The following is a 72,089-nucleotide window of genomic DNA, read 5'->3' on the forward strand; positions in this document are numbered from 1 at the left end:
AATCACGTGACGTCAAATAAAAATCATGCAGAAGAAAAAAGTGTTTCCTATTGTTGTTAGGCCCATATTGACGACAGTTGTTTGCATGATTACAGTCCCTAACCATATGCTGGCGCCAGTGTTGTATGTTGACGTCGTCCATTTGACGGCGTCATTTGACGGCGTCAACTTTTTGTTGACGCTGAGGCTAGCGCCGTCAATTTGATTTTCAGTTGACGGAAGCGATAGCGCCGTCTACTATTTTGCCGATTTTAAGCGTCAAGTACTAAGCGTCATTTTTTGTTTTCATGGAAAATCTCGTTTCACAATAAGAGTTCACAATGTATTCTGGCCAGCGCGACTCATCCGAATTACCGGCTTTTGCGTTGGTTGGAAAGGCTCCCTGGAATAACCTACAAGTGGAAGAAGTTCGCCAAATGGTGATCCCCCATGTATTGAGAACGAGGGATCAGAGACAGAAAGCGAAAAATCCATAAATGGCATCGCGGACGTTGAATATACTTTATTTCAAGAGCTCTATGCCCCTGAAAAGAGCGATGTTGGTGCAGTGGACCTCGTTAAAAGATTTATAGGCTACATGCTAAACTATCACAGCACGCTTGGAACAGTGATACCTTTCTGACTAAACGTTTTCAACTTGTTTTTGAAATACAACCCACCAATACCAACCAGCGCTGCTGTGGAACGCATGTTTTCACTTGGAAAGAACAATATGCACAGTGGCGCCGGAAGCGGGGAGGGGGGAGCAGGGGGAGTGGATGCCCCCCTGCCCTCAAATTTCTGTGGATGGGGAGAAAAGAGGGGGCAATGGTGCCCTTTTAAGGTCATGTAAGCTACTGCACACTTTGCAATATAACAATTTATGCTATTCGCTTTTAGCCTAATTATAATGTTCTATTTTTGCCTTAAAATAATATTGACGACACAAAATTTTCCATCACAGTAAGTTATATTACATTATTATAAAATAGCATGATGCCCTTCCGTGCCATTGTTCTTTGTATAGCGGACACTTGTAGGCTATCATTACTCGATAATGAGCTGATAGATGAGCATTATCGCTATATCTTATCTTAAAACTTAAAAAAATTGGCCTTTCAGCAACAAAAGTGCCCTTTTTTCATACTCCAGCCCCTCCAGTCAAAAATCGCTCCGGCGCCCCTGAATATGCGTCCCAAACGCAGCAGATTGTCAGACAAACGTTTTGAAATGCTTGTTTTTCTGCAAGGAAATAGGGGAAGGTGGGGCAGGACGGGACACTTAACTTTAATCGATGTTTTGCAGAATTCTATTTTATCCATATCGGTAACTTTGGTATCATATTATTTCTATTGCACACCACTACCAACCAGCAAGATACAAAGACTCAGTTAGTATCGCATGACCTTATAATTAACAAAAACAAAAAAAATTAATTTGTCCCATCTTGCCCCACACCTGGGGCAGGACGGGGCGCGTATTGTTCATATGAGGAATCACCTGTAAAACCACAAATCTACTGATAATATCTTGTAATTTCAAAAATGACTTGCATTTACAGCACACGTAATTACATCAGGGCAAAATGACAGACTACTTTTTTCCATAAAAATCACATACAAAATTGCCACGCCCATTATAAGCAGAACAGATGTCCCATCCTGCCCCAAGCAGCTCTGTCCCGTTTTGCCCCAATGACTGACATTTTGAAATTTTCTGTTTGTTTATTATATATGCAACTCACATCTAAAAAGTCAGATACCGGTACCCCAAAAAGCACTTTTATTACTGTATCTCCAGACCACGTATCATCTTCCAGATTTTTCTGAAATTATGCTAAAATGTGAAAAGTTTTGATAAGATTTCTTATAGCAACTAGCCTCTAATCAGTTACCTTGTTGCCACGACCACGTTTTTTCTCTGTACATCTCTTTTTTTTGCAAGTCATCGAGAATCATGGTGTCCTTTAACATCTAAATGGGTAGAGGACGTTAAAGCTAATACTTTTAAAAATATCCACGGTGTCCCGTCCTGCCCCACGTCCCATCTTGCCCCACCTTCCCCCTAACTAATAGGCTGAGCAGCTAATTACAATACAGTCTCAAAACATAATACCTGCTCTTTATTTATAGCTATTGTTGGCCTGAACTTGGTTGAAATATTTTTGTTTTATGAGACGCTGGCAAAAAATAGCGTTGAGAAATTAGCGCTGACGCTGACGCCGTCAAATTATTTCAATGACGCGTACAACACTGGCTGGCGCAAACAATTCAAGCATTTGCCAGCTTTCACAATAACATCTTTCCGATCTTTAGGTGTCAAGCGCAAAAAATCTTTACAATTAGACAAAAAATGATATTCAACTTGACCACGTGACGAACAATAAATGCATGCCGGTAGGTTTTTACGTCTGGCCTCACCACCGCGCGGTGCGCCAATAGCAATCGAGTACTGCGAACTACCTGAAATCACATTATCATGGGGTTTTACCGACGTCTGCCTAACCGGACATGAAGGCAATTTTCCTTTGCCAAACTTCTTAAAATGCTGCGACTCACCAGAATCGCCCATTAGCATAATGCTAAAATCAGTCGACTTACGCATTTCCTCCCGTAGCCTACTACAAAATCGAACAAACTCTGAAAAGTAGGCTCATCAGTGCTACCATACTGATCACCTAAAAAGTCAAGATAACGCTGCTTAGCGTCAAACGGGAGTCGCTTAGCCAAATCCAAAACAAAATGTCCTTCCAATTTATCACGCTGACCATAAGCTTGCGCGTAAAGCAGACACTGCTACAATTCATCTTTAAACTCTTTCAAATCACTAGAAGAGATCGACGTTAATTTGCTACCATAGCGGTACTTTCTAATTTCTGGTTCGGCAAAAAGACCTCCACGAATCCCAAAACGCTGGGACAAGCGAGTTAACGACATTTCTATCCTGTCTTCCTCTGACAAGCCAGGGGTGTCAGAAACCAAATTAACAATCGTTTGCGCAGCTGTTCTAATACAAGCTGCTTGTAACAAAGTCAAACGAGTCCCCTTTAAAAGGCGAAGCTGCCATCAAGGCCGTAACACGATTTTTAAAGAAGATAAATGGTATATTATTGCCATCGTAACCAATCAAGGCCGCCTTATCGAAAAACGTCCTACTATTTTGGTATTCAAAAAAGCAATCGTGCTGTTGAGAACTCGATTTAGCGGGAGAAGACAAGCTATATCCCTTAAGGGGCTGAGGGGGTCAGTCACATGCACAGCCCGATCACGATCCTCAAACACGGTAAAACCAGGAGACGCGATACACCTCTCACTACCACCCAAATTACGTGTAGCTGGGCGATCAAAAACTAGCGGCGCAGAAAACTGTGAAGGGGGCAAAGCATTACTGCTAATGGCGGTCTCGTGACCTGTAAGCTCTGGGGCAGGAGTTAGGTTATAATTCACAGGCCTTGGCTCTACAGCCTTCGGAAGACCCTTAGCCGCGGCCTCGAGACCTCCGGAAACAGTTGGAAAACGTGTGGATTGCCCTGGTCCACTCACGGACTGAACAGGCGCCTGGGAAAGGTTATGTAAATTTAAATGCGATTGATGTTCATTTCTGGAATGGCTAGAAGAGCCCTTCTTAACATCAGGCTTATACAGCCTCTGCTCGTGCGGCCTCAGCTCTCGCGGCAGCTTCTGCTCGTGCGGCCTCAGCTCTGACGGCAGCCTCAGCTCGTATGGCCTCAGCTCTCGCGGCAGCCTTTGCTCGTATGGCCTCAGCTCTCGCGGCGGCCTCAGCAGCTCTCGCTTCGGCCTCGGCTTGTATCTGGAGCTCCTCTCGTCTTAACTGCAGGTTAATATGTGCCACAATCCGAGACGAACTCTTAGACATCCTAGTGCTTACATTTGAGGCGCTATCCTCAGGATGTAGCCTATGTCAGCATTCAACATTTCGGAGTAGGCCTACTCACTTTCTTTTTGTTCGAAGTTATTTTTTAACGAGTTAAATTCCGGATCTACCCTATCACTAAGTTCTGTTAAAATTGCAAAGTTAAAAATTTTACTCAAAAGAGCATGGAAATGCCGTAATTCCTCTTCTAAAGTACATAAGTTAGATCAAAAAATTAACAGTTCCTGTTTATCACTCAAAGAACCTAGGGCTACAGAAAGTTCCCCAATTTGAGTCAAAATATCCCTTCTAAGATGCTGGGCCTCTCGAACTGACTTAGCTTCATCGTTACTGGGTCCCTTCCCAGAATGACCTGCCCGACCGCAAAAAACATCATCAGGCTTAAACTCAGTCGAGTCTACGGCGGTCGAGTCCCTGTCGCCACCGAGTGTAGACATATTAAATGTTGGGGCTAAATTTAACAATTAAAAAATTAAGTTACACAAACACACAAAATATTAAGTTATAAAAAGCTTAACTGCAAAGACCGTAAAAATACAAAAAGAATTTAAATGCACAATACCGTAGTTGTAGGGGTATATGAAGTCCTAAAGGTCCACAAAACTTGCTTGGATTCGTTCACTTGAATCTTCAAGCACAGATCGATCGTCTTTAATCTTTTTTCTTGCCAATGAATGTCAATGTTGTTTTTTCTTCAGAACCAACAAAGAAACGCCTTTAATTTTTAGCTTGAAGTTCTTCAGTACCAACTGAGAAGAAAAGTCTTTAATTTTCTTGTGCTTTAAGTTCTTTTGCACCAACTGAGAAGAAAACGGCTTTCATCTTTTGCTTCTGTAGACTACTAACCAACAAGATCGTCTTATTTTGCTCCTGTAGTAGTGTACATAGCCTACCAACCAACAAGATCGTCTTTTATTCTTTCTGTGCTTCTAAGTTCCAACTGACAACGTCTTTTATTATTTATGGTCACAACGGTAAACCATAATCTCTTCGTGGGAAAATTGTAACATAAGATTCCGGATCCGTTCGTCTTTATGCAATGACCGAAAGAAACACTCTTCTGGAAACGTCTATTCAAGAATTGTATTTCTGTAAAAATAGCCTCAAAGCTGTCGAAATTGGGACGCAACACCATACGCCAATAAACTTGTCACTACGATACAAACTACTTAGATAAAAGACGGAAATTTCATCCAGCTGGCAGCACTAAGCAAAACAGTTAAATATGCGACTAACTTTCAAGCAACAATTTTACGAATGACAAGAATAATTTGCTATATCTCAAACGCACGTAAGCAGCTATGTGAGGTAATAATGATAAGCAATTCAAGCACCTGTTCAAGGCTGGCCAACACCTCTTCAAGTTCGGCCTACACTTGTTCAAGCCTGGCCTACAGCTGTTTCATAATTAAAGATTCAACGATGATGCAATGCTATGCTGCAGCTGCAATGCTTTACAGGTCTTGCAATCGATAATGCAATCTGTTCATTTTTTAGAAATTTCCATGACGTAACACGCTAAGATTCAGTAGACCTGAATGGTTTTATATGACGTTTGATATGAAACTTGCCCGTAACAACCTGACACAAAACAATGCTTTTTGATCGCTTATCCGTAACAACAAGTGGTGGGTAAAAATAACTGTTAAAATTGGAAGTTTTTCATTGTTTTGCAGATCCACCCACCAATGTTGTTATCAACATCATTGAGTCTAATCATTTGGCTCTTTTGAATGGAAAATATTATCTTCAACCTGGTCAAAATCTTGTCATGAATTGTTCAAGTGAAGCTAATCCAATTGTCCATCGATGTGTGTGGAGGTTCTACGATGGCAGCAGTCAAGTTTATTCATTGACTATGGATGCTAAAAACGGTCATTGTTCGTTCGATCAAACGGTTGATGTCACGTTTATGTCAGTGAGTTGCTTGGCGACAAATAGTCTTGGATCGATGGAGAGAAGCTCAGAAGAGTTTATTGTAGTCCCACAGACCAGTAAGCAACATGATTGTAGCCTATATTTTGTTTTTGATGACGTTGTTGTGTGCTTACTTAGAAAAAGTTTTCTAATCAATGTTTTCTAAATTGTTTATTTACTTTTGAAATCCTTTTGTATTATATTTCAATCAAGCCATAAAATCAAAACAACAGTTGTCAACATATTCATGAAAACAAATTACTTTAATTTTTACTGAATTCATTTAAACATAACATGGAAAGAGAACGCTATCTATTATTGTATTGTTACCTTTAGGGTTGGTCAAGTTAAACATTCCCAAGAATGCAAAACTTCGAAACGAGGTATTAACCGTTGAACGAGATGAAGATCTAGATCTGTCTTGTTCTGTTGACTATGGGAGTGATTTGGGTGCAACATATCAGTGGAAAGGTCCGAATGGTTTTTCTTGTACAAGTTCTACACTCAGCCTGACACAATTAAGTAAATCGGATACTGGAGAATACACTTGTATAACAACTGACCAATTTGGGCGTTTCACTGCAAGGATACATATAGACGTTGTTTGTAAGTTCATGGTTTGTATAAAAGCATTAACACAAAAGTTTATACGACAGTTTTAATTTGCTATCGCTATAATTGAAACAAAATGTTTCTGAAGCGATAAAAGTTTGTAAATTTACCAAAACCTAGAGCTGTTGTTTTTTGTCAAATTTGGTAGGCTACAAACAACATTAAGTTGTTGCTAAATGCATTTCATGATGAACATTATTTTGAAATTACAATTGAAGGCTTGAATTTCAGATCTACATAAAATACACAAAAATCTTTGCAAAAAAAATCTTACAGTTTATCAAATCGTCATCAAACGATTTGTTAAGTAGGTTATGAGCCTAGACGAGGGCCGCAGATGTTTTTTTTTCTGGGCCGCACATTGGGTAGCTTTCTCCTAGTCTACACTTTAGCAACCCTAAAGTTTACTCAGCACAATTTCATTAGTCGGCTGTGTAGGCGAGTGGTGAGAGCCCTGGTACCAGAGGTGTACAGGAGCAGCAGTTTTGAAATATTTAGGAGCCGGAGTCTCAGTTTTTGCTCGGAGTGGAGCCGGAGTCTGAAATGTTTTGCAAAAATAGGATCAGGATTAAAGCCGAAGTCCGATTTCTTTCCAGTTAATTATTTGATTGTACCAATAGTTACGATATAGGCTACTTTGTGCAGTTGTTAGTTTTGTATAGCCTACTTCCATGGTTTTGTTTTTTTAAACACTAATTTTTTCATTTAAAATATGCTTTTCTTTCCATGACAGGCAATTGAGAAGGTAGGTTATACTGTAAGTATTATATGTAGTGGTCTATGAAAACGATCTGGGTTGTGGTTTATGTTTTACGTTTGGAGTCGATTGGAGTTGGGTGTCAACATTTTCAAAATATTTGGAGCAGAAATGGACTCGGAGTCGTAGCCTTCGGAGTCGAAGTGGAGCAGGAGTCTAAAAAACCTGACTCCGAACACCTCTGCCTGGTACACCACTAAAAAGGGCACCAGTTCGACACCGTTCAAGAGCAAATGGCCATGCACTTCTAGACTACCTGTACTGGTCACAGGTGACGTATTCATCACGTGACCATACCACAGTGGACCCAAAGGCAATGTGGTTTTTCAAATCAGTTTTTCAAAAACTAGGCAGAAGACAGAGAATTCATTTTATTTAAGTTTTCTTATGAAAAAAATTTTTGGTTCAGTTTTCAACTTTGAAGGAAATTGTGTGCTTTGTAGAAATTAGGCTACCTTTTTTTAATGTTTTGTGTGCGTGACTGTGATGTTAGCACAGCAGTAGCCATGGGAAAGGCTTGTGAGAATGGAACCTATGGTACTGCTCGGTACAAAAGTAGCCTATGTACAACTTTACAAAGCATAAAACATTATCAAAAAACGCCACGTTTTTGATTGTTGACAGTGAATACAAGAAGGATTGCATTGAGTGACATTGATAACAACACAGCAGTAAGGCATGCAAGTTTGCAAGAAGTCAAGTTTTGGAAATAGCCTACATAATAGTAGTAAGCAGTTAGCTATGGTATTTTGTAATTTCCGCAAAACTATAGCATATTACAGAGTTGAAATCAGTTAGAAAGCGATGTTTCCAATTCAGTTCTCTTATCACAGCAGTTACATGTTGGATTAATTTAGTCATTCAAATTTGATTTACAAATAAAGACACCTGATGAATTGTTGCAGGATGTATAGCTTGGTACAAATTTCGAATTGTGGGACGTTGCTCTGCTTATGGCTGTAAAAGTGGCTATGATAGGCATAAAACACCAAAAGGTGTGTCAATGCACAGTTTTCCTTTTCAAAATCATGAACTGTTAGAAAAATGGATCTGTAAACTTTCTCGAAAAGATTTTGTTCCAAGCAAAAGTTCTAAGGTGTGTTCTTTGCATTTTACTGATGATTGCTTTGTGAGTTTATCAGAAGATTCTAATGCAAGTTGAATTAAGAAGAAAGGAACTTCAAATCTCAAAAGAAGGTGAGCCTCAGATCGTACAGAAAAAAGCCAATGGTCTTTTGTACTTTAAGATGTCCGCATTGAACGTGGCGGCTTAAAGTACACAAGACCCAAAGCTTAGTTCAGTTTAGTTAGGTAGGTTTTGTTGACGAGAGAGAGGAAAAAACAAAACAAAATTATTCAAAACCAGGCCCGTAGCCAGACATTTTCAAGGGGGGGTTCCCAAATCCAAAAATATAGACCTTTTGAAAACACTTTCTTCTTTGCGTGCCCATAAGCAAGCAATCAAAACATAAGAAGCCGAAGTACTTAATATATATATAGGCTACCAACAAACTAAACCAACTTCAAATTGTCAACATTACAAAAACGAAATAAATACCGGTACAAACAATTTTCACATTAGCACATCCACAGTAGAACCGACAGGGGCGCCGGAAGTGGGAGGGGGGCAGATGCCCTTTTAAGGTCATGTAAACTACTGCACAATTTGCAATATAACAGTTTGAGCCACTGGTGGTCCACCTGGAATGTTTAGTGGTCCAAAGAAATTTTTGGTGGTTCACATAATGGACATCAGTTGCAATGGTTTACTCTATGGAACTTCTTTCTTAAAAAAATGGGACAATAGGACAAATACATGTAAGCTTCAGCGAATTCCACTGTAATTCAGCATAAAGCATATAGCCTACCACACCATCCACTAAACCAGGGCCGGATTAAGGTTTTGATGGACCTGGGGCTATATGGTAATCTGGGGCTTATATTTCTTATTGACATGTTTTCTGGATTTGGACAAAGCAAAGCTGTTAATAACATCATCAGTGTCTATTTTTTTTCCAAAATTTCGTTTTCAGTGCAGAGTAGAGCTAAGGAATGCAACCTTTTCTGGCCCATGGATGTACAAAAATCACAGTGCTACAGTTATAAAAAAATGACAGGCAACACTCTGCAATGCAAATCAGATATAGTATAAGCATGTCATCATCAGAGCCACAGCCACCATCTAAGTGCTACCTTTGTTTACAACAGTGGTTCTTAACTTTTTCTCTATCGTGCCTCCCTTAGCAAATGGTCCTTTGTTTCAAAATTTCCGACTTTAAATAAAGACTAAATTTAAAATCTTAACCTGCACGATGCTAAAGCTGATAAAAACGCTACCCTACATGATGCGATATTATTTACACCTAATTAATTTGTAAGTGAGATGTCTGCATGATTTAAAACCAGAGATAAAGTTGTAGAACACGCTAGGTCTCGCGCCCCCTTGGAAATTAGCTGACACCCCCTGGGAAGGCATGCCCCCTGGTTAAGAACCACTGGTTTACACAGTTAGCATTCGTTCTATGACTTTCGTCCTTCATTCTTTCGATCCTGATAATAAGCATGTCAGTTGCTCTTAGTAAGTTGTTATCGGTGGGCCTATTTTTGGTGGGCTTGCGGCTGCAGCCCCGTCAGCCTCCGCCTTAATCCGGCCCTGCACTAAAGCAACACACGTCCACAATTCTGTTGCCTGTTCTCACGTCAACTACCTTTTCTCACGAGAACTGCCTTCATATTTATAAGATTTTATCAATAGAATTATCCAGAAGGTAGAATGCAAGAAAGATTAACTATAATGTAAACTCTGTAACCGAGAAAATATGAGTTAAACAACTTTCGTCACATTCGCTAGCGCAACACAAGGCATTATGACGCAGCAATCATCAAATTTTAACTAAGACTTTACTATTGTAGCTATACATTATTTTCAATCATTTTGTTTTTCATCATTAACGCGTCCGGGACGAAAATGTTTTCAATCTTCCATTTATCTTCCAGAAACCTATTAAAAAGAACTATCTAACTACTGACCTAAAATGTCAATTACCGTCTTGTCACAGAACTAGTTTTGATTATGTTCTTGATAATTTTACAACTTCTTTTGAAGCATTTTTTCCTGATTGTAAAAGAATAAATTTCATAACTGAGCAACTGAAGCTTGTTGGAGGTTCTACAAACCGACGAAAATACTCTAGATTAACCACTGTTTTTGTATATCTGGTATGGTCAACAAGTGCGCGTCCTTACAGATTTATTTAAAAAAATGAAATTTTAACTTTGCCTTCAGAAAGAACACTTCGTCGTATCACTTCGTTGGCTCTCTGTGCGGTTGCTAGATACCTTCTGTCTGATCTTGGTCTTAGTTATGTCTTGCTTGGAAAATTGCAGTCAGATGCTTTAGAGTCCAGATTTGGTTGGTATCGTCAAATGTGTTGGGGTAGGGTGATTCATAAATTGAAATTTTTTTTAATGCAATGGGGCACCCTCTCGTATCGTGTCAATATCTGAAAAAGTAATCCCGTCAAATTTTTAGTGTAATCGAAAGCATTTTTAAATGGGTCATTCCATGTCAACTCAACAGGGTGTGTAAGCTCGACCCTCTTAGATTTTCTTGAAATTCACACTAAAGTTTCATATTAATGTATAATCAACACAAAACAATTTCAGCTCATTATCTCAAGGCGTTTGGAAATTACAGCCCTTCAAAGTCACCAAGGTCCTTCAAAATGCGTTCGCATGTAAATTTTCCTCCATGTTTGGGTCTTGATAAATTTTAATCTAAAGCATTTACAAATCTAAAATTTGGTATTCTGAATAAGAAGCAGCCCTAGTTTTCATATCTAACATCAAAATTGCTAATTTCAATTTCGTTTTAGATATAGAACCTTTCAAAAATTGAAATGTTTTACATTTGAACATTTTTTTATCAATTTTTGATGTCCGCTATCTCCCAAACCAATAGTCACACTTACAGAACTACCATTTTGCATATCATTAATCTATACTAGTTGGTAATTAACCCCCATGAGACTGATACCAAACAAATGTGAAATTATTGAAGTTTGGAGGGTGTAAAGATAAAGCCCGAAAAAAACTCAAAATAAGCCGTCGTTTGGTTAATATTTGACCCTGTGGACAGTCATTTAGGAAGTTGAAACTTTCAGGAAATGACTTTTGCCTAAGCTATAAACAGTTCAAGTTTCAAATATGCAACCCAACTCCTTCAATAGTAAATGCAGTTGTAAAGTCACGAGCTTGACCATCACATGCAAAAGTCTCCGGGGTAGGAGGTAGGGTGGCTTATTTGACAAAAAATAAAGTCAGAATACCATATTTCAGCATTGTAAATGCTTTACAGTAAAGTTATGAAGACCCAAACATGGGGGGAAATTTACATGCGAAGGCATTTTATAATTTCGTAAACTGCCGAAGCTGATGCTTCTCCACTCCCTGATGACAGCTTTGGAACAGCAAGGAGCTGATCAACTCCGTCTCCCGAAACTAATATGGGAAGGCAATCTACAGCCCTAAATTATTCCACTGTTAATGTATTATGTAAAGTGCTGGTATTTATAATACTATATGTGTTAATGTTCTCAATTTTGGGTCTTTTGTTTAAATGTTTGGGTGGCAGCTGACTTTGGTGACCTTTTGGTCTTTCGCTGCCATCCTTGTTGTGCGAATTATTTGTGTTTGTTGTGTTTTTGTTTATTGTTGTTTTTTCTTTTTCTTTCTCTTCCGCCAACAAAATAAACTGAACTGAATTGTGAGTTGCGACCTTTTCTTGTATTGTTGTGAATTTATTAACTACTGTTTGTCTATCGCATGTATCATAACATTGTAGTTGTGCCTGGGTGGAATTCCTTTCACCATTGTGATATGTGTAAATATAAAAATGCTGCCTGGCAATACAAGTTAGTTTATGAACTTTGTGTATTGAATAGCTTGAACCCCAATACTTGTTCAGTGCTGTTTTGTGCTTCTTGGTCACAGCGGTAAACCATAATCTCTTCGTGGGAAAATTTTAACATAAAGTTCCCGAATCCGTTCGTCTGTATATAATGACCGAAGAAACACACACTTGAACTTCTTTTCAAACAGTGTATTTCTGTAAAATTAGCCCGCGGCTATCGAAATGGGGATGCAATGCCTACACCTCTAAAACTGTCACTACGATACAGATTACTTGGATAAAAGACGGAGAATTTGTCCAGTTAGCAAGCACCAAATAAACCAGTTAAATGTGCGACCGACTTCCAACAAACAACTTCAAGAATGAATCAGAAAAATTTGTGATAACTCAAAGGCACAATGTTTAAACCGGTTTCAACAGGTTTGACACGAGTCTTACGGACGATGGTGCAATTTTGGCTCATGTTTTAGGAATTTCCATGACGTAATATTCAGTAGACCCGAACGGTTTCTACATGAAGTTTGACCAGGCGAACAACCGTCTGGAACATAGCAGCCCCTAGTTATGACAGTCTAACATGGCATAACTAAAAAAGAATTGACGACAATTGTGAGCCAATGAATAAAAACACATGATACACAAATTGTTTGAATCACTCACGTTTAAGTTAATACGCAAATACAAAGGGCATGCAAAGAATGAACAGCAATAAGAACACGACGATACATGAAATTGGTACCATAGGTAGTAGGTACACGCAAAAATGATGCTATATACAATGGTTGCGATAATAACCGACTGTTCTGGGCTCAGACAAGTGTCGGCCACCGCAGACAAAACCAGGCTCAAACCCTAACACTTAGGTGTTCTTTACGGGGGCGAGGCACGAAATATCCCTCAACACATAGTCTACTTTCACTTTCCCCGTACTCTCATCATAGTTGCAGACGGCAACTTTAGCTCTACGAACCACAGGCTTCCCTTTCCTAATTTGTGGAACTACCTCATGCACCCTCCCAAGTTGATACTTCCCACGTTTACCAATGTCCTGGAGAGAACCTACCACTACAAGTTGACCAGGCTCCAAATTCTCGGCCATTTTTAGCCATTTTTTCTGGCCCTGAAGACCTGGCAAGTAAAAATCGATCCATTTACTCCAAAACTGATGAGAAAGTGACAAATTGAACCAATAATCCCTTCTTAATTGGTCACGATCATGTGGTTGCCCAACAGCACAGTATGGGTCTAAGTATGGGGTCAAAAGTGAGGCAGGGGTGATGACAGTAAAATCCCTAGGGTCGTCACTCAAAGGTACCAAAGGGCGTTCGTTCACGATCCGAACGGCACTGCCTGTGTACGTAAGCAGTTCAATAAAATTGGGCTTACGAATTGAAGAGTCCAAAATGTGAAAAAATGCGATTTTAAATTGTTTAACCATTGCCTCCCAGGCGCCACCTTGCGCCGGAGCATACGGAGGTATAAATTCCCAGTTTATCTCTCTCTGTCTCAGGGCGTTGTGAAATTCAGCTGATCCTATCAACTCGGGTAACTTCTTAGATGCTGCCTGAAAGGTACTTCCATTGTCGGAATAAATAGCATTAACCTGCCCACGTAAATCTGTAAACCTTGTAAAGGCAAGTAAAAAATCACTCAGCGACAATGACGTAACCAGCTCAACATGAATAGCGCGAGATGCCATACATGTGAACAAGAGTCCCCAAGCTTTTTTGTGACTTCTACCTTCAACGAAAGTTAAAGGTCCAAGGTAGTCTAAGCCGCAATCAAAAAAGGGTTTCCTATGCGCAGTTGTGCGAGACAAAGGTAAATCAGACATGAGCTGCCTTATAGGTCGAGCTTTCTCAATCGCGCATACACCACAGTCATTAAGATACCTCTTCACGGAGGCATTACCATTAGCGATCCAAAACTTCTGTCGCGTAGACAACAAAGTGTGCTGTACTCCACAGTGCGCATTTCCATTATGATGCGACAGTACAACAAGCCTAGTGAAGGGGTGCTTCGAAGGCAAAACAATCGGATGCTTTGCTTCAAGAGAGATCTCGGGAGAATTACTTAAGCACCCTTCAATGCGGATTACACCAGCGTCATCTACACAAGGTCTGTACTTTTTAAGTGAACGTAATTCTTTCAACCGTTCCTTCTCACGTTGCGAAGCGCCAACACTACCTTGCTTTATCACTTCCTCAAGGGCATCCGGCGATCGTTTGGTCATTAAATGCACCACATCGCCATACACGCTCTTCTGAACAAACTTCACAGCCAACTCTGAAGCACTGTTAAGATAAGATGCATCCAGTTTTGGCTTCACAAAGCTACGCTTTCTCGTTTTACAGCACAAAAATTCAACAAAAGCAACCAAATAAGCGATTCTCTTTTTCATAACATACAAAGAAGGTGCGGCCTCGATCAATCTGTGAAGACCACCCTGTCCAACGTCAAGCGACTCCTCTTCGTCACGAAGATATAGGCTATGGACAGGTACTGAAGTGGCATTTTCTACAGATGGAATTTCCTCACACTGGTAGAGAAGACTAGAACCATTTAACCACAACTCTCGAGATTCTTTCTTTGTAATAAGATTTGGCCTTGTGCCAACATCAGCTGGGTTCATATCGGTAGGGCAAAAACGCCAATCCTGGGCTCCAGACAACAATAAAATATGCTCAACTCGACGCGTAATAAACTTATTCAAACGTAAATCAGGGTTTTTAACCCACTGCAACACAGTACGAGAATCACACCAAAAATACTTAAGGCAGTAGGGCATCTTCAATGCCTCGTAGGCCTGCTTCACGAGTCTTGCTGTATTCAAAGCGGCAACAAGCTCTTTCCCAGCTATCGGCCAAGAAAACTGATTTTTTACAACAATGGTATATTTACCCAGAACGAAAGACACACTCGGAACTCCGTTAACCAGTCTACGTAAGTAAACAACAGAAGAGAAAGCTTGATTCGAAGCATCACTAAACCCATGCAATTGATATGAAACAATATCATCCGGACTGCACACACCAGAGTTTGCAAAATACCATCTCGGTAACGAAAAATCCTTAAGCAGGTCCAAAGAGCGAAGCCACGACTCCCATTCTTTAACAAAGCTATCAGAGACCTCGGTGTCCCAATCAAACTTGTCTATCGCTAATTGCTGAAGTATAAGGCGTGCTTTTAGAAAAAATGGCGCTCCAAAGCCTAGCGGATCAAAATTTTGTCCAAGCTGACTGAGCATACTTCGGCGCGTGTGTTTAGCTAAGGGCTTTAAGGAACATGCGATACGCATCTCGTCAGACTCGGTTTGCCACACACAACCCAATGTCTTCGCTGATGGCAAAGTCATATTTTCAGTCTGAAAGTCAATGTCACGAATCAAAGGTGAAAGCATCTCATTATCCAAATTTGACAAGACAATCATAGCCTCCTTGTTAGCACTCCACTTACCAAGTTTAAACCCACGGCTATCAAACAAAGCAATTGATTCATGAGTGATTTGCTGAGCTTCCCCTAAGCTATCAGCCGAAAATATAAAATCATCCATGTACATATTATTTGCAATATTGCAGAGAGTCAATTCACCAGCACTGCTGGGATTCTGCTCGATCATTTTCTTTATAGCCAAGCAAGCGATATACGGGCTACTCTTTATTCCCCAAGGGTGTACACAAAAACGAAATGGTACCATCCTACCATTTTCAAGGTCATCATCTTCAAACCACAATATACGAAACAAATCCCTTTGCGACTCAGGTAACTTTATTTGAAAGAAGCATTTAGTCACATCAGCCATGAGACCAAACCTACCAAGCCGAAATCTAGCCAAGACATCTACCAGAGGGTTTAACAAGTCAGGACCCGAAAACATTACATCATTAACACAAGTTCCTCGAAATTCAGACTTGCCATCGTAAACAATGCGCTTTTTTAATTGTGACGTAACAAAGTATGGTAAATACCATTCAAATTCCTTGACATTTCCTGCTTCACCAGTACGCTCAATATAGCCATTTGATTTAAGATCTTTCATGGTGTCAGTAAGGAAATCACGAAGTTCAGGTTGTTTTAAAGCTTTCTTCCTTAAAGCAGCAACTCTATCTGACACCAACACAAAATTGTTAGGTAGATCAATATCTTCCTTCAACGGAACAGGTATCTCAAATCGACCATCTTTCAACTCAATATTCGGTTCAACAAGTTCTCTAGCCAACTTATCATTGCGAGACAATTCACAGGTTTCATTTTGCAAGGTCAAATCCTGAATGACTTTATTCAGGTCTGCTATTTCCATATCACGAGACTCAATTTTAAGCTGAAAGCCAGAGATGACATCCGACTCTGAAGACGTCTGCACTCTGCACACTTTAGCAACGCTTTCCTCTAAGGGTGACTTACCACCACAAGCCAACCAACCGAGAGGAGTGAGTAAAGCATGCGGTTCACTACGATTTTCACCAACACGTTCTTCTTTTGCCCACATCAAATAAGCGTTGTCGTTGCCAATCAGTACATCTACAGTACTACAATCATTCAAATGAAACATATTCACGTCATGAAAATGACGGAAACCATTTAAATCTTGTTTATGCGGTAAAGTTTTAACATCATCAGCCCAAGCTGGGTTAACCACCGAAGTTATATCACAAAACAGTTCATCTGTCTCTAACGACTGGATGTTGAGTTTGACAAGGTCAGCACAAGTAGCTTTCTGACCAGCCAGGGTATCCATTTTAAACGACGCTTTATCGTACGGTTTAAGATCAAGTTCACACACCAAATCACTCGAAACAAACGTCAACTGCGAACCAGGATCATGCTGACAATACACCAACTTCGATTTGCCAGTCATTGGATTCAAAACACGAGCAGCAGTAACGCGGTTAAAGGCTGCTTTAACATTTCCAATCTTAACATTACGCACAGGAACTCTGGCACGAGCATCATCTTTCCCAACAGAATCCAGAGAATCATGTGACGTCACATAAAAATCATGCAGAAGAAAATAGTGTTTCCTATCGTTGTTAGGCCCACACTTACGACAGTTATTTGCATGAACGCAATCCCTAACCATATGCTGGCGCAAACAATTCAAGCATTTGCCAGCTTTCACAATGACATCTCTCCGATCTTTAGGTGTCAAGCGCAAAAATTCTTTACAATTAGACAAAAAATGATATTCAACTTGACCACGTGACGAACAACAAATGCATGCCGGTAGGTTTTTACGTCTGGCTTCACCACCGCGCGGTGCGCCAACAACAGTCGAGTACTGCGAACTCCCTGACATCACATCATCATGGGATTTTACGGACGTCTGCCTAACCGGACATGAAGGCAATTTTCCTTTGCCAAACTTTTTAAATTGCTGCGACTCACCAGAATCGCCCATTAGCATAATGCTAAAATCAGTCGACTTACGCGTTTCCTCCCGTACTAGAAATTCAAACAAACTCTGAAAAGTAGGCTCATTAGTGCCACCATACTGATCACCTAAAAAGTCAAGATAACGCTGCTTAGCGTCAAACGGGAGTCGCTTAGCCAAATCCAAAACAAAATGTCATTCCAATTTGTCACGCTGACCATAAGCTTGCGCGTAAAGCAAACACTGCGATAATTCATCTTTAAACTCTTTCAGATCACTGGAAGAGGTCGAAGTCAATTTGCTACCATAGCGATACTTTCTAATTTCCGGTTCTGCAAAAAGACCTCCACGAACCCCAAAACGCTGGGACAAGCGAGCTAACGACATTTCTATCCTGTCTTCCTCTGACAAGCCAGGGGTGTCAGAAACCAAATTAGCAATCGTTTGCGCAGCTGTTCTAACACAAGCTGCTTGTAACAAAGTCAAACAAGTCTCCTTAAAGGGCGAAGCTGCCATTAAGGCCGTAACACGATTTTTAAAGAAGATAAATGGCATATTATTACCATCGTAACCAATCAAGGCCGCCTTATCGAAAAACGTCTTACTATTTTGGTATTCAAAAAAGCAATCCTGCTGTTGAGAACTCGATTTAGCGGGAGAAGACAAGCTATATCCCTTAAGGCTTAAGGGGCTGAGTGGGCTCAGTCACGTGCACAGCCCGATCACGATCCTCACACACGTTAAAATCAGGATACGCGATACGCCTCTCACAACCACCCAAATTACGTGTAGCTGGGCGACCAAAACCTAGCGGCGCAGAAAACTGTGAAGGGGGCAAAGCATTACTGCTAATGGCGGCCCCGTGACCTGTACGCTCTGGGGGAGGAGTTCGGTTGTAATTTGCAGACCTTGGCTCTACAGCATTCGGAAGACCCTTAGCCGCGGCCCCGAGACCTCCTGAAACAGCTGGAAAACGTGTGGATTGCCCTGGTCTACTCACAGGTTGAACGGGCGTTTGGAAAAGGTTGTGTAAATTAAACTGCGATTGATGTTCATTTCTGGAATGCCTAGAAGAGCCCTTCTTAGAGCTACGCCGAGAGCCCACCTCTGATCGATATTCAGCTAAAACTACCTCTTTACGTTGTTCAGCCCTCAACTGAGCGTCTTTGAGTGCGAACTCAGCAGCTCTCGCTTCGGCTCTCGCGGCGGCCTCAGCTGCTCTCGCTTCGGCCTCAGCTCTCGCGGCAGCCTCAGCTCTCGCGGCAGCCTCAGCAGCTCTCGCTTCGGCCTCAGCTCTCGCGGCAGCCTCAGCTCGAATGGCCTCAGCTCTCGCGGCAGCCTCAGCAGCTCTCGCTTCGGCCTCAGCTTGTATCTGGAGCTCCTCTCGTCTTAGCTGCAGGTTAATTTGTGCCACTATCCGAGACGAAGTCATAGACATCCTAGTGCTTACATTTGAGGCGCTATCCTCAGGATGTATGTCAGCATCCAACATATCTGAGAACTCACTTTCTTTTTGTTCAAAGTTATTTTTTAACGAGTTAAATTCGGGGTCTACCCTATCACGAAGTTCTGCCAAGATCGCAGAGTTAAAGATTTTACTCAAAAGAGCATGGAAATTCCGTAATTCCTCTTCTAAAGTAGATAACTTAGATCTAAAAATTAACAGTTCCTGCTTATCACTCAAAGAACCTAGGGCTACAGAAATTTTCCCAATTTGAGTCAAAATATCCCGTCTAAGATGCCGGGCCTCTCGAACTGACTTAGCCTCATCGTTAATGGGTCCCTCCCCAGAATGGCCTGCCCGACCGCAAAGAACATCATCAGGCTTAAACTCAGTCGAGTCTACGGCGGTCGAGTCCTTGTCGCCACCGAGTGTAGACATATTAAATGTTGGGGCTAAATTTAACAATTAAAAAAATTAAGTTACACAAACACACAAAATTATTAGGCTACAGTAGTTATAAAAACTTAACTGCAAAGACAGTAAAAATACAAAAAAGAATTTAAATGCACGATACCGTAGCTGTACGAGTATGAAGTCCTAAAGTCCACAAAACTTGCTTGGATTCTTCCACTTGAATCTACAAGCACAGATGGATTGTCTTTTAATCTTCTTTCTTGCCAATGATTGTCAAAGTTATTTTTCTTCAGTACCAAACTGAGAAGAAATGTCTTTACTTTTCTTTGCTTCTGTAAGAGTGTAGACTACCAACCAACAAATCTTCTTTTATTATTTCTTGTATTTCTAATTAGTTCTTCTGCACTAGCTGACAACAAACACGTCGTTTATTTTTATGCCTTCAAGTGCTTCTTGGCCTACCAGCTAACAATAATCGTCGTTTATTTTTCTTGCTTTAATTTCTTCTTGACCTACCAACTGACAAAAATCGTCTTTTATTTTTTATGGTCACAGCGGTAAACCATAATCTCTTCGTGGGAAAATTGTAACATAAAGTTCCCGAATCCGTTCGTCTGTATATAATGACCGAAGAAACACACACTTGAACTTCTTTTCAAACAGTGTATTTCTGTAAAATTAGCCCACGGCTATCGAAATGGGGATGCAATGCCTACACCTCTAAAACTGTCACTACGATACAGATTACTTGGATAAAAGACGGAGAATTTGTCCAGTTAGCAAGCACCAAATAAACCAGTTAAATGTGCGACCGACTTCCAACAAACAACTTCAAGAATGAATCAGAAAAATTTGTGATAACTCAAAGGCACAATGTTTAAACCGGTTTCAACAGGTTTGACACGAGTCTTACGGACGATGGTGCAATTTTGGCTCATGTTTTAGGAATTTCCATGACGTAATATTCAGTAGACCCGAACGGTTTCTACATGACGTTTGACCAGGCGAACAACCGTCTGGAACACTTCTAGAATATCCAAACCAGGGTTTTTCTAAATAACTGGTTTTCTACTCAAGATAGGCACAATCACTGTTCATAAACCAGATAGGAAATCATGTTTTCTGCATTATTTGACACAAAAACTGTATCTCTAGCTCCAGCAGTTTTTGAGATATACATATTTGGTATTTTGGGGGAGGGCGCAGAACTTTAGGGGGGAGGGCCACCCCTAAATCAATTTCAAATTCAAAAATGTTTTGCATATGTTATTTTTCTTACAACCTCACCATTTAAAAGAGTGTCCTCAGCAAAATTTAATAAATCTTTATTTTTTGTCAAATAAGCCACCCTACCTCCTACTCCGGAGACTTTTGCATGTGATTGTCAAGCTCATGATTTTACAGCTGTATTTACTATTGAAGGAGTTGGGTTATATATTTGAAACTTGAACTGCTTATAGCTTAGGTAAAAAAGATTTTTTCCTGAAAGTTTCAACTTCCTGAATGACTGTCCACAGGGTCAAATATTAACCATAAGATGGTTCATATTGAGTTTTTTTTCGGGCTTCCTCTTTACACCCACCAAACTTCAATAATTTCAGATTTGTTTGGTGTCAGTTTCATGGGGGTTAATTACCAACTAGTATAGATTAATGATATGCAAAATGGTAGTCCTGTGATTCAGGCCTGTAGCCAGGGGGGGTCGCCCCCCTGGCAAAATCCCAACATTCTCGAGCAACAGCTACAATTATAATGATTTTGTCCATCTTTCTCGTTGCCGAGCTCCAACCTAGGCCCAATTAACTACAATTGTTTTGTTTAGTTATCAGCTAAGATAATTAAACAATTTCGCCCCCCCCCCACCCCTCTTTTGGCAACCTCAACATGTTTAATTCAACAAAGGCCAGCACGTGTTGGGTTGGTAGAAAAATTGTCAGAAACTGTGCAAAATGAAAATGTTTTGGGAAAGAATGATAACCTAACAAAGAGGGAATGGTTTTCCAGCAGGCCTACAAACCGGTGCACATTAAACTATTTAATATTAGCTGTCGCTATTCTCGGTACCATACCTAATTCTAAGGGTCAGTGATAACCAATTTGTGCACTGATAAACCAAATTTGTGCAGTGATAAATCGCAAAATGTGTAGTGGTGAAGCAAATGTTTTTTGAAGACAACGCATACAAAATATAAACCCGTAATCTTTTAAGCAATAGCCTACGTTTATTTTTTCTCTTCAATCCAATCAGTGTAAATAAATTTTGTTTCTAGTTTTCTGATCTGTGAAGTGTTCAACCTTGCAGCAGATATTGCTACATTTGGATCTGGCACTGCCGTTTGTCAGTGTGGATTCTCAGTGTTAACAAGGGTTGACGCTCCCACTAGACCAGTGGTTCTTAACCTTTAACTTACTAACCTGCCGAACCCTTAGGCTAATCTGCAAGCTTTCGTTGAACCCTAAATTTTCGCTAAATCTCAAAAACAAAAATTTACATTATTTAATAGTAATACATTACTGTATCAATGAGACTTCTGTCGTCGTTTTTCTGAGACCAATAGCGAGATTCGAGGCTTTGCCTCGGAAACAGCAATTCGCATGTCATTTTCGCGTGCAAGCAGGTTTCGTTTTTTTGCTTTAACATCCACCAGAATAGAAAACGCATCCTTGCATAAATAAATGGTTACGAATGGCATGAGAACTTCAAGGGAAATTTTTGTAATAAGAGGATAACTTTTCATTTGTTGGCACCAAAATGTTTGAAGATTTGTTGTGTTGAAGTTTCTTTTTTTTGCACCTCGCTTTCTTGAAGCTCGATAATGTCATCCAAGTATGAACTGTTTATATCTGCTGTTGTGGTATCGTAAGCAAATGGTTGACATATCCATGCTGGATATTGCGTTTGTTCAGGAAAGTACCGTAGTTTTGAAATGAATTTTGCAACTTCGGCTAAAGCCTCTAAACTTCTGCAACTTCGCCAATAATTGCTGTATCGGAACTACTTAGGCCTACTACCTCGTCCAGAGGTGGAAAGTTAGCGAAGTTGTTGTTTTCCAATCGCTGCCACCACAACTGCAATTTCCACTGAAAAGCACTCATTTGCTCTTCAGCTTCTATTGCCTTTTTACCAGCTCCTTGCATTTGGTAAGTCAGCTGATTGAGAGCACCAAAGATGTAAGCCAAAGTAAGGATAAAACTTGTCCTCAAAGTGTTTTAAATGCCGATAGTTGAGACTTTTCAAAAACTTCAATAATTCTGTGCACAAAGCAAAAACGCGATTCATCACTTTCTCCCTCAATAGCCATCGTACTTCAGTGTGGTTCAAAAGTGTTTCCAAAAATTCGGGCGTTAGCGCTGAACCCCTGAAACAGCTTCGTCGAACCTCAAGGGTTCGATCGAACCCTGGTTAAGAACCACTGCACTAGAGTTTAGTGACTAGACAGAGCATGTTACAACCAAGACAGGCAAAGTTGGTGCTTATGGCCTTTGAACATTCTGTATCGAAATCTATGGATTTAGACTTGTTTGTGAGACGGTTTGCATTCAAAATCTGCGACTGCAGTTGCAATAGACTAGCTCACGGGTGCAGTGGCGTACGCAGGATTTTCTCAAGGGGGGGGCCATTGAGAGTAGCGTAGCCAGGAATTTTGAAAGGGGCGTTTTCGCTTAAGACGACACCCAGCAGCGGGGGGTCTGGGGGCCCTCCCCCAGAAAATTTTGAAAAATTACTTTGAATTTAGTGCATTCTGAGAGCATTTTCAAGAAAAATGTGGGTATGAATATTCCTGTAAAATGGTGCTGTCAGGTGGCATAGCAAAAGGATAAGATCATGTTTTCTTTGGCATTTTTTGGAAATAAAGCTAACTCTCTATGTTTTCTTGTTGTTAATTCCTGGCTGAGATGTTTGAATGTTTGGTATTGGCAAAACTCCCTCTTTTAATGCAGTTTTGTTTAAAATTAGGCAAGTTTTTTGATTTTTTTAGACTGAAAGCATCATTCCCAAGCATAAAGAGACTGAAACCATCATTCTTAATATCGTGACGTCACACGCGTGCCAAGTGGGGTTGTAACCCCCCCCCTGGCTACGCCACGGGCCATTGATATCCCAGACGTCTTCATGATATCCATTCCCAGTATGGTTTTAGTTTAAACTATATCCATTTCTCTCTCACTGATCACTATAATAGGCTTACAGAGCACTATGCTACATTGGCCGGAATGGCCCGATTCGGTGAGTCCGATTCGGTGAGTTCCCTATTCAGTGAGAGCCTTTTTCGGTGAGAGCCCTATTCGGTGAGTTTTTTTTTTAAATTATTGCGCGCCGTAGCCTAATTATCATTGCCGTTATAGGGTTAGGGGATAGGGGTTTGGGGGTTTGGGGGTTTAAGGGGTTTGGGGGGTTTTGGGGGGTTGAGGGGTTTTTGTGGTTTGGGGTTTTTTGGGGGTTTTGGGTTTTTTTTGGGAGTTTTTGGGGGGTTTGGGTTTTTGGGGTTTGGGTTTTTAACTAGGCTACGGTACCCGATAATTTTCAAAAAAAAATTCAAAAAAATCACCGAATAGGGCTCTCACCGAAAAAGGCTCTCACCGAATCGGACTCACCGAATAGTAGCAGACCCTACATTGGCATACCTCGGGTGGGGTAGGTGGATTGGGCCATGTATTTCGTATTGGCTTAGTCTATAAAACAGACATGGGCAAACTACGGCCCGCGGGCCAAATCCGGCCCGCCGGCTCTTGTATTCTGGCCCGCCGGATGTTATCGACATGTTGCAAGTTTTATTATTGTGAAGTTTCAATAGGAGGATTAGATACCTCTTGTCTCTAAATAGCGATACAATGTAGAATGTAGAGCATTATGATGTCACAGGTACATTTGTGCGTCGCTTGACGCAACAGTGCTTTCTGCTTTTAACCAGTAATGTCTCGTTCTGTTGACTACGTTTTAAAGGAGAAATTCGAAGCCCTGAAGCTAAATGAGTTTTACGCATCGCTAAGCAACACCAGATTTCCAGAAATTCGAAAGGTGGCACAAAAAATGCTGGTATTGTTTGGTTCCACATATATTTGTGAACAGACGTTCAGCTTGATGAATTTTAACAAATCTAGCCACAGGTCTCAGCTGAGTGATGCGCACCTCAAATCTATCCTGACTATCGCCACAACCAAAATGATGCCAAATTTCGATGCTTTGGCAAAAAATAAAGCTTGACAATCCTGTCAGACGTCGTATTTAAATTCGATTTTGTTTTTTGGTTGTATTTTTCAGTTATTTGTTAATTTAATCTTCCGTTTTTTTTGTCCCTTTGTTATTCGTGTGACAAACTATATGTAAGTGGCGGCTCGATCACTTGGCCCGCCAGTCTAAGAACAAAATAATTTTGGCCCCTAATTCAAAAAGTGTGCCCACCCCTGCTATAAAACAACATTGTTACAGTAATTGCTTTGACAGAGCAATGCAAAACATATTAAATGCCTTAATCTACGTCGTTAACTACTAAAACATTTTTAAGGGGGGGCATGTCCCAATGCCCCCCCTTGCGTACGCCACTGGACGGGTGTATAGGCGGAATGCAATCATATAGGCTTATATCAAAATCCTCGGCACTAGCTTCTTTGAGCCAGTTAAAGTTTTTGCTCATAACAAGTAGGCTACCGCTATTTATACAACAAGTCAACAATTGCTGTGTTTTGTTGGTCATTGTAATATGGTTGCTGTGATTTAACTAGCGGATAAAATAAGATACCAGTGTCCAGTGTTGGTCTTAACACCAATCTGATATATTGCAATTTTTGTGGATACTGGTATTTAAGAGGTTAAAATGCCAAAATCATTTAAATTTTTTCGGCAAATATAAATTTCAATTTTTGAAAGGTTCTATATCTAAAACTAATTTGAAATTAGCAATTTTGATGTTAGATATGAAAACTAGGGTTGCTGCTTACTCAGAATACCAAATTTCAGCTTTGTAAATGCTTTAGATTAAAAGTTATAAAGACCTAAACATGGAGGAAAATTTACATGCGAACGCATTTTGAGGGACCTTGATGACTTTGAAGGGCTGTAATTTTTAAACGTCTTAAGATAATAAGCTGAAAATTTTTTTGTGTTCATTGTACATCAGTATGAAACTTTAAGCCTTGTTTACACTGACAGGCTTGTGCTGTGCCTTGTATTGAGCGGAGCTTTGAGCATTGTGAAAGTAGGTTTACATTGTATGTACCACACAAGGCTCCAGGTCCCGACAAGCGGGTGTTGCTAGTGGCACTGTAAACACTGCACTTGCAAGGAAGGTTAAATAAAATGACATATTTTGCCTCCTATCTCAAGTCAAAACCTTTTATGGAATTAATTTTCATTTAAAGCAGTTTTTGTGATGTCGCAGCACCCACGAAGGTCATGCTTGCCTTTCAACTTCTGTTCACAAATCTTGCCTTCTCGCTTGTGACTTGAGCTGAAATCACTTCGTTGCAATTTTCGCTCAAGCGTACAAAGAACGTCTCAAGCGACCACGTCAAAAGCAGCACTGAAAACCATTGGAGCGAAAACGTTTCAGAGAACATCACGAGACATGGCACAACAGCGTGAACAGCGCTTTAGTGTGAATTTCAAGAAAATCTAAGAGGGTCGAGCTTGCACAGTGCACACTGCACACCCTGTTGAGTTGACATGGAATGACCCATTTGTGTGTGCAGCTTTCAAAGTCGGTAGCAACCTTAAAAATGCTTTCGATTACACTAAAAATTTGACAGGATTATTTTTTCAGGTATTGACACGATACGAGAAGGTGCCCCATTGAATTAAAAAAATTTCAATTTATGAATCACCCTAGGGGGGGCAATTATTTCTGTACTGCAAGTTTTACAGAACGAACGAAAGATCAAAGCCATTTCTTATAAAGTTTTCTGGTTTTTCTTTGTGTGACGATTTTGATGACAGTGCTACAACATCATGCTGTTGAAGAAGACATCGACCTATTCCTTGAAGAAATGGATCATTCACTCAAGCCATCGGTTTGTGAGTTAAACAGCATTTATTATGTTACAGGAGCAATGGCCTACTCTCAGCTACGCAGCAAATACTGTTCTGCTTGTTCTAACATTCTTTTTTCAAATTCAACTGCCGTTATGGTAATTGAATCAAAAGTCTTTGATAGGGAATGTGATGAAGCCTGCAAATTTACGAACGAAATTAATCGAGGTGGATTTATTCCACCTAATGATACATCGTTTTCTTTGTGTCAACATTGCTACTGTATCTTCAATTCAATTCGCTCTGAACCTTTCCTGGAGCAAAAATTCTTAACGATTGAAAAAAAAAACATTTTTTGTGCGACTTGTCACAGTTTCATTGATTGATCTTTGGCAAAATTATAAAAATATTTCAAAGTGCACCATGGGCCATGACATCATCAACAATATGATTTGCAAGTTGCACGCTGCACAGCTGCACGACTAGAAATGTGGACCTCTGAGCCCGATAGGACACAACATCCTGCCATCCCAAGTCCTTCCGAACGTCTACAACAAACTCCAACCCTTGAGAGAAGAGAGTGGTGCTGCCTAAACAGAGCCCGCTGCGGAGTCGGGAGAAATAAAAGCAATCTTTTCCGATGGAAGATGACTCCTGACCCAACGTGTGATTGCGGCCTAGACAATCAGACGATGAAGCACATCCTCACCCGCTGCCCCCTTAGCCCTTCATGTGATGACAACGACCTAAAAAACATCACAAACAATGCTCTTACCTGGCTCCGACACTGGCGTGACAAGCTATGAATGAATTTGCAAGTTTTTTAATTGTTTTATGTCCTATTATGTTCGTGATCTATCACAAAGCCGTAGATCAACATCGTGCCATAAAATTACAAAGTTGCGTGGTGGATACTAACAACAACCAGAGATGTGACTTTATATATATTTTTGATTAACTGCCTACAAATGTGCTATTGAATTGGTAGTCTATGTCTATTAACGGACAACCGATATTCTGGGCGTCGTCGTCAGTGGAATCGTACCTCAAACATTGAGAAATTAATTAAAGCTATACCAGCACAAACTTTCAGCCAAGAATGCGATGGGAATAATTCAGTGATAACTTTCTTTGACATTGTTCCGCGTAGCCTACCTTGTTGTTTGTGTTGCATCAATGTGACAGTTGTCACACCTCTCCTTAAATTCACGTTGTATTGCAATTTTCTGTGCTGCTTAACGTACTAAAATTAATAAACAAACATTTGCAGCTAACTCTTTGCTATTTTCTACATAACTCACACCTAAAACAGTACTGCGGTGTTGTTTGTTCGGTAATTACGGTTTTCGTCGCATGGGGCCACTAGCGTATTCAATAAAAACCTGTGACCAGTACAGGTAGTCTAGAAGTACATTAAATGGCTCTGTCTTTTGAAGAATAGTTATAAAAGGCATGCGTGAAGATCGAAGGTGGATCCAAAGATTGGCTTTTTTGCCTTCCTGCCACTTAATCTAAATTTTCAACCACCAGCGAATAAGCCTGGGTACGACAACCAATATATATTCAAGTCACAATATCTGGACGTTTCCCTTTTGTTGCCTTCTTTGTATCTAAATAAACACACTTTAAGTGAAATAACAATAATGTGATCAACAACTTTCTAAACTTGATTGTGTTACAGACGCTCCTGTTAATGTTGTTATCAACATCATTGAATCTGATCATTTAGTTCGTTTGAATGGTAAATATTATCTTCGATCTGGTGAGAATCTTGTCATGAGGTGTTCAAGTGAAGCAAGTCCAATTGTCAATCGATGTAGATGGGTGATATATGATGGCATCAGTGATCGCCATTCCAGGACTGTCGATGCTACAAACGGTCATTGTTCGTTCAATCAAACGGTTGACGTCACGTTTACAGCAGTGAGTTGCATTGCCACAAATAGTCTTGATTCGGTGGAAAGTAGCAAAACAGCTTTCACTGTGGCCTCAAAAACCAGTGAGTACTTCACTTTTATAAGTAAATAAGCGGTTTAGTGAACATGTCAAGCTTGTTAACTTTGTTTATTTTTGTCACAATCAATGCGCAAAGCCTCGCGACGGGCTGCTTTGTACCTTGACCGAACGTGCTGTTTTTTTGTGGAATTCTTGAGCGATGTGTTATTATCTGTTCCTGTCTTGTAGTAACCTTTGATTGCGAAATCTTTATTATGTAACGTAATAGTTTTACGGGACACTAGATGTACGGGTATAATTATTAAAAGAAGCTTAGTCATTGGAGATCAGTTGACTGGTAAAACGGGTCGTACCAGGGCAATGGATCCCACTTTAATTCAAGGACCTTTAGGGAGAGTGCATATCGATACTCCTTACCTTACCGGAATTGTGGAAGCCTTGTGTTTGGAAAGGCCTTTGTTTGATCTAGTGATTGGTAATGTGGATGCTGCAAGGGCACCTGGTGAACCTGATCTGGAGTGGGGTATATCTGCCGCCGCTATTACGAGGGCACAGGCAAGGAAGAGGGAAGATAATGTAAAGCCTCTAAAGGTAGCTGAGGTACAATCCAAATTAACCGTTACGAGGAATAAATTGGCTGAGATTCCAGAAAACGACCTAACTCTGAAGAAACTTGTTAATATGAAAGACCCAATTAAAAGAGGAAATTTTGAAGTTCACTATGAAAAGTGTAGATAAATCCTTTGTCGAAAACGTAAAAGATTAGATACTGGAGAAGTATGGAGCCAAATTGTAGTACCAAAGGAATTGAGAAAACAAGTGATGGAGATTGCTCATGATTCCATCTTTGGTGGACATATGGGTGTAAAGAAAACGCAAGATCAAATCAATACCAATTTCTTTTGGCCAGGGGTGCATAGTGACGTTGTTAGCTTCTGTAGATCTTGTGATATATGCCAGAAAACAGTTTCGAAGGGGAGAGTTAGAAGAAGTCCTTTAGGGAAGATGTCGATAATTGACCTACTTTTTAACCCTATCTGTAGCGACACGGAGCTTTATGAGGACGCCCCATTCTAGTAGTGAAATATTTCAAAGAAGGAAATATGCTAGAAATGTGAAATTTCCTGACTTTTAGTTTTTATTTATTGCGAATTTTCTAAACCTACACTGGTCATTTTTCTACCTTCCTGCCCTTCACAATAACCATTTCGTCTCAGGTGGCTAGACGTTTTCGTGCAATGCTAGTTATATATATCAGTAGAACTCGGTTAATCCGGATTCGATTTGACCGGCGATTCCATCCGGATTAGGCGAAGATCCGGATTAACCGATGACGGTTTTTATCAAGCCTGACGTTACCTAGATAGAAGGGTATCGGTAAAAATCACCGAAATTGAACGCATTAGTGTGGTCATCTGTCAATTCCGAGACGCGCGATCACCATATTAGCGATAGAATTCTTTTGAAATGCAGTAGCCTATGCATGTAAAACGATTGTATTTGTAGACTCTGCGTCTAACGCAAGAACACACTGGCAAAAGTTATATCTTCAGACATGCGTGTCGGAATAATCTGTAGCCTAGTCACTCAAAACTTTTGAAAACAGTTACGGAAGACGAGTTTCTTTGGAAAACTTACAAAAAATCAAACAAAGTCTTCTATTGGAAAAACATCACCGACATACCGCCGAAAATTCCACCGACATCTTTTCAAGTTACAGTACGAGTTTGGGCATTTGCGCACGAATTTTGCGTTAGGAGGGATTACTGTTCATGAAAAGAAGAAATCCGCAATAATTTATTGCGTCACATTAACGGAACAATAGATAAGAAATTTCTCGCAATAAGCCACGTTACGTTTTAGCATAAAATGGCAAAACTGTCTGGAAAATCCGGATAAAGCGATAGAGAAAGCGCAACTTTTGTCCGGAATAGGCGAAGATCCGGATTAAATAATCCGGATAATCCGAAGCTGTTTCTCAAGAAAAAGATTACAAATCATTTGTACTTCCAATTTCATCCGGATTAGGCGAAGATCCGGATTAACCGAATCCGGATTAACCGAGTTCTACTGTATGTCAATGTTAGTGCAATATAAATGTTAGTGCCATTACTTTGAAATGTAAAAACGCCTAAAAATGGCTTATATTTATGAGAAAACGATTTTTTTTATTTAGTTTAGCATTACTCCATGTTATAATTCAAAAATATCAATTCTGAAGCTGTTTTCGAGAAATTAGAATGAAAACCGACTTTTTGACGTTTTCTCATCTCAAACAATTTATTTCAATAAATTTGTTGTGCAAAAATTTAATTTCTATACGCACAATACACATGGCTATTATCTTGTAAAATATTTTGGCTCTGTGATTTTCATAACTCCCGTTATTAGCGATTAATTAGCACGGGGCTAAGATAGCCCGTGACGTGCTTTCCGCGTACGAAAACAGTTCGTATTAAGATAGGGTTAAACGAGTTGCAATCGATTTGATAGGACCGATTGCTCCTGTTAGTGATGACGGTCATCGTTACATTCTGACCCTAGTCGACTACGCCGCAAGGCATCCAGAAGCTGTACCATTGAAAAGGATAGATACTGAAACTGTAGCTGAGGCTTTGATCGATATTTACAGTAGGCTGGGTATACCTGAGGAGGTCTTGAGCTACCTAGGGACACAATTTGTTTCTGATTGCATGAAAGAGGTGTCCCGTTTACAGAGAGGTACCCCAAGAATCAACTGAATTCTCCTCTTTTGAACTATTGCATGGGAGGACCGTTAGAGGGCCAATGAAGATTCTAAGGGAATTCTGGACCAATGAATCCGATTCTTCGGAATTAAAAACTAGCTATCAATATGTTTTGGAACTTATGGAACGCCTAGAAGAAACTATGAAGATTGCCAAGGAGGAGCTAGAGAAAAGCCAAATAAAAAATAAAAAATATTATAACCAGAAAACGACAAAGAAAAACTTGAAGGATAAGGTGCTGATTTTGCTGCCAACTGACAACAAATTGTTGATGCAATAAAAAGGCCCTTACCAGATTAAAAAGAAGGTTGAAGAAAATGACTTTCTCGTTTCTGTTCGTAACAAGCTAAAGACGTATCATGCTAATCTTTTGAAGTTGTACTTTGAACGAGATGAAGATGTTAGAAGCAAGAAGCAAATGTTCCAAGATTCTTTACAAGTGTCAGAGCCCATTGTGACATTAACAGGATTAATGGATCATCAAGATAACGGAGATTATAGTGTCGATGATGATGAGTTACTAGAGTTAGGAAATTGCAATAGAAGAGAGAATGTCAACGATGTGGTTATCGACTCCAAACTGCCAGACATACAAAGGAAAGAAATTGATGAGTTACTGAGGAAATATAAGGGGCTATTTTCAGATCTACCTGGAAAAACAAAAGTCACTAGCCATCAAATCAACGTGACCAATGATATCCCAATTCGTTCTAAACCTTATCCTTTGCCATACGCTGTTCGAGAAAACTTGAAGAAAGAAATGGAAGAAATGGAACAGCAAGGAATCATTCCTAAGTCGACATCTCCATATGCTTCACCGATTGTTATCGTGAAAAAGAAAGGTGAATTCAATCGAATCTGCGTCGACTATTGAAAGCTCAATAAGATTACACTCGGAGATCCAGAACCGATGACCATGGCCGAAGGTTTATTTCAACGCTTGGGTAAGAGTAAATATTTTACGAAAATTGATTTAAGTAAGGGTTATCGGCAGATCCCAGTGGAAGAAAAGGATATTCCCAAGACTGCTTTTCTTACACCAGATGCAACATATGAGTTCATTCGAATGCCGTTTGGTATGAAAAACTCTGGGGCGACTTTAGTGCGCGCAATCAGAAGGATTCTATCCGGAATGGATAATGTGGAAAGTTACATGGACGATTTGATTATACACACTAAAGATTGGGACACACATGTATGGACACTCGACGAACTGTTTAGGCGCCTTCGTGCCGAAAGTTACATGGACGATTTGATTATACACACTAAAGATTGGGACACACATGTACGGACACTGGACGAACTGTTTAGGCGCCTTCGTGCCGCTAATTTAACAACCGCCCGTCAAAATGCGTTGTTGCGACCAAAGATGTGGAATTTTTTGGTCATAGAGTAGGATATGATTGGATTACGCCAAATGAAGATATCTTAAAGAAAATTCGTGATGCAAAACGTCCCAAGTCTAAAAAGGAGGTGCGTTCTTTCTTTGGCTTGCTCAATTATTACAGGGATCACATTCCATCTTTTGCTACGATTGCTGCACCTCTAAGTGATCTAACCAAGAAGGGGATGCCAAACAACGTAAAGTTGGAACAAGAACAAGAGAGAGCTTTTCGAACATTACAGGAAAGTCTTCTACAAAGACCAATTCTGAAATTGCCCGACCATGATAAGGAATTCATCGTGCGAACCGATGCATCAAACGTTGGTATTGGAGCAGTGATGATGCAGAGACACAATGACAAATTGTATCCAGTTACATATGCCAGTAAGAAGCTAACCAATGCCTAACAGAAATACTCAACGATAGAAAAGGAATGCCTTGCAATAATTTGGGGCATTAACAAATTCCGTCTGTTTCTGATAGGAAAACCATTTGTTTTGCAAACGGATCATAATACATTAACTTTCCTTTCCCACGCCAAATTTCAAAACGATCGGATAATGCGTTGGGCTTTGGCACTGCAAGTGTACGACTATCGCATTGAAGACATTCCGGGCAAGGACAACATTGTAGCTGATTATATGAGTCGAATAAACATTGATTAACTTGGCAGTTGCTCAGCTGTACACCGCTGTGTTGAATAACATGTTTTTTGTTATTGTTGTTTTTTTGTGTGATTGATTGTGTTGTTATATTGTTTGCTACAATATTCTAAGAGGGGGGGGGGGGGCGTATGACACAATCAATATGCAAAGCCTAGCGACGGGCTGTTTTGTATCTTGACCGAACGTGCTGTTTTTATTGTGGAATTCTTGAGCGATGTGTTATTATCTGTTACTGTCTTGTAGTAACCTTTGATTGCGACATCTTTATGATGTGACGTATTTCTAGAACATACTACCCTACGTGCAAATCTGGAAGCTTCTTTTGCTTGCTTCTCATGTTTTGCCAGGTGCAGGGTTTATGACGTCACAAAGATGTTTACATGTAATGCAATTCGACAGAAAAATGAGTTCTGTAGCATTACGTAACCTTCTCGAAGTTACTATAGACCAAACAACCTGCTATAAATAGTGGTGTAATTTGCGTAATTATTATGAGAGATCATTGTTGTAGTAGTGGTAGTTGGCAATAGACGCAATTTATTGTTGACCGAGAGTTGAAGTTATTGAATACGAGTAAAGCAAAGTTGATGCTAATATAATTTCTGATTGAAATTAGAATCGTATGAGAAGCTGTGAGTGGATTACGTTAAACTCGATTAATAGTTGTAAGTGTTGAAATCTATTGCTGTTCACTGTTACTATTACTTTGATTAGTTGCTGGAAGTGCTGAACCCTTCGTTTAAGTCCTTCAGGAATTTTCATTATCATTTCACTAGTAGAAATATCCGACGATTTAATTGACTGCTTTTCGGTTATAACCCATTAAACTACGTCATTGAACCTTTCCAAGTCTCTTTCCTGGTAAGAGGTAGAAAGAAATCGTTACAATTTTCTTACAATTCCAATCAAAGAAATCAAGAATATATAGGGAAGCACAACTAACGCCATGTTGGTTCTCAGAGTAGGGTGTGTCGTACAAAAGTGTTGCCATATTTTGTGCACATTTTCAGACAAAAGGCTATTTTTAATCAAATACTCCAAAAGACAGCCAATGATTTCAAGTCAAACCTCGACTAAAATTTACAACAATTATACGGATTATATCAATTTCTAAAGTGATCTATTTTCAACTTATTAATCAGGCGTAATAAAACATTCATACAACATTTCATAGCAATGCTTGGTTTAACTATTCATCCGAGGTTGTTGATGCTTGATTCAGGCAAGGCAATTAAAGAAGAAGAAGAAAAAGGCTGAATACTAAAAAAATAACTAAAAATTGATAAATTTGATAAATTTAAACCAATTATCCCAGCAGAAATAACGAATCAAAAATAAATTACAAATGTAATAAACGTTACATTCATTACTTGACTCATCCAGTAATGCTGTCTTTAGATAAGCTGATCTTCTTATTCTTCGTTTGAACCTTGTTCTTCGCCACTTCAAGGGTCGAGGAGCTCTGCCTTTTACCACCCTTGGGCAGTGGCGGCGACGCGGTCTAGATGTTTGGGCAGGTGTCGAGCAGCCATTGAATTGATTCGTCATCCAATTCACGCAGACCACGCACACCATTTGGCGCATGGTAGATGGCGCAGTTACAGATGGTGTGGTCTACGGTTTGTTCCTCCATGCCACACTCACAGATCGCGGATGGAGCCATCCCCCATTTGTGCATGTTGAAGCGAAATAGTCTGACGCCAGTACGCAGGCAGTTGAGCCGCACCCAGGCCTTCCTTGGCAAATGCATTCCGGTTGGCTGGTGTCAGAGTTGAAACTTTGGAGTCTTGAGGAGTTCTTCTTCCACTCCGAGCTCCATTGGTGGTTCGCCCAGGTTGTCGCACTGATGGATTGGTCTTCAGCACTGTCACAATCAATGTGCAAGGCCTCGCGTCGGGCTGCTTTGTGTCTTGACAGAATGTGCTGTTTTCATTATGAAATTCTTGAGCGGTATGTTATTATCGGTCAATGACCAGTAGTAACCTCTAATTGTGAAGTCGTTGTTCTGCAACGTAATTCTAAATCATTCTGTATCTGGAACGTTCTGTTGTTTTCACAATTGCCAATATCGTTTGTCATGATGGCACAAGGTTGTTTACGAATGGACCTCTGAGTACGAAATCTGTATTATGTAACAGTCCTCTACTCCTACGTGACATTCTTTAGACTTCTTTAAACTTGCTTGTTTATGCCGCTCAATGCTACGTGACCGACGATGAGTTTGTGTGATGCAATACTACGTAACCTTCTCGAAGTTACTAGACCGAACAAACCTTTTATAAATAGTGGTGTAATTTGCGTAATTATTATGATGATTATTATTGAGTTGGTTATGAGAGTTGTGTTATGAGTTGTGGATTGGTAGTTGATGCAGAAATTATTGGTGATTGAGACTTGAAGTAATTGAATACAAGTAGATGAGAATTGGTGCTGATATAAATTGTGTTCGAATTTAGAGTTATTTGAGAAGCCGTTCGTTAAAGTTCTTCAAGAAGTCAGATTATCATTTCACTAGTAGAATTATTCGACATTTAATTGACTGCTTTTCGGTTTGACCCATTAAACTACGTCATTGAATCTTTCCAAGTCTTTTTCCTGGTAAGAGATAGAAAGAAATCGTGACAAGCACTTTTCATCAGGAGTTGTGCGGCACGTACAAATGGGTGTCTCGATTTCAGTCGCCGAGGTTTCTCGTTCACAGACTCGTAGAAGCTTGAGTAGAGCAAGTGGTTGGGGTTCGTAGCGCGACGAAAGAGAGACAGGATGGCTTCTTCGCGACGAAGCTCAGCTGGTTGGATGCCTGCAAGGACAGGGAGATTTTCCGATGGTGTAGGTCGCAGGCATCCTGCCACGATACGCAAGGCATCGTTTATGGCAGTGTCGATTTGATGGCAGTGGGCACTGCGGCTCCAGACAGGTGCACAGTATTCTGCTGGAGCGTGAACTAGCGCGATGGTGGCAATGCGCAGGGTTTCAACTCCGGCTCCCCAGCCAGAGCCGGCCAGACGCCTTAGCAAAGCTGTGCGTGTTGAGATCTTTTTGCGTAGTGACTCCAAATGTTGACGGTAACTGAGCGACCTGTCCAGGACTACCCCTAGATATTTAGGGTTTGGGCAGAAGGGCAGGGTTTTTCCATTGGTGCTGATCTTGAGCTCACGCTTTGCTTCCCGGTTGTTTAAGTGGAAGGCTGTCGTCACTGTTTTGGTTTCGCTGAGCTTCAGTCTCCATCTCTGGAGGTATGCCGAAAGTGTCGACATGTCCTGGTTTAGAGTCCCTTCTAATGTTTCCCATTGATTTGACAAGTGTAGAATGGCCAAGTCATCGGCATAGGCGTACTTTGCGGATACCGTGATTGGCAAGTCGTGGGTGTAGATGTTAAACAGAATGGGGGCCAGGACAGATCCCTGAGGGACGCCATTCTTAAGGCGTCGTAACCTGCTTGGTTTACCACTTCCGGTGGTGAGAGTAAAGCTTATGTTGTAAACGAGCTCCATGATCATGCGGACCATGTGCCTCTCCGGGAGCAGGCGGAGCAGTTTGCAGGTGAAGCCTTGGTGCCATACAGTGTCGTATGCAGCTGTGAGGTCAAGAAACACAGCACCAGCCTTCTTTTTTGCCTCAAAGCAGTCTTCCATGTCTTGAGTCAAGAGAGTGACTTGGTCCACAGTAGATCTTCCATGTCGAAAACCAGCTTGCTCCCGGGGCAAGAGTGGGTCTATAATTGGTTTGACTCGAGTGTAGATAAGACGTTCGAAAATTTTAAAAGGGATGCAGAGAAGAGATATAGGTCGATAGCTCTTCGGATCCTCTTGTGGCTTATGAGGCTTAGGGATCGCGACTACTTTGGCTCGTCTCCAAATTTTGGGGATCTTGAGTTGGCATAAGCAGGAAGACAGGAATTTTCGCAGCCAAGACTTCATGTCGGTGCCAGCATGGAGTACAAGTTCGGGGCAGATGTTATCGGGACCAGGGGCCTTACGGGTCTTAGTAGATTGTAGGGCAGCGGTGAACTCATCCGACGTAAACTCATCAGAGATGCTTTCCTCGTCTGGTGTTGGGATTTTCCAGAGATCAGACGTTTCCCTCTTTACAAGTTTGGAGAACTTGCGATCGCCTATTTTGTAGGTCCCATTTTTCACCAGTTCTGATGCGATGTTATTGGCAGTAACGGAGCATTGGCGGGAAGGGCGTGCTGAACGACCCGTAAGGTTGTTGACAGTACTCCATGCTATCCGGCTAGAGTGTGTAAAGTCGATAGTGTTGACGGTGTTTTTCCATCACTCAAGCCTCCTTGAGTCTAGCCGATCGAGCAGTTTTGTTGCGGCTGAGGTAGAGGCAACACCTGGTGAGGCACGAACATAAGAGCGGTATAAATTTTCGCACTCTGAATCCCAGCACGGCGTGTAGTTCTTTCGGCGGCCGCGAGAGATAGCTTGTTTAGCTGCGGATTTGATAGCACGGCAAAAGTCTTGGTAGGCCTCATCCACGTTGGCGGTAGAAGGTGATGGTAGTTTCGCCACATTTTGATTGGTTATGAGGCTGTAGCGATTCCAATTGGCCTTTCTAAAGTTCCATCGCTTCACTGGGGCACTTGGGATGGGAGAGACAAGCTTAGGGGCAGTGATGAGCGAAGGTCGGTGTTGGGAACGTGGGAACTTCTCCAGCACACGTCTGTCAGGAAGAGAGCTGTCTGTGTCCATGCTTGCAAAGGCCAGGTCAAGGTTGGTGCCCGTTCCCCAGCGTCCGGACCAGAAGCTGGCTGGATCTTTTGGGTTGTAAAGGAGGGCGAGGTTGTTGTTCGCAGCCCAAGTAGCCAGACATTCTCCGTCGCTGTTGATGTATTTGTAATTCCAGTCGGTGTGCTGGCAGTTAAAGTCACCAGCATAGATACTGGGTGAGGGGAATGCGGGTATAGATGATGGGTTCAGGCGTGAGGATGGTGGCTTGTATACATTGATGATGTTGTAATTTTCAATGCTCACACAAACCCATTCTATTTCTTCATTGACGGAGGAGTTTGCAAGCGTCCAGTTCAAGCTCTCATGGACGAACGTGGCGAGGTCATGTTTCCTGCTTTGGGTTGACCCAGCTAGTGAATAGTGTGGACTTACTAGCTTGTCTGCAGAAGTGCAGTGGGTCTCCTGGAGGAGGATGACAAGAGCTCGGTTCTTATGAGCGAGCTGCTCGATCACATCAATCCTGCTGGATGTGATGCCCTCAGCGTTCAGCTGTAAAATGGTGGGACGACGGTACTTGTCGACAGTGGGACTGCCGCGCTCTGAAAAGAACGGTTCTTGTGGGGTCTTGTGCTGAGCGCTCCGGGTCGAGGTTCGGTTTTGACAGTCTTCGTTTTACATTTTTATAATGCTACTTACAGGGGGGACCGCGTGAAGGTGACTGTTCTTCCCCCCCATCATCAGATAAGCTGATGAACATCATCAGACAAACATCATTAGATAAGCTGATGATTTTGCACAACAGTAGTTTTATCATTTTCAGGATGTAACCTGTTTTGAACATCCTTAAATATTCAACACGACTGCAATGATGGGTTAATAAATTAAAGTTTTTATTATTTTTGAAATCGTTTGTTTTGCAAATTTTGGAATTGATTTATCTAATAAGCATTAATTTACTTTTGAACAAATCAAAAACAGCATTAAGGCTAAAACAAAAACTGGTAACATTATTATTTAACACACCCTACTCTGAGAGGGTAGTTCGCATCCCTGATTCCAATGCATACATACAGTATTTTCAAGTTTGTGATTTTCATTTTCAATTTATTACATTTTCACATTCATGATAAACTATTTCAAAATTTAAGTTTGGTTTCGGAGATTTAAGTATATGAAAAAGTTAATTTTTTTGGCTGATCGTTTTCATTTGCTGAAGAACAGTTCCATTTGGAAGCTTTACCAAACAGATGTATATATAGACGACATAGACATTGTAACTTTTTCTTGTCCTGAAATTTCTTACTTGATGTTTTATGGACGTTTTTGATTTGTTCTTTGAAACAAAATATTAAAGACTGGTTCAATTGAGCTGTGTAGCCTATGGACTGCAATCGTGTTCAGTTCATCAATTTCTGTTGTTGCCTTTTCAAATTTATTCATCAAAATAATTATTCTGTGTAGTGGAAAAGCGTCACATGGGAGAGAGGGGGATTTGATAAAAACGTTACGTTGGCCTTACATGGCGGAAGGGGTGTAAAAAATTCGGAAAAACAGCGTTACATAATATTTGAACGTTCCATTAGGCCTACAGCAGAACAGTATTCTCAAATTTCTCTGCAAAATAGTAGCTACAGTAGCCTTTATTGTAGAGCATATAAAAAAAACGTTGTCTAATTGCTATTCATTCTATAGATGAACCTTTTCAAGATATGAGTACCGAAACTGATTCTTCGTGTCAATGGAAGCCACCTGGTCCTGGAATTTGCGCTTTGACGATTTTCTCCAATCCATTAGCTACTTTTGTATCTTTGACAAAAAATGGTAATTTTCATTTTACAAGGACGTTTTGATTCAACTTAAACAGCCCTAATACGAGTAATATCTCATTGTTCATTGCTAGCTTCACCTAATATATTGCTCAACAAAAACAATGGAAACCTTCTGACCGGGAATGCTTCATAAGATCGAATTAACTTCAGTGTGTAGCTTTCCTTAATAGCACTTTTTGCTCGTGGCATCTATTTGAAGTTAATACTGACTTCGGTACATTATGAAATACTATTGTTTCCTTGTTTTATTTATTAGTCTACTATAGGTTTTTATGTTGTAACTTTCGTATAGATGTATTGTGATGAAATGTGGAGTTTTTTATTACCCTTTTAGTTGCAAGGCGGGTTTAAGCCGACATTTCATTTTATATTTGAATCTCTGATAGTGTAGATTTAGTTGCGCTTTTAAATACATAAAAAACAATAAACTCGCTTTTTGAGCCAGAAAACGACACTAAGATATTTCAACATAAATTATGTTGTTAGGTTTAATGGTGAAGAATGACGCAATAACTTCTTTGAAGACAACCACCGTGGTAAAGCACCAGCAGAGATTCTTATTTAAGCGAACAACTGTAAGTTGACCCAACTTAAAACCAGGGCTGTATGGTTGGGATTGAAATCCTTGTTCCAAGATACTTTTTCAGCAAACAATTATCCTTCTTGTACTCATGAAGCAACATAAAACTTTTTATTGGCTGATTTTGAGGCATAAATTTGCTCTCATGATATCGCAGTGTGCTCTCATTGTTTTCCGCTGTATCTCAATCCATCACTTTTATATTTACTAAACATTCTTTAACAAATTATTGTTCTTTCAGATAAGTTTATAACCATTGTTCTTCAGGTTACTCCTGAGGACAACGGATTATATCTTCTTACTCTTTTATCACCGATTTTTCCGGAAAAGCGGTTTGAGTTCGCCTTTACAGTGTCTGTCAGAGGTCCTGAGACTGTGCCTGCTGGAGGTTCATTGACAACTTGTTCGAACTCCGGCATGATAATGGCAGCCAGTGTTGCTGGTTGCCTGTTCTCACTTTTACTCATTATTTTGTTATGGTTTTGTATCAGCGGAATATTAACTAAAAACAGAAGTGAGTATGAAAGGTTATTTCAGCTGAATATCGTGTAGTAGAATTATAGTACAGTCAGCTGCATAACCGAGTGGTGAGAGCACTGGTACGGCACTCAAAAGGCCGCTGGTTTGACACTGCGCAAGAGCATGCGTGTGTATCTTCGGCAGGACAGTTGAAGGCATGCCTGAAGACACGAAAGTTAGCTTCCTTGACAAAATAGTAGACTTATTTGTTACTACCATAAAACAGTGATCATAAACGATTATAGACATATAGTATCAATAACGCTAAATATGTAAACACTAAACAGTTCAGGTTTCGAAATTTACTGAACATAAATCGATTATCTGCATTCTGAGCTATATGTTTTGATTTGATTGATAGACGTTCCAACAATTTTGCTCCTGAATTCCGTCAAATTAAGAATTGCTAGTTCACTTAATTTCATTATTAGTTGAATAATGTTAGACATGCAATCCACAGAAATGTAACATTTGACAACTAGCGTTAAGAAACACATTTTGGCATTAACCCATTAAGTGCGTAATTATTTTTTTACAACTAGAGCTACTGTGCGTAGTTAATTTGGAGACTCCCAGTTTTTTTCGTCGCATTATTATTTCGTGGGGTATTGGGAAGTTTTCAACCCTCTGCGCAATAAGCTTTTTTAAACTTTCCTTTATAGTTTTGTTTCATTTTGCCGTTTTGACTATTCTGGGAAAGTCAATATTTGAGTATTTTGTTGTGATATAATTGCATCATTACTGCATTATTTCTGTCAGAGTGCATTTATCATTGAAAACAGTGTTCCTCGGTTTCTTCTTAGCGAAAAGAAAGCTTCTTCTTAACGAAAAGCTATCGATATTCTTTTAAACCAGTAATAATGAATCCAACAAAATATAATGCGATTTGTGACAAGGAAGCAGCTTTGTGATTGTACTTTAATTTCAGCAAACGAATACGATCTTAGACATCGTGGATTGGCCCCAGCGGCACCAGGTAAGATACGAAAGTAAACCAATGCGACCTGTATACTCTAAATCGTCATGGGTAAACTATAAGAATTGATCTATTTTGCTAATTTGTTTCTATTATACGAACACTTTCAAGTATTCATGTGTAACTGGGTAGTAGTTCAAAGTATATGTGTTCTGGAATTATAAGTTAGTTGGTTAGCAATGATCCAAAAATATCAAGTGAGGAAAGACATTTTTTGCAGAATTTATTTATTTATCGATAGTTTTAGGCAATACAGAAAGTGCATTTGGGTGGTAGGGACGAAATAGTAACAACCTCTAGTGTAGCCGGTGAGCAGTATAGCCCGAAATAATAACAACATTCTGTTTAAAGACTTATATTCATTTAATAAGCTTGTATAGTCACTGTAAAGCGGTTCTTGTGACTAATAAACTGTCAAAGATAAAAAAACTAACATATTTTTTAACAATAATGTTGATTTATGTTTTATGCCAACTTGAAGTAACAAAACTAAGCCTCTGTAAAGAAAATGTATTTGATTGTTTGCTGGCCTTGGTGCAACCACATACCCTACACTCATAAAGCACCTGTATTCGGTTTTATAACGTTGAATTAAATTCGTACATTGTTACGACACACAAACTGATGTACTATGAACGACAAGTTTTTCCCTTTTCCCTACTACGCAAGTTTGATTGCGCAACAGTATACTAAAGTACGGTAGCGGGCCTGCAAAAGAAGATTGAGAGGGCACCAGAGTTTCCACAAAGCAAAATGTTAAAGAGACAATGAGCAATATAAAAGCTGGTCCAAAGAAGCAAATTTTTCAATTAGACACCATATTTATGACCTCAGCAATTGTTGTGACGTTAATTTCAAGTTGGATTAATTTGAAACCATTCGAAATTGTCAATCAGAATTTGAAACCAAGCTTTACTTTTCAAATCGTCACAAAATACTTTCTCATAAATGTTACTGTTGTGGTGAATGCAACAGGTAATAGCTCGAACATGTCGATAAATTTAAGAAAGGAATCATGAGCGGAAGGGAAAAAGTGTGATTCAGGAAAACGATTCTTTTTTCTGTAATGTTTGTTTTTCCCTTTCTAAAATGTCAGTCTCTTATTTTCGTAAACCATACTCTTTTTTCCTGATCGCTTATGCTTTCCTAAATCCATGAACATGTACGTGTTCTCGCCAATGGAACAGCAGCAAAGAATTCCTACTTTCTTGTGTGACGTCATCCCGGGTATAAAATTTAAATGACGTGTTGTTGTTTTCCAGATGAAGAGCTTTTTGGAAATGGACAAATGTAATTTAAGAACTTTCTGCAGATCTGATTGCTGGAACATTGTTGAACATATAACATAGTAATCGAGTTTATCTCATCGTCACTTGTATCAAGTTTTGTGAATATTTCATTTATTAGTCAATAAACCTGAAAAGTATAAACACGCTTTCGATAAATGCTTTTCATTTTGAAGCTCACAGCAAAGATGACGTGTTACAATTATTATGTATATTATTAGTAGTAAAAATTGCTTCACATTTGTCTGTAGATAATCTTTGAGACATCGAAGTAATGCTTCTATGGCGCTGCTGTCAAACGTTATTTCTTAATTATTTTTCACGTAACTTTAATTTATCAAAGGATTATGGGAATACTTATTCTCGGACAGAAAAGACCTTTTCTAAAAGCTTAATCCAAGCAGGTTTGCATGTTTGTATATACGCTTTGAACCACCGACGCAGGCTTGGTCATTGAGATACACAGAGTGAAACTTTCGTTTTTTATTGAAATGTTGTCGTTTATTGTTACGTTTGTAGGTACTGCAGAATATCTACAGAAACCCACAAACGTAAAGGCATTGAAAAGAGTTCTTGACACGAGTAGAGCTATGTGTAGAAGTGACAAATCCCTGTGTGGTTACCAAGTCCTGCTGCAATCATTACGAACTACTCACAGCCACAGGGCGGCACGACGTAATCAAGCGCACGTGACTCGGTGCAATGCACAAGCATAAAGGCAATAATCGTAACGCAAAAGTAACGTTAATGAACTGTATCATTCCTCCCTTATAAATTAACACTTAGCAAAACAAATAAAGACATGGCATTCCACCATAAACGTAGACCTACACGACACACGATTTCGTGTAAAAATACACATCTAAAGGAGGATGATACTAATCAAGTATTCACAACTTAACATACACAGCAATACATAGTGCTTCTAACAGACCACTGTAATAATGGTCATACTACAAGTCGGGTCAGAAGCATATACGACTAAATATGCATTGGCTAAGCTTGATAGAAATCAGGTTTGCGTCTGTTTCTAACAGGATAGTGTCTCTGTTGGGCAGGTTTACTATGCTCGGAGTGTTCATTGGTTTTCAATCGGTTCAGGCTCTTTCATCGGACAGTGCAATCTTATCTTTACTGGAATCAGAAAAAATCACTTTTACTTTCAGTTTGAACGTTTTGAAACCTGGGTTGAAGTTGATTTATGTGTCTCCATCAAATGTCTCGTTCCGTTCGAACACAGTACAGAACATGGCCCGGCTTTTTAATTACCTTACCCGGTTGCAACTTTTGAAAAGGTACCATTATAAAATCCCCTTTCAACTTGGTTTGGTAATTACAGAAGAAAAAAGAGCAATAGCTGTGGTGGGAATCAAACCCACGTCAATGTAATTACTAATTACTACCACCGCCCTAACCCAATGCGCCAAGCCAGGCGATGGGGAACGAATGACTAAACTGAGCTAGAATATACGTTTTCCTTTGTTGCTCAGAGGGGATTTTTTATGGTACCTTTTCAAAAGTTGCTACCCGGTAACCACTTCTGGCCAGATGCATAGTATCGAGCATGAACTAACGAACCTTCTTCATAACTTCTTTTGTTACTTGATACAGAGCCTTGTTTTGAATTATTATTCTTTTTGATTGGCAAGAACAAAGACAACAGCGGTTTTGGCTGGCGTTCATGAAGAACTTCAACTGGAGTTTTCCAGTCGAGGCGTGGGTGAGGTGTGCTTCTATACGTTGTAAGTATTAACAAATGAACATCTTACTTGCTCACTTCATCATCATCATCCGTTCAGTCGTATACGACTCTCGGTCACTCTATATGTCATCTTTCTCCACATCTCTCGATCCCACGCAGCCTCCTTCAACTCATGCATTCCCATACCACTGTCATTTACGATTGTGTTCCAGACAATTGTTCACCTAATCAAACGTCATATAAAAACCGTTCAGGTCTACACAATCTTACGTCATGGAAATTCCTAAAACATGAGCCAAAATTGCACCATCGTTCGTAAGACTTGTGTCAAACCTGTTGAAACCTGTTTCGGTTTGAAACCTGTTTAAACATGAAATATTGCGTCACATGAACTGCTGACGTGCCTTTGAGTTATCACAAATTTTTCTGATTCAATTGTAAAATTGTTTGTTGGAAGTCGGTCGCACATTTAACTGGTTTATTTGGTGCTTGCTAGCTGGACAAATTCTCCGTCTTTTATCCAAGTAATCTGTTCTGTAGTGACAAGTTTTAGTGGTGTACGGCGTTGCATCCCCATTTCGATAGCCGCGGGCTAATTTTACAGGAATACACTTTTTGAATAGACGTTTCGAGGAGTGTTTCTTTTTCGGTCACTACATGCAGACAAACGGATTCGGGAACTTTATGTTACAATTTTCCCACGAAGAGATTATGGTTTACCGCTGTGACCATAAAAAATAAAAGACGATTTTTGTTAGCTGATAGGCCAAGAAGCACTTGAAGGCATAAAAATAAACGACGTGTTTGTTGTCAGCTAGTGCAGAAGAACTACTTAGAAGTACAAGAAATAATAAAAGAAGATTTGTTGGTTGGTAGTCTACACTCTTACAGAAGCAAAAAAAGTAAAGACATTTCTTCTCAGTTTGGTACTGAAGAAAAATAACTTTGACATTTATTGGCAAGAAAGAAGATTAAAGACAATCCATCTGTGCTTGTAGATTCAAGTGGAAGAATCCAAGCAAGTTTTGTGGACTTTAGAACTTCATACCCGTACAGCTACGGTATCGTGCATTTAAATTCTTTTTTGTATTTTTTACGGTCTTTGCAGTTAAGTTTTTTATAACTACTGTAGCCGAATAATTTTGTGTGTTTGTGTAACTTAATTTTTTTAATTGTTAAATTAGCCCCAACATTTAATATGTCTACACTCGGTGGCGACAGGGACTCGGCCGCCGTCGACTCGACTGAGTTTAAGCCTGATGATGTTCTTTGCGGTCGGGCAGGCCATTCTGGGGAGGGACCCAGTAACGATGAGGCTAAGTCAGTTCGAGAGGCCCGGCATCTTAGACGGGATATTTTGACTCAAATTGGGAAACTTTCTGTAGCCCTAGGTTCTTTGAGTGATAAGCAGGAACTGTTAATTTTTAGATCTAAGTTATCTACTTTAGAAGAGGAATTACGGCATTTCCATGCTCTTTTGACTAAAATCTTTAACTTTGCAATCTTGGCAGAACTTCGTGATAGGGTAGATCCCGAATTTAACTCGTTAAAAAATAACTTTGAACAAAAAGAAAGTGAGTTCTCAGATATGTTGGATGCTGACATACATCCTGAGGATAGCGCCTCAAATGTAAGCACTAGGATGTCTAGGAGCTCGTCACGGATAGTGGCACAAATTAACCTGCAGCTAAGACGAGAGGAGCTCCAGATACAAGCTGAGGCCGAAGCGAGAGCTGCTGAGGCTGCCACAAGAGCTGAGGCCATTCGAGCTGAGGCTGCCGTGAGAGCTGAGGCCGAAGCGAGAGCTGCTGAGGCCATTCGAGCTAAAGCTGCCGCGAGAGCTGAGGCCGAAGCGAGAGCAGCTGAGGCCGCCGCGAGAGCCGAAGCGAGAGCTGCTGAGTTCGCACTCAAAGACGCTCAGTTGAGGGCTGAGCAACGTAAAGAGGTAGTTTTAGCTGAATATCGATCAGAGGTGGGCTCTCGGCGTAGCTCTAAGAAGGGCTCTTCTAGGCATTCCAGAAATGAACATCAATCGCAGTTTAATTTACATAACCTTTTCCAAACGCCCGTTCAACCTGTGAGTGGACCAGGGCAATTCACACGTTTTCCAGCTGTTTCAGGAGGTCTCGGGGCCGCGGCTAAGGGTCTTCCGAATGCTGTAGAGCCAAGGTCTGCGAATTACAACCGAACTCCTCCCCCAGAGCGTACAGGTCACGGGGCCGCCATTAGCAGTAATGCTTTTCCCCCTTCACAGTTTTCTGCGCCGCTAGGTTTTGATCGCCCAGCTACACGTAATTTGGGTGGTTGTGAGAGGCGTATCGCGTATCCTGATTTTAACGTGTGTGAGGATCGTGATCGGGCTGTGCATGTGACTGAGCCCACTCAGCCCCTCAAGGGATATAGCTTGTCTTCTCCCACTAAATCGAGTTCTCAACAGCAGGATTGCTTTTTTGAATACCAAAATAGTAGGACGTTTTTCGATAAGGCGGCCTTGATTGGTTACGATGGTAATAATATGCCATTTATCTTCTTTAAAAATCGTGTTACGGCCTTAATGGCAGCTTCGCCCTTTAAGGGGACTCGTTTGATTTTGTTACAAGCAGCTTGTGTTAGAACAGCTGCGCAAACGATTGCTAATTTGGTTTCTGACACCCAGGGCCTGATTAAGGCTCACGGGGGCCCGAGGCACAGCTAAATTTAGGGGCCCCTGTTGGCAATCGCTTTCAAAGCAATGCCATGTAGTCTCAGCGAAGCTCAATTGGTTAGCGCGTCACTTCTGGAACAAAGAAGCTTCAAGATCAAGCGGCGCTGGTTCGACTCTCGGGGTGTGCGCTTGAGCAACGCACGTTAAGGACTGCTCTCCATTCAGCGGCATCTAATGGATGGAATAGTTCCCCGGCAACAACACTTTAACAATCGGAAACTTCACTCTGTCAATCTCGGTGACCGGGCCTGCGTCAGTGATCCAAAAGCCTCTACAAGTATGCGAAACTGCCAGGATTAAGCTCTGCAAGAAGCTTTCCCAGTCCGAAGATAAAGATTCAATCAATCAATCACCGAATGATGAAATATGGGCTAAAAAATAGTTCAAACAAAACTATAACTTCATAAATATTAATTTAGCCAATTTACCTACAACTTTCTAACAGTATGAACACTTTTATACTGATTACAAAAATTATTGGATGAAAAATCTCTCTAACAGATTGGCAATTGAGCTCATTTCAATTTCATACAGGAAACACTAGCAAAATATAGGCTACATTTGAATTTGAACTAGCAGAGTTTATTAATGGTCCTTGAAACCAGTGCTGTGTTAAACCCTTTGTGGGCCCCGGGGCGAGAATAATTTTGGGCCCTCTATCGTCAAGCAGACCTATAATATTGTGTATATTTTCACTGCATCGACATGGAAATGTGGTTCATTTCAATAGACTTTCTCACCAGTTTAGAAATTAGAAAACAACACAAGTGTAAGGAACCGCAAACACAGGTCTATCATTTCTTAGCTACATCTTTGCTCGGAATGAAAGCCAAAAGTGTTAACAATTTCTAATAAAAAAAAATACTGGGAAGCTGATATACAAGTCCCCCCCCACCCTTGGCAACTCATGATAAAGAGGAATTGACCAAAACATGTGGATTGAAGTGTGTGAACAGTAAAGCAAAGGCAGGGATATCTAGCGAAGGGGATATGAAGGCTCGCAGCGATTGCCTTATTCTCATGACACTACCAGGGCGGTAGTTTGTAGCGCGTGAAACATGTGGTTCTTTTTAAAATCGTAGAAAGTTTTGTAGTGCAGCTGGTACAATAAGCTACAGAAGACAGTTAGCAAATGTTACGTAGAGCATATTTAAAGAATACTTGTTTGGAAAGACAGTTGAAAAGTTAGCCTACCAGTAGGCCTAAGCTGTTTTTCTTAACAAAGCCTTTGCAGTAGGCTAAATGTAAAGCAAGTATATGGGTAGTTGAATTAACAAGCAACCATGAGCATGCAGTGAATATCCAGGCCTGCTGCTAATAGCGCAATGAGTTATCATAACAAGATTTATTAAACTATTATCGGTGCCAATTGTCATCTTGCCATAAACACAGATTATTTACAATAAACAAAAGCCCTTCTATTGTCAGACGTAATAAAAGCCTTCGTATATCCTTCTTTAGATATCCCTGAGCAAAGGTAAAGTAGTTTCACCCTATATGTTTGGTTGAGTCCTGTATTTGTCATGAGTTGCCAAGGGGGATAGGGGGGACTTGTATACCAGCTCCAATACTGGCAATGGAACATTATCGGTCACGACGCGGTCATACCATCGTACCATACAAAATTTTGACTGTTTTAACTTTGCCCTGCTTTGCCGCCCGGTACCGCGCAGATAAAATCTGAGGATAAAACCAAAACTGTAGAAATTATTAATTTCCATTCAGATTTGGTCATCTGGTAACATTATTGTTTTTCACTATTTTTATGTTTTATCTGGCAACATTACTTGTTCTGTTTCTCGGCAGCCGATTTGTAGCAAGAATTGACAGCGACAGACACGTGTTTCGCCCATGAGGCTGGGCTCGTCAGTATCGCACCGTATTCTGCCACAAATTTATTCGACCACCGCTTTACCAGTCAGTTTAACTCTTATCTTTGTGGAAACAAAGAAAGAGCCAACAAAACCAGCAGGCGCCAGGGCAGAGGACATTGTGAAGAAAGGGGCGTTCTTCCCGGCTATCAGCACAAGGCTGAGCACTCACTAGTACAGCGAGCAGCTGCGATTCGCCAACCATAACGGTGTAGCTTCCACGCTAAGCCATTCAGACCATCCAATCAACAATATGTTTCTCGGCAGCCGATTTGTAGCAAGAATTGACAGCGACAGACACGTGTTTCGCCCATGAGGCTGGGCTCGTCAGTATCGCACCGTATTCTGCCACAAATTTATTCGACCACCGCTTTACCAGTCAGTTTAACTCTTATCTTTGTGGAAACAAAGAAAGAGCCAACAAAACCAGCAGGCGCCAGGGCAGAGGACATTGTGAAGAAAGGGGCGTTCTTCCCGGCTATCAGCACAAGGCTGAGCACTCACTAGTACAGCGAGCAGCTGCGATTCGCCAACCATAACGGTGTAGCTTCCACGCTAAGCCATTCAGACCATCCAATCAACAATATGTTTCTCGGCAGCCGATTTGTAGCAAGAATTGACAGCGACAGACACGTGTTTCGCCCATGAGGCTGGGCTCGTCAGTATCGCACCGTATTCTGCCACAAATTTATTCGACCACCGCTTTACCAGTCAGTTTAACTCTTATCTTTGTGGAAACAAAGAAAGAGCCAACAAAACCAGCAGGCGCCAGGGCAGAGGACATTGTGAAGAAAGGGGCGTTCTTCCCGGCTATCAGCACAAGGCTGAGCACTCACTAGTACAGCGAGCAGCTGCGATTCGCCAACCATAACGGTGTAGCTTCCACGCTAAGCCATTCAGACCATCCAATCAACAATATGTTTCTCGGCAGCCGATTTGTAGCAAGAATTGACAGCGACAGACACGTGTTTCGCCCATGAGGCTGGGCTCGTCAGTATCGCACCGTATTCTGCCACAAATTTATTCGACCACCGCTTTACCAGTCAGTTTAACTCTTATCTTTGTGGAAACAAAGAAAGAGCCAACAAAACCAGCAGGCGCCAGGGCAGAGGACAAATCGGCTGCCGAGAAACATATTGTTGATTGGATGGTCTGAATGGCTTAGCGTGGAAGCTACACCGTTATGGTTGGCGAATCGCAGCTGCTCGCTGTACTAGTGAGTGCTCAGCCTTGTGCTGATAGCCGGGAAGAACGCCCCTTTCTTCACAATTACTTGTTCTGTCAACCAAAGTGAAAACATTGTGATTGTACGGTCATTTGTAAACAAAAGCAGTGAAAAGCGTTTTGAGGATCAGGTGTTCAATTATTTTTATTCAACATTATTTCATTCCAAGGCAAAGCTTTCATAATTTTATGTAGGTATTCAAGTTAATTAAAGTGTTTAGGGTATGGTAGCCTAGGTTAGTGGCAAGAATAAACAGGTCCCTTGTGTTAAGAATGATTTTTGTTTTGTACCGTACAACATGTGATATGCCAGGCTTATAAGGTATTTGAAGATAAGAACAATTTCATGTGCATATATTCAGAAAAACTAAATACAGAAGAACGTTTCTGCTAAAAATACAGGACAGGTTTTTCCTGCTCGCAATATCACTAGTCAAGGATATTTATAATTATGGTATATATTATAAATGTTAAAATTGAAATGATAATTAAACTATAAAATCCGAAATGCTATTTTGCTTACAGCTAACAATTTTTTAACACAAAACACTTTTATTGATGAAAATAAATTAAATATGTGAATTCACAAAGGGCCCAACCCCATTTTTTTATTTTACTTTTTGTGCTTTCCGATTTCTTTCAATGAAAAGAAATTGAATATGTGAATTCAAAAAGGGCCCTCCAGTTGTTTTTTTTTTTATTTCACTATTTGTGCTTTCCAATTTCTTTCTATGTCTTCTAAATGATACTTAAAAAAAAACAGCCAGATTTTTCAAACATATCGGTAAACACATAAAAAATACCCTATCAATTTTTCCATTGATTTTGAAATGGGCCCAACTACAGCAATTGCACTTCAACTTCTCTATAGTTTCTCCACAGAATCCTCACTGAATGAACTTTGTAGGTATGATGCTTCTTACCAGTATGTTTAAGCATAGAATCATTATCGAAGTTTCACCACAAAAGTAAATGACCAAAATAATTAAAACAGTTGTGCCAAAAACACTTTGTGGCAATTGGGCCCTTTTTGAATTCATATATTCAATTGCATCCAACCTGTTATAATATATGTTAAATACATTTCTGCAGATCATGTTACTAACGTTATCATATTTTAACTTTGTTTTTAGGTAGTAATGGTGTTTTTAGAGATGTTTCAGTGTAGTTAGGGCCCAAATTTGTATAATAGGCCCCAAATTTGAGATGTTTTAGTATAATAAGGGCCTAAATCATATTCTTAATGGACAAGTACATGCAGTGAACTTTAGCAACTCAAAAAACACTTTTCTGAAATGCAAAAATGTATTATTTGTGGGCCCCTTAAAATGGTGGGCCTGGGATCTGGGCCCCCCTTGACACGGCACTGCTTGAAACCTATAAAAGTATTGACGCCTACGGTACCAATGTAAAAACAATTGGGGGCCCCCAAAACCAGGGGGCCTGAGGCCTGTGCCTCGTGTGCCTCATGGTTAATCGGGCCCTGCTGACACCCCTGGCTTGTCAGAGGAAGACAGGATAGAAATGTCGTTAGCTCGCTTGTCCCAGCGTTTTGGAGTTCGTGGAGGTCTTTTCGCAGAACCAGAAATTAGAAAGTATCGCTATGGTAGCAAATTGACTTCGACCTCTTCCAGTGATCTGAAAGAGTTTAAAGATGAATTGTCCCAGTGTCTGCTTTACGCGCAAGCTTATGGTCAGCGTGACAAATTGGAAGGACGTTTTGTTTTGGATTTGGCTAAGCGACTCCCGTTTGACGCTAAGCAGCGTTATCTTGACTTTTTGGGTGATCAGTATGGTGGCACTAATGAGCCTACTTTTCAGAGTTTGTTCGATTTTGTTGTACGAGAGGAAACGCGTAAGTCGACTGATTTTAGCATTATGCTAATGGGCGATTCTGGTGAGTCGCAGCATTTTAAAAAGTTTGGCAAAGGAAAATTGCCTTCATGTCCGGTTAGGCAGACGTCCGTAAAACCCCATGATGATGTGATGTCAGGGAGTTCGCAGTACTCGACTGTTGTTGGCGCACCGCGCGGTGGTGAGGCCAGACGTAAAGACCTGCCGGCATGCATTTGTTGTTCGTCACGTGGTCAAGTTGAATATCATTTTTTGTCTAATTGTAAAGAATTTTTGCGCTTGACACCTAAAGATCGGAGAGATGTCATTGTGAAAGCTGGCAAATGCTGGAATTGTTTGCGCCAGCATATGGTTAGGGATTGCGTTCATGCAAATAACTGTCGTAAGTGTGGGCCTAACAACGATAGGAAACACTATTTTCTTCTGCATGATTTTTATGTGACGTCACGTGATTCTCTGGACTCTGTTGGGAAAGATGATGCTCGTGCCAGAGTTCCTGTGCGTAATGTTAAGATTGGAAATGTTAAAGCAGCCTTTAACCGCGTTACTGCTGCTCGTGTTTTGAATCTAATGACTGGCAAATCGAAGTTGGTGTATTGTCAGCATGATCCTGGTTCGCAGTTGACGTTTGTTTCGAGTGATTTGGTGTGTGAACTTGATCTTAAACCGTACGATAAAGCGTCGTTTAAAATGGATACCCTGGCTGGTCAGAAAGCTACTTGTGCTGACCTTGTCAAACTCAACATCCAGTCGTTAGAGACAGATGAACTGTTTTGTGATATAACTTCGGTGGTTAACCCAGCTTGGGCTGACGATGTTAAAACTTTACCGCATAAACAGGATTTAAATGGTTTCCGTCATTTTCATGACGTGAATATGTTTCATTTGAATGATTGTAGTACTGTAGATGTACTGATTGGCAACGACAACGCTTATTTGATGTGTGCAAAAGTAGAGCGTGTTGGTGAAAATCGTAGTGAACCGCATGCTTTACTCACTCCTCTCGGCTGGTTGGCTTGTGGTGGTAAGTCACCCTTAGATGAAAGCGTTGCTAACGTGTGCTGAGTGCAGACGTCTTCAGAGTCGGATGTCATCTCTGGCTTTCAGCGTAAAATTGAGTCTCGCGATATGGAAATAGCAGACCTGAATAAAGTCATTCAGGATTTGACCTTGCAAAATGAAACCTGTGAATTGTCTCGCAATGATAAGTTGGCTAGAGAACTTGTTGAACCGAATATTGAGTTGAAAGATGGTCGATTTGAGATACCTGTTCCGTTGAAGGAAGATATTGATCTACCTAACAATTTTGTGTTGGCGTCAGATAGAGTTGCTGCTTTAAGGAAGAAGGCTTTAAAACAACCTGAACTTCGTGATTTCCTTACTGACACCATGAAAGATCTTAAATCAAATGGCTATATTGAGCGTACTGGTGAAGCAGGAAATGTCAAGGGATTTGAATGGTATTTACCATACTTTGTTACGTCACAATTAAAAAAGCGCATTGTTTACGATGGCAAGTCTGAATTTCGAGGAACTTGTGTTAATGATGTAATGTTTTCGGGTCCTGACTTGTTAAACCCTCTGGTAGATGTCTTGGCTAGATTTCGGCTTGGTAGATTTGGTCTCATGGCTGATGTGACTAAATGCTTCTTTCAAATAAAGTTACCTGAGTCGCAAAGGGATTTGTTTCGTATATTGTGGTTTGAAGATGATGACCTTGAAAATGGTAGCTACCTCCTTACGTTGTTCAGCCCTCAACTGGGCTTCTTTGAGTGCGAACTCATCAGCTCTCACTTCGGCTCTCGCGACGGCCTCAGCAGCTCTCGCTTTGGCCTCAGCTCTTGCGGCGGCCTTTGCTCGTACGGCCTCAGCAGCTCTCGCTTCGGCGTCTGCTCTTGCGGCATCCTCAGCTCGTATTGCCTCAGCTCTTGCAGTGGCCTCAGCAGCTCTCGCTTCGGTCTCGGCTTGTATCTGGAGCTCTTCTCTTCTTAGCTGCAGGTTAATTTGTGCAACTATCCGTGACGAGCTCCTAGACATCTTAGTGCTTACATTTGAGGCGCTATCTGTTAAGATGTATGTCAGCATCCAACATTTCTGAATACCCACTGCCACAATCAATGTGTAAAGCCTCGCGACGGGCTGCTTTGTATCTTGACCGACGTGCTGTTTTGATTTTAGAATTCTTGAGCGATGCGTTATTATCTGTTACTGTCTTGTAGATCTTGGATTGCGAAATCTTTATTATGTAACGTATTTCCAGAAACTTCTGTAAACATGCAACACTGGAATGTTCTTTTGTTTTTCACAATTGCCAGATGTCGTTTGTCATGACGTCATAAGGATGTTTACCAACAGATCTTGGATTGCGAAATCTTTATTATGTGACGTATTTCCAGAACATTTTTATGAACGTGAAAATCTGGAAGCTTCTTTCGCTTGCTTCTCATGTTTTGCCAGGTGCAGGGTTTATGATGTCACAAAGAATGCAACTTGACGGAACAATGAGTTTTGTAGCATTATGTAACCTTCTCGAAGTTACTAGACCAAACAACCTGCTATAAATAGTGGTGTAATTTGCGTAATTATTATGAGAGACTTTTGTTGTAGTAGTGGCAGTTGGTAATAGACGCAAAGATTATTTTTGATCGAGAATTGAAGTTATTAAATACGAGTAAAGCAAAGTTGATGCTAATATAATTTCTGATTGAAATTAGAATCGTATGAGAAACTGTGAGTGGATTACGTTAAACTCGATTAATAGTTGTAAGCGTTGGAATCTATTGCTGTTCACTGTTACTATTAAGTTACTTTGATTAGTTGCTGGAAGTGCTGAACCATTCGTTTAAGTCTTTCAAGAATTTTCATTATCATTTCACTAGTAGAAATATCCGACGATTTAATTGACTGCTTTTCGGTTTAACCCATTAAACTACGTCATTGAACCTTTCCAAGTCTCTTTCCTGGTAAGAGATAGAAAGAAATTGTGACACTCAAATTCTTTTTGTTCGAAGTTATTTTTTAGAGATTTAAATTCGGGATCTACCCTATAACGAAGTTCTGCTAAAATTGCAGAGTTAAAAATTTTACTCAAAAGTGCATGGAAATGCCGTAATTCCTCTTCTAAAATAGATAACTTAGATCGGAAAATTAACAATTTCCGCTTATCATCCAAAGAACCTAGGGATACAGAAAGTTTCCAAATTTGAATCAAAATATCCCTTCTAAGATGCCGGGCCTCCCTGACTAACTTAGCCTCATCATTACTGGGTCCCTCCCCAGAATGGCCTGCCTGACCGCAAAGAACATCTTCAGGTTTAAACCCAATCGAGTCGACGGCGGTCGAGTCCTTGTCGCCACCGAGTGTAGACTTATTAAAAACTGGGCTTAAAATTAAAATTAAGTTACACACGTACCAAAAAAATTACAGTAGTTAAAAAAAAATTAACTGCAATGACCGTAAAACTGCGTTAAAATCCAACCCTTTCTGGAGTCTTCCAATCTAGGCGATTGAAAGTTCCACACAACTTGCTTGGATTCGTCCAGTTGAATCTTCAAGCACAGATCGATTGTCTTTAATCTTCTTTCTTGCCAATGAATGTCAATGTTGTTTTGCTTCAGAACCAACAAAGAAACGTCTATAATTTTTAGCTTGAAGTTCTTCTGTCCCAACTGACAAGAAAACGTCTTTAATTTTTAGCTTGAAGTTCTTCGCTCCCAACTGACAAGAACACGTCTTTTATTTTGTAGCTTGAAGTCCTTCGGTCCCAACTGACAAGAACACGTCTTTTATTTTTTATGGTCACAGCGGTAAACCATAATATCTTCGTGGGAAAGTTGTAACATAAAATTTCCGGATCCTTTCATCTGTATGCGATGACACCGAAAAAATACTCTTCTGAAAACATCTTTCAAGAAGTGTATTTTATCAAAAAATAGCCAACAGGCTGTCGAAAAGAGGGCGCAACACGTACGCGCTAAAACTTGTCACCACAATACAAATTACTAGGAAAAAAGACGGAAATTTCGTCTAGTTGGTAAGCACAAGTGTGGTAATAGTTATTATTATTATATTTAAGTGTAAGGATAGTTTATATTTAAGTATGAGTTTAAGTATGAGAATGGTTTGTTTATAAGTTGAATTAAGATGAAGGCTGTCTATAACTGCCTGATGAACGTTCTATTTATCTAATTTAGCTATCTGACTCCATTATCTAATTTCCACACAATTGTTATTCAAATTATAATTTTAAGTTATCAGAAGGTGTTCGTATAATGTTGTAGGTCTATAATACAATTTGAATTTAAACAGTACAGAATAATGAAATTACAGGATAGTGAAACATTATCACGAGTTATTACATTTTAATTAAACAATCAATTTAATGTTTTTCTGAAAGCTGAACTGGTCTAACTGAGCTCTCGCCAAATGCGAACAAGTCATTTTATAATCATCAGTTCCCTTTTTCTTATTGACTTCGGGAGCAAATTAAATGGAAAATTACAATTCTTTAGGAAATTACGCATGGTTTGAAATGGTTCATTTCAGTTAAAGAAAGGGAATTTATATGATGAAATAATGGATCGCTACAGAGGCCCCCCCAAATTTGGGCTAAATTGGAACCATGGGTACCAAGTTTAGCTCAAATTTAAGGAGTTAAATCGTTAACACAATTGTAACAGACATAGTGTGAAATAGGTATGTTTAGTGTTTATGATAATAATGTGGTGTTGTGTTTGTGATATCGTGTCGCGAAGTGATTCTGCGTGGTTCCACCGCCTTCTGCAAAGGAATGTCTGAGTTTGTGCTGTGTTGAAGAGTCCACCTCGTAGAAACATTAATTGTTTTGTAAGCGCCGTTGAAAACCGTAGCAGGCATTCATTGTTTGTCTGGCTCTTTCTGTTAAAAAGCAGACCATGCCGATTGAGTTGATGCAAATGCAGCAGCAGCCTTGTCTCCTTTTTGTTTGCTAGAGATCAACGCAGCTGGAGATCATTGACAGTCGGCCTTTGCATTCGCTGTGAGGCGCTAGAGAGTCGGTTGCAAGTGGCTCTGAAGCACTTTTTTTGTTGCAGGCGGTGAAAAGGGCAGAACACTTGCGTTTTTGATCTTAGTTGTTCATGATGATTTCTGAGAAAGGCAAAATACATTCAATTACCCATCCGACTATAGAAATATTTGTCGACTTGGTTTGTTAGTCGACCTGTACGAAATGTGAAGGTACTATTTGTAATACGGAAAAAAAGAACATACGCTTCGATAGGTCTAAATATCATTCACAAAATCGTAAATGTTCATTAGTCTGAACAGTCGTTCGGCAACTGCAAATAAAACACAGAAATAAAAAAGATGCAGTACCTGATTCGAAACCATGCGGTTGTTTCATACAGTAGGTAAACTAATGTTTCGTGAGCATATGCATGCTTGCCCCACATAGGTTAATTAGGTTAGTAACATGCCATGCCAACCGTTTGCATGCCACACTCTCAATTGCAGTCACTTCAACCATACACAATAAAACAAAAACATTGAGCAGACAACTTATACAGAGAGAAAGGTTGAAATTGACAACCACTGGTTGTCTGGTGCTGCATTGGAAGAAATGCAGACAGTTGCAGAAAAAGACAACGATTTTGTATTACTTTAGAAAAGCAGATTGACCAGCTTGTATGGCCAGACATCCAAGAATTGCCGCAGTGGCTGAGGTGCACCTCATTTCAAAGTACATGAGATGGCTATACTGGAAAAAGCTGTAACTGTCCTGCAAAGAACTGCATGGTTTAAACAACATGTATTTAGAACAAACAAAAATAACCTGCATTGCTGCTCTGCAGACTGCAAAATAAACAAATGGACGAACGCTGGAGTGGACAATCCTTAAGACCATTCGTCTTAGCACAACAGCTTGGCGCTGTTAAAAAGACACAAAAAATACTGTACAGTATAAAGTTACATAATTACAATATTAAAATACAACGTACAAGTAAATATTTGCAGCTTTATCCGCATGAGCTGCCAGGCAGTTTGAATCATATTACAGGAAGAAATATTACACAATGGTAATTAAACGTTGCGGGCTGTTGACTGAGCGCCCAGATTTTGACACAAAAGGAAGAAAATCTACTCCTTGATGGACATCACCGCCGGTCGACTGCTGGGCAGATGATGTTATTGATGGATCGTTTTGTTGACCAGTTGCATTTCCTGAGTGGGAAAGTTCATCATTGTCGGTTTTCACAGCGTGTGACGTCACTTGTGGCGGTGGTGGTACTTTCTTGATGGGCTGTTCAACAAACGGTTTAAGACGATGAATTGAGACTGTGTCTGTTTTATCTCCGCGTTGGATTAGGAAGTGATTAGAACGACGTTCAATCACTTGATATGGACCATCGTATCGTAGATCTGAAGGGCGTCTTTGTTCGGATTTAATTAAAACTTTGTGGACAGTCGCCAACAGGGGGTCAACGTAGGGCATGGAAGTGGGTTGTTGTCTAGTCTGTGTTGGAGACAAACTGTAAAAATGGTGTGCAAGTCTGGAAGCCAATTCAGTGGGATTAATGTCAGCACTTTGAAAAATAGCGGAAAATTCATTCGGTAAACGTGTGGTTTGTCCAAATAGCATATCGTTGGGGGTACAATCTAAATCTTCCTTTACAGTGTTTCTCAGTGAAAGTAACGTGATTGGCAAATTTTCTGACCACTTTTCTGGGTGGTTTTGCATACGCAATGAATCTTTTAGCAGGCGGTGAAAACGCTCGACCAAACCGTTGCATTGTGGGCGATAAGAACACGTAGTTTGATGCTTGGTATTTAACATTGTCATAAGATCTCGCCACTTCTTAGATAAAAAGACGCTGCCTCTGTCAGAAAGCACTAAAACAGGGGATCCAAAATATTGGACCCAGCTATTCAAAAATGCATGGCAAACAGTCTCTGCAGTGACATTTGGCATGGGATAAGCAGTGAAATAACGTGTATATCGATCTATAACGGTGAACAAGTAGCGATTATGATCTGACTCAGGCAGTGGACCAACAATGTCTACAGATATGTTATGAAAGCGATTTGTAGGAAGATCGAACTTTTGTGGTGCAGGATGAGAATGTCGCCATACCTTACCTTTCTGACATTGTGGGCAAGATTTGACCCATTCTTTAACTTGCTTCTTCATTCCTGGCCAAACAACTTTTTGTTGAAGTTGTTTGAGAGTAGACATTTTACCGCCATGTGATAACGAATGAAAATGATTGAAAACAGTTTCACGAAATGACACAGGTACAATAGGGCGAATGGCGGTTGTTGAAGTATCACACAGTAAAGTTACGTTGGAATTATGTATCGGAAACTCTTCTATTTGAAGAGACGAGTCACTGCTATTGAGCAACTTGGTAATCTCCGCGTCGTTCGGCTGAGCTTTTGCCATCTCAGCATAATCAAACCCTGGTACGTACTGTACATTGTTGATTTCTATACGAGACAGGGTGTCTGCCACACTGTTGTTTTTGCCGTCGATGTGCCCTAAGTCATTGGTAAACTCGCTGATGAACGATAATAATTGACGTGCTCGGCGTGGGATCAGAGATTGATGCTGGGAATGAAAACGTGCTACAAGTGGCTTATGATCGGTGAAAATGGTGACGTCACGAAGTTCCAAATAATGCCTGAATTTTTTTACGGAATCGAATATAGCAAATAACTCTTTGTCAAAGGTGGGCTTTTTAGTTTGACACAAGTCGAATTTTTTTGAGTGGTAAGCAAGTGGTTGTAGCTCACCGTTGATGTCTTGAAAAAGACAACTCCCAATAGCAAAATCGCTCGCAACAGTTTGTAAAATCAGTCGTGCCCCCGCTTGAGGGTAATTGAGCTTGGTAGCATCAGCCGCGATGCGCTTGCTGTCTTGGAATGCTTTAATAGATACGGCATCCCATGAAATTTTTCTGATTTTACTGAACTGTTTCGATAAAAATTTTGTCAATGGAGCAAGGCATTCTGCTAATTTGGGTATGTGGGCATGATAATAATTGATCAATCCTAAATAACCTCGAAGTTGTTTGATGGATTTCGGTAAGGGAAACTTGTTTATAGCATCAATTTTCTCACTCAGTGGATAAATGCTGCCTGGTGTTATTTTATGACCCAAAAATTGAATTTCAGACTTGCCTAGGACACATTTGCTTTGATTCAGGGTAACACCATATTTGCTCAGCCGAGCGAAAAGTTCACGCAAATGATGAGTGTGTTCTTGTTTAGACTTCGAGAACACAATAATGTCGTCTAAATAGGCCATACAGTGGGGTAGAGGTTGAACAATGAAATCCATGAAACGTTGAAAAGTAGCCGAAGCATTTTTTAAACCCATGCACATCACTTTAAATTGATGCAACCCCAAAGGTGAAATCATGGCAGTGTACTTTTTACTTTCTTCGTCGAGTGGGATCTGCCAGTAACCCTTGGAAAAGTCTAATGTGGAAAAATAGTGTGAACCTCCAAGACGGTGAAGCAGATTTTCTATTTTTGGAATAGGGTAGCGATCGGGGACAGTTTGCCTGTTTAAATTGCGTAGATCACAGCATAATCTGTACGGATCAGCGCTGCCGGCTGGTTTAGCAACGAGGTGAAGTGCACTGCTATAGTTTGATTCACTTACCTCCAGTACTCCATCTGTAATCCATTTGTTGATTTCTGACTTCACCCAATTGTACTTTTCCGGCGGTAGCGGTCGACACTTCGCAAAGCATGGATATCCCGACGTCACAATTTTATGCTTTACCGGAATGCGTGCGGCATATTCAGCGGTTCGTGGTGCTGTCAGCTCGGGGAACTTGTCCAATATTGCTGAAAACTCGTTGTACTTTGTCAGTGATATAGGTGCGATACTAGCTTGTTTGCGTAAATGTTGCAGTGCGTGACGTTGTTTCGTGGTTTCATCAATAATGCATTTATTCTTCGGGTTGATTGACAAATTGAAATGCTGTAAAAAATCTAGACCAACAATATTTTGTTTTACATCGGCGATTATAAATGTCCAAGTCTTTATTTGATCGTACCCAATTTTGATGTCCATGGTACGTCTGCCGTAAGTCGGTATTTTAGTATTATTGGCTGCATACAAGATGTCGTTGGAAAATGAAATAGAATTTTTTTCTAATCGAGTAGGTTGAACGCAGCTCACAGCAGCACCGGTATCGCAAAGAAATAGCTGTTGGGAATTTAGATCTTCAAGAAATAGCATGTTGTTATTGAAACCTGGCCCTAAGTGTGATATACCTACCTTAGGGCCGACACCTCGTTTTTTGGTTTCTGTCTGTAATTTTGCATCAAATGGGGATTGTTAGGACGTGCTGTGTTCCATGAGCATGGCCATTGACACTTAAAGGCGGCGTGGCCAAACCTTTGATGATAAAAGCAAGTTGTTTGTTGTCTTTGGGGAACGTTGGGTCGGGGCGCCTGAAATGATGTGCGATGTCGGTTTGGGAAGGAGTTAACAGGTTGACGGCTTCAGTCAGACTGAAGATTAGACACACTTGCCGACAAGTGTTCCATTTGATGTTGTAAGCGATCAATCTGTTGCATTAGTTGAGCATTGGGATTTTGTTCTGTAGTATGCTGCACTGCGTTTACTGTGGCATGGGAAACGTTTGTTAGTTTTGACATTTGATCGGCAGCTTTTGCTAATTCGTTTATTGACATTTCGAGATTTCCGGCCAAAACAAGTTTGATTTGATTCGGGAGTTTATTTACAAATAATTCCCGAATTAATTCCGTCGATGCGACATTTTGAGGAAGTTTTGCTCGCATTTCGGCAAGCACTTCGGACGGCAGTCGATCGCCGATTTCAGACAGTGACATGACGTCAGCGATACGTTCGTTCAACGTCGGTTCGAAACGCTGAAGTAAGCGTTCCTTTAATTTATCATAGTCTGCCCCGGCGCTGATTAAGTCTTGTATGTTTACAATAATATCGTAAGGCAGACACGATACAAGTTTGTCTGTTTTCAGACGTTGGCAATCAATCTGATAAGTGGTGAATCTATTTTCTAAAATCGTAAACCACAACCTAGGGGTATCTCTCCAAAAAGTGTCGCAAAACTTTTCGCCAGGAGAGATTTTAATTTTTTGAGCAGAGGGTTCGCGATATTCGCTTTCGGGTCGAGATTTTCTTGGGGCCATAATATAGATTATACAAGGCTAAAACTACAATTAAATTATAAGATACACAACGAGAGATATTGCGACAATTTTAATACAGAAATAAGGAAAACAAGTACTTACCAATGCTCTGTTTTAAAACCTACTGACGTACGGGGTAACCAATGTGGTAATACCTATTTTACGCGTGAGAATGTTAAGCGATGGTTTAAAATGCTAATTTATTAGGTAACTGGCTGTCTAATGAAACTCTGTTTGTCTCAAGGATATTCACACTCATTTGTTTAATTTATATATCTGACTCCATTATCTAATTTCCACACAATTGTTATTCAAATTATAATTTTAAGTTATCAGAAGGTGTTCGTATAATGTTGTAGGTCTATAACACAATTTGAATTTAAACAGTACAGAATAATGAAATTACAGGATAGTGAAACATTATCACGAGTTATTACATTTTAATTAAACAATCAATTTAATGTTTTTCTGAGAGCTGAACTGGTCTAACTGAGCTCTCGCCAAATGCGAACAAGTCATTTTATAATCATCAGTTCCCTTTTTCTTATTGACTTCGGGAGCAGATTAAATGGAAAATTACAATTCTTTAGGAAATTACGCATGTTCAGTTCAGTTCAGTTGTTTTTTTATTTCTGACCATCATATCAAAACAATACACGTCAACATAGCAAAGGTCGAGAAAAAGGTAGAAGCGACAAAACGCGAACGTTAAAAACGTGCTTGTGACCGAAGTAAGTTATTGAGTTGAAAAAAAATTTGGCACGGTCGCAACACCTTCAGAAAAATTTAAGATATACAAAGAAAATAAAAAAAAAAGAAAATGTTAAAAAAACAAAAACAAATAAATTTAGGCTATAGCTTTATTAGCCCACATGGCTTTAGCTGATATATTTAAGATCAGTATGGACAGTTGCTATGAAGATCGGCCATGGTGCGTTATCAAGAGTGCTGATGGTCTTAAGGGGAACACGTCTTGATGCGTTTAGCTCATAGCAAGAAGAGCAAGGCAGGCAAAGAAAACCCCACAAAGAAATCCTACCACGGGCAAAGCCATTTCAAGCGCAACGCACCATAGGCCTTGCACGACTCACAAAATAGATAGGCTATAACTTGACGACACTGAAAACAATGACAAAAACAAATAAAACAAACTAGCAAAAACAACATCATCATCTTGCGGAAATTCAATTTTACCCAAGGAAGTTATGTCTTGCAGATATCAAGCGTGCTTTGATAAAAGTTGCGTTGATAAAGCGATAATTTTAAACCCCAGTCAGCTAAACTCGTCACTTCCACACTGATCCAACGTTAGCAAACGTTGAATTAATGCAAAAACGTCAGGGATCGCCAGCTGGGATGTAGTAGTGGCATGTCACAGTAATATGATAAATTTGGGTTACCGTGTATATGTTTTACACGTTAAACCATAACAAAAGTGATAAAGAAATCCAATTTGGCATGTTAGAAAAATAGATAAATAATCAGACAATAGCATGACGATCCAGTCCAAGATATTGATATATATAAAAGCAACTGGTTGGAGCACATGGCCACCGCTTCACCGAAAGATGGCGATTGGTCGAAGAGGATGGAAAAACTTCTGAAGACTCTGTAGAACTTCTGTGGACAAAAAACACAAGAACCAGAAGGCCAGTAGGAGTACTTACAACCATACTATTTTGCTAATGAATCTACACACATTGGCCTATCATTTCTGGGCAAAAAAAAATATTAGTATGTTTGGTGCAAGTAATACTTAGATAGGATCATTTTAAGAAAGATTTAACTTGTTCATTTTTGATTTAAAGCCTTTTACAGTTTTACATTCATTTCTTATAGTGGGGGGAAGCTTGTTCCAAACTGTTGGCCCCATGTACCGTATTGATTGTTTGCAAGTGTTAATTCTACAATATATCGGAATATAAGGAGAATTACTTCTTGTTGTTAGGCTACTTGATTGTTTACACATAAGTATATCATTGAATGTTGTGGGAAGTAGCCTTTTTGAATATTTAAACATGAAAGTTGCAATCTCTGTAGTTTTCATGTGGTTAATTGATTTTAAATTATTGAGTTCCATCACACCTTTTACGCTTTCTCTGCGGTCAATGTTAAATACAGTACGAAGAAAGTTATTGCATGTACGTTGTAGCTTTTGCAATGTAGTTTTGTTTTCATGACACCATGTTGAGATACAATATAATATCTGGCTCTCAACTAAGGAATGGTAAATGGAGAGAAGTGCTTGTTTGTTTAGGAAAGGCTTAATTTTTTTTTGTCACGCAGAGTGTTGATCTTATTTTTTGAAGCAAGATTTCCATATGAGATTTCCATGACAAATGCTCGTTTACAATTATTCCCAGAAACTTTATTGAGGCAACTTGTTCTATGTTGTTTTTTCGAATATTTAAGGGTGGGTTGTTTGATAGTGTCTTGCTTCCTTGACTTGAAAATAATATATGTTTGGTTTTGGTGACATTTAGAGACAATCGATTTGTTGATAGCCATTGATCTATGGATACAAGCTCTTGATTTGCAATATCATATACAGCAGAAACGGTTTTATTTTTATATATAATGGTGGTGTCATCTGCAAACATAATTGCAGTTCCGTGTTGAAGGCAGTTAGGGAAGTAGGCAGTATTTCTTATGCATGGTTTGAAATGGTTCATTTTAGTTAAAGAAAGGGAATTTATATGATGAAATAATGGATCGCTACACAAGCAAAACAATTTTAATATGCGACCAACCTTTTCAGCAACAATTCTAAAAATGGCAAACTAACTTGGGATATTTCAAACCACATAACATGCCACTGTGACGTAATAGTGATAAGCTTTGTGAAGCATTTCTAGAACCAGGTAAATTTGGCTTACGCAACATCTCGTAATTCAAGATTTAACATGATGAAATATTTCACAGGTGTTACAAAAAGTGATGAAATCTGTGCTCATGTTTTAGTCATATTGCATTAGGTCAGACGCCAGGTTCAGTAGACCTTACCGGTTTTATGTGACGTTTGGTTTGTACAGAGATTGTCCGTAACATGTGCCTGCAAACGTTGCGGAATTACTTCTCGTGGAAAACCGTCACGTTGTAAAAGTATTACATCGTTTTCTGCTCACATCGAGTCTTTATACGAGGCATAGCACATCAGTTTATCATTGTCCGGTAATCTTCTAGGCCAACCATCCTTAATATACGACAAAACTAACTTTAACACTTTGCTTCTCAAAGGGAGGCCAGATTTGGCCCCCCTCATATTTCCTTTGATTACTTGAAGCACAGTAACGCCATGCTGTTGGTTTTTTTTTTGACTTTTCCCAAAATCGCTAGGCGGATTTGATGATATTGAATTTGATGCTAAAAGTTGTGTAGTTTTCTTGTAAATTCAAGATTTTGGTGAATTTTTGCTATTTCTAGCTAACCTCCAGCAAAGCGTGAAATGGATTATATTGCGCTTACAGCGATAAGCTCATAATTGCTTCGTGCATCAATATGCGCGAGCAGAGAAGAGCATCCTCTAGTTTTCCATTGTTTGGTTTAACCTCAATAACACAAAGCGCGTTATTTCTTATGCTGCAAGAGAAAAGCCAGTGATCACAAAGTTCTTAATTAGAAACAATAATAGCAAAGGTTTTTTGCGTTATCAGCTCTACGAAGAATAGCAATCCAAGATCAAAATAGTATGTAGGCCATAAACTATTAAAAACAGTTGTTTCAGCCAGATAATATTTATTGACGAATAAAAAGCGTTACAATAAGATATTATCTTCCTTTGGGTAAAGACACGAAAAACCTGGTTTCGAAATAAACGTTCTATGGAAATGCTCTCATTGACAAAACTTGCAATTGAGGAAAGGTATCACTGCAAATGCTTTTGAGATGGATGGATGGTCATTTTATTTTTGTTTGGATGCGAAACGCCGAAACATACATAAAAAAAAAACTGACAGTGTGCATCCAATGAGAGAGTGCGAAAGACCGTAGCCCTGAAGGCGTAGGAGGTCGTCGAATCTGCACTCTCTCATTCAAATAGTTACACAAAAGAAAGTATTGCGTTGTTAATATTGTTGCAAATTGACACAAAAAAGAAGAAGGAAGGAAGAACGGAAAAAAACAAAACAAATATAGATACTACAAACAATAATAACAATTAACATAGTCAGGTAGTGGATGTCGTTTTTATAGCTCTTGATTATTGAAGAAGTGTATTTTGCACATTTTACTGAAATATTTGAAGCCTTTGTTCATGTTTTTTTTCATATTTTGAGGTAAACTGTCCCATACCTTGATTCCCATGCATTTTAAACTTTTTTGAAATAATTGGGTATTTGCCAGCTTAGTATAAAGTCGGAGAAATAGCGTTTTCTCAAACAGTAGTTGTGAGATTCACTCAAAATTATGAGATGGGCTCCATTTACACATAGCAGCTAACTCGATTACTACATGTCCCTTCGCTACTTTATGTCGCCTACTTTACCAGCACTCTCCATCCCTCCTGGAGCAGACCTCTCAAGAAAGGCATGGGTCACATTGAACAGGATCAGATGTAACGTTGGCTGCACTGGAGCTAATCTGTTTAGGTGGGAGTTGCATAATACGCCGATATGTGTCCGCGGAGCGGCAGAACAAACAATGCAACACATACTTCACGAATGTCCCATCTTACGACCCCCAAGTGGAATCACTGGTATTCGACGACTGGACCCAACTACCGTATCATGGCTGCACGATGAGGCATTGCCAATCTAAGCTACTACAAGTCAAACTAGAGAAGAAGAAGTCGCCTACTTGTTGTTATGTCCTGCATTTTTGTTTCACCGTGCACTCTGTGTTGTTCCAAATTAGAGCGCAAAATAAATATGATAATGCCTCATCTATACCACAAAATATTTTGTACAGTAGACGAGGCATAATGCTAGGCGTCATAGAAAACAAACAACAAATCAGCTTTCTCGATCATTGATTCAACATCTGAATACGTTGCGCCAATGTATAAGAGGCCGGCTATTGAAAAGACCCGCCATTTATAAACGATTCGATTATACAAAAAGTGGGACAAACTAATGGATCAAATAATGAATAAACAATGCTGAGAAAATTAAATCTAAGTGACGAACAATACCGATGTCTTCATTTATCTTGGAAAAATGCTGCCTAAACTTTTCAACAACAAATACCGTAAATAACTGCAGAGATCCCGAAAGCAGAATTTGCTTGACTTTGGCATGAATTTAGTCAGACATCTATGTTGTATGGCAGAAAATTTTCACTAAGGATGAAAGGAAAAGTATATCGGAGCTGTGTGCGGCCTGCAATGCTATATGGTAGCGAGACATGGGTATTGAGAGAGAGTGAACTGGCAATCCTGAGAAGAACAGAAAGGTCAATGGTGAGAGCAATGTGTGGGGTGAAAACGAGAAGGGAAAAATGGACTGAAGAATTGTTGGATATGCTAGAGATGAGAGAGACCATAGACCAACTGGCAAGGGCAAATGGAGTAAGATGGTATGGACATGTGATAAGGAGGGAGGAAGGAAGTTTTCTTAGAAAGGCACTAGATCTAAAGGTGGATGGGAAGAGGAAACGCGGTCGTCCAAGAAGAACGTGGAAACAACAAGTGAAGGATGAGTTTAAAAAAGTCGGACTGAAGGAGGAAGATGCAAGGGACAGGGTGAAATGGAGAAAAGGGATTAAGACAATTGCTGCGCGGAAACAATCGGCCACCCCCACTAGTGGGGAACAAACCGACGATGGATTATGATGATGATCTAATAATTCCACACATACAATAACGGCCAATCAACGGCTGTAACATACATAATCAACCTTGTTGTGGGCGGTTTGTGTAACTGTTCAGGGAAGACACTGTTCCAGACGGTTGTTCGCCTGGTCAAACGTCATGTAGAAACCGTTCGGGTCTACTGAATATTACGTCATGGAAATTCCTAAAACATGAGCCAAAATTGCACCATCGTCCGTAAGACCTGTGTCAAACCTGTTGAAACCGGTTTAAACATGAAATGTTGCGTCGCGCTACTGCTGGCGTGCCTTTGAGTTATCACAAATTTTTCTGATTCATTCTCGAAGTTTTTTGTTGGAAGTCGGTCGCACATTTAACTGGTTTATTTGGTGCTTGCTAGCTGGACAAATTCTCCGTCTTTTATCCAAGTAATCTGTATCGTAGTGACAGTTTTAGAGGTGTAGGCATTGCATCTCCATTTCGATAGCCGCGGGATAATTTTACAGGAATACACTTATTGAATAGACGTTTCAAGAAGTGTTTCTTTTTCGGTCACTATATGCAGACAAACGGATCCGGGAACTTTATGTTACAATTTTCCCACGAAGAGATTATGGTTTACCGCTGTGACCAGACACTACTTGAAATGATGCGCCACACAAAAGATTTTCAATGAAGACTGAGTTCATAAAGTGATGTGGATTGTGCTGCACAGTGACTTCAAGTTTAGAAGAGAAAAGACACAAAAATATCACGATAAAACAAAGACTTTGTGGGAAGTTTGCGGGAATCATAACATGATGCAAATCCCATAAATGCGTAGTTTGCATGCTGCTCTAAGCTGGCCGGCAACCACAAAGGTAGACAATAAAGACAGTTTATAACACGATAACAGCGTAATAAACATTATAAATACGTAAACCGACAATTTTCCTTTACAAACGTCCTACGCCTAATAGTAAATTTGCCCCAACAATTTTTTGTGAAGCGTTTACAAACCACGGTTTTGTAAAATAATTTATCATTATTATTTTTTAATTTTTAGATGTTGTAAAACATCATCATGTTTTACAACATCTAAAAATGATGAGGGCTGATATGATGAGGGCTTAAGTTAAGCCGAAAACGTTTGAATGTTAAACTATTTTGTAAATATGTAAAATATATACTGTTGTAATGCTCAACCCTGTGGTATTGTTGTGTCTTGCCTGTCTTTGGTATAAAAAAGCAAACTCTCTCCCGAAACTATATTATCATCAGAAAAAGTCAAAAAAAAACATTTCATTACTTCAATGTAGCACCTGTAGGAATAAGAATTTTTTATAGAATTGTAGCCGCGTTGTTTCAACAAAGAAGCCATTTTTTGGCAATATAAAGTTACAGAAAATAATTTGCAATCCTCCAAATGTTTGGAAAGAATCTAGGAAGTCTTCTCACAAGCCTGCACAAAATGATTATGTTTATTGTATCTCTGCAATATTTTTTACGACAAACTTGAAGCTTCGTTATAATCATTTTTATCTTGGAAGTCAAAAGTTAGTTTTTTTGGCCAGAAACATAATCGCGCCTTTCTGATGTCACTTTGTCGCCTTTACGCGTATTTTTGTGATTCAAACAATAACGACCTAGTCAGCAATTCACTTCTTTTAAGTTGATTCAACATTTGTAAACGTTAAATTAATGTAGATTTGCTTACTATGGGTTTATTTCACATTTCCTTTGTTTATGCATGTTCCCCACTTTGCTGTTGTATTGTTTCGACGATGGCGGACTAAAACTGTGTTTTCAAATTGATTGACACAATCGTCAATAAAAAGTGAGCTTCGAATTTAGCTTTGTTGATGTAAATGCTGTATTTTTAGTGGATGTAATTCATGAGTCATGTTTATAAACACACGTAAACGAAATGACTTATGATGTAGCCTGCATGATATTTGTGATGCGACTTGACACAAATCCACAATTTCAAGCACCTAATTTGAACTTAAAAATTTCAGATAATTTCAACAGCTTGTTCAATTGTCTTCTCTCTACTAAGTTATAATATTCATACTACAAACTCAAGTGTAGACCTAAAATACACAAACGAAGATGTAAACAGTATGGTGTTACTTATGAGAAGTTTGATTCCATGAAACTAGAAGCTAGCCATGAGTTTCGGAAAGCATTAGTTTAGGACAAAAATATAAAACAACAAACGCAGTTTTTTTTTTCAAATTCGTGTAACAATATTACTCTGATTGTAACTATTATAGAAGGAGTAGCCTACAACAATAAGATTTGCTCGCAAGTCGTAAATCTTTATCAATGCAATGATTAGGCACACCGCACACACACTTCGTGTGGTTGATCGAGCTCTTTGTTTTTCAGAACTTTTTAAAGATCAATTGTCGTTTTTGGGTACCTTTGCAAAAATTTTCAAGTTTAACATATAAAATATTAGAATAATGATTTTTCAAACTTATAGACCGATGATTTTTTTTCACAGCAGTGTAACTTCTGTTGAAATAGCACCAGCGGATCACACGTAACAGCTGATTGAATTTAATCCAAAAACGGCCCCCCCCTTGAGTAGTTAACTTCCAAAAAAAGGTTGGAAAGCAAAGGGTTAAGACCGGATCATGAAGAGTTTTTGTTTTAAGCTCGTTCGAAGGTAAGGGGCAAACCGTCCATGGTTTCCTCTACAGAATGTGAAACCTCTGCATTCTCTCGCTCATCGTTTTCGTCAAACGTTTTGTCTAACCCCATAGGCCGGTGGTTCCCAACCTTTTTTATCCGGTGGACTCTTTTAGTCAATATTCAAATCTAAATTCTCTCTCTATAAATTTAGTTTGTAAAAACCTCGTTTACATTAATATTTTAATCTAAGTCTTGTAAGATAAACTGAACTTTCACTAGTAATAAGCTTTTTAGCCTGTAATATTCCTTTTCATATTAAAATACATACTATCATATTAAATCAAATATAGTTATTATTATCTGAAGCCTGAACAGCCTGTTTCACCTAACGGATCATCAGAAGGTCTTATTCAAATAGAATCCTATAATAATAGATTCTATTTGAATAAGACCTTCTGATGATCCGTTAGGTGAAACAGGCTGTTAAGGCTTCAGATAGTAATAACTATATTTGATTTAATTCGCTCTGCTTTGTCTTTTTGCTTAGTAATGAGCACTTTTTGTAGTATTAATAGTTATCATTGTTTTACTATCATATTAAATTCATACTGATAGCGCCTTCAACTATTTTGCCGATTTTAAGTGTCACGCGCTATGTGTCATTTTTCGTTGTAAATTTTACAATTTCTTCATGGCAAAGGAGTGTAATCTGGCCAGTGGCCAGTGCGACTCATCTGAATTACCGGCTTTCGCATTGGTTGGAATGGTTCCCTGGAATACAAGCGGAAGAAGTTCGCCAAATGGTGATCCTTCGTATCGTGAGCAGTATCGAGAACGAGGAATCAGAGAGAGAAAGCGAAAAATCAATGAATGTCTTCGCGGAGGCTGGATACTTTATTTCAAGAGCTGTATGCTCCTGAAAAGAGCGATGTTGGTGCAGTGGACCTCGTTAAAAGATTTGCTAAACAATCACAGCACACAACACACCAATACCATCCAGCGCTGCTGCGGAACGCACGTTTTTCACTTGGAAAGGACATTATGCTTCCCAAACGCAGCAGGTTGTCAGACAAACATTTTGAAATGCTTGTGTTTCTACAAGGAAATAACTAACAAGCTAAACAGCTAATTACAATACAGTCTCAAAACATAATGCCTGCTCTTGTTAGGGCCAAATTTGGTAAGGCAAAATACTTCCGCTTTGTGAGACCATGGCTAAAATAGCGCTGACGCTGTCAATTTCTTTAAGAGCTGACGCAGTCCTTTAGGCCGTGAAGTTTTTAGGCAATTCGCGCTAACGCTGACGCCGTCAT

At 39.9% G+C, this 72,089-nt stretch overlaps 1 protein-coding gene across 1 annotated transcript; it reads left to right on the forward strand.

The window, feature by feature from the left end:
- The first annotated feature begins 5,187 nt into the window (after positions 1–5,187).
- Positions 5,188–43,063, forward strand: LOC145781219 (uncharacterized). The gene is made up of 9 exons (XM_082592997.1): positions 5,188–5,236; positions 5,550–5,867; positions 6,127–6,396; positions 27,949–28,266; positions 39,391–39,519; positions 40,014–40,102; positions 40,375–40,621; positions 41,555–41,602; positions 42,865–43,063. Exons 1-9 carry the CDS (start codon positions 5,188–5,190, stop codon positions 42,894–42,896), a joined length of 1,500 nt encoding a protein of 499 aa, XP_082449123.1. The 3' UTR covers positions 42,897–43,063.
- Positions 43,064–72,089: the final 29,026 nt, after the last annotated feature.

The sequence above is a fragment of the Aplidium turbinatum genome, chromosome 12, assembly GCF_918807975.1.
Source record: "Aplidium turbinatum chromosome 12, kaAplTurb1.1, whole genome shotgun sequence".
In the NCBI taxonomy this organism is placed as follows: Eukaryota; Metazoa; Chordata; class Ascidiacea; order Aplousobranchia; family Polyclinidae; genus Aplidium; species Aplidium turbinatum.

Bases quoted from the DNA above. Each gene is read 5' to 3' on its own strand.
- LOC145781219 (XM_082592997.1), top strand. From the start codon at position 5,188: ATGATAAGCAATTCAAGCACCTGTTCAAGGCTGGCCAACACCTCTTCA. The intron at 5,868-6,126 runs GTAAGCAACATG...TGTTACCTTTAG, and splicing joins TATTGTAGTCCCACAGACCA to GGTTGGTCAAGTTAAACATT. The intron at 6,397-27,948 runs GTAAGTTCATGG...ATTGTGTTACAG, and splicing joins GATACATATAGACGTTGTTT to ACGCTCCTGTTAATGTTGTT.